The sequence below is a fragment of the Rhinopithecus roxellana genome, chromosome 8 (assembly GCF_007565055.1).
Source record: "Rhinopithecus roxellana isolate Shanxi Qingling chromosome 8, ASM756505v1, whole genome shotgun sequence".
Taxonomy (NCBI): domain Eukaryota; kingdom Metazoa; phylum Chordata; class Mammalia; order Primates; family Cercopithecidae; genus Rhinopithecus; species Rhinopithecus roxellana.
In genome coordinates, this window is record NC_044556.1 from 93,309,427 (window position 1) to 93,381,515 (window position 72,089).

Below are 72,089 nucleotides of genomic sequence, written 5' to 3' on the forward strand. Positions count from 1 at the left end.
AGCAACCCAATTAAAAATGGGCAAAGGATTTGAGTAAACATGTCTCCAAAGAAGACATATGAATGGCAAATAAGAACTTGAAAAAAATGCTCAGCATCATTAATCATCAGGGCAGTGCAAATCAAAACCACAGTGAGATGCAACTTCATGCCCACTAGGGTAGCTATAATCAAAAAGACAGAAAATAACAAGTATTGGCAAGGAAGTAGAAAAGTTGGAACTCTCATACATTACTAATGAGAATGTAAAATGGTACAGCCCCTTTGGAAAACACTTTGGCAGAGCCTCTAAATGTTAAACATAGAGTTATACATGACCCTGTGTTCCACTCCCAGGTACATGTGCAAAAGAAATGAAAACATATGTCCACACAAAACTTCTACATGAACATTCATGGCAGTATAATTCATAGTAGCCAAAAAGTGAAAACAACTCAAATGTCCATGAAGTGATAAATGGATAAACAAAATGTAATATATCCATAAATGGAACATTGCTGCTTCATGAAAAGACAAGAAGTGCTAATGTGGATGAGCCTTAAAAACATTATGCTGAGTGAAAGAGCCAGACATAAAGAAGCACTTTACGTCCATTTATGTGAAATGTCCAGAATCAGCAAACCTAAAGAGACAGATGTAGATCAGAGGTTCCCTAGAGCTGGGGAGGAGGTTACGGATGGGAATGACTATTCATGGGGTGGGTTTCTTTTTGGGGTGATGACAACAATCTAAAATTACATTATGCTAGTGGTTGCACAACTTTGTGACTACACCAACAACCACTGAATGATACACTTTAAATGGGTAGATTTTATGATTTGTCAATTATATCTTAATAAGGATGTTTTAAAAAGCAATGAAAGAGCTTCAAACTAACCCAGGTTTTTATTTTACCAGGTGGGCACATGCATTCTAGCTTACCATGGGAGAAGAAAACCTATTCTTCTTTGTGAGATACTCTGAAATCATACTATGCTTTGCTGCCAGAGAGCTGACTAGAGAATAGCCCAGGAGCCCACCAGGACAATCAACAGGAAAAAAATCACACATTTTCCATGGTGTTTCTTAGACTGGCTCTTTGCTTTTTTCTCTTTCAGCAATCTAGCATTCTCTTTCTATTTTTATCTCAAGCACATAATAACTCTATTAATTCTCTCTAAGTATTTCCAAGTGTAAGCCCTACTGGGCTGATTAAATGAGAAAAGTAGATTCATTTATAATTAGCATTCATTTGAAATCAATATTTTTCTTGCATCCTTTAAAACCTAACTAAAATGAACCTTTTAGAAAAACATCTGTATTAACACCCTCCTGACTAGGCAATCTTAACTGTAGTCATTCCTTCATTCTGCACACCAGCAATGCTGCTATGAACACCTCATTCAGTATTAATTTATATTTACTCACAGGGGCACACCATTTATGCAAAGCCGACAGTGGTTGTTCTTAATTGTGGCTGTAAAGTTTTGATGTTCTCCTTATTGAAAGGCAGGATCTATGGCCCCCTGTTTGAGTGTGGGTGACCTTGCAATGATTTGCCTGATTGACCATGGTGTAGGAGACAATGTGGGACTTCGAGAGTAAGTCAAAGTCACGTGGCTTCCACCTCATTTTCTGGAACCTTCACTCTTGGAGATCCAAGCTGCAAAGTAGAAGTATGACTTCCATGAGGCCATGATCCAGCACAAGGCAATGGGCTGGTCAGCAAGCCAAGCTCAGCTCAGCTTTACGGGTATCAGTCCAAGAGCCAGTCATGTGTGGAGTCAGGGGATTCCAGCTCCTGGCCATTCGCATGTTCTCAGCTGAGGCCCAGACACGGTGGATCAGAGACAAGCCAGCTCAGCTCAGCCCTGTCCAAATTCATGAGCCACAAAATTCATGAGGATCATAAAAATGGTTATTGGATTACTAAGTTTGAGAGTGTTTTGCTGTGACGCATTAGATAAGAGAGGGCACTTGGAAAAGGATTTCTCCAACCCAACATTACCCAGATGATGCTGCTGACCTTGTTAACAGGCCAGCAACTGCCCTTGAGGACCACGAAGGCCCATTTAAAGAAACTACCTTTGGTAATAGAGTTCAGGCCCATTGGCCACGGGGAAAAAATCTGGGTTCTTCCCAAAGTTTTTTTGTAATTAGATATGGCTTTTAATTTGCAGAGCGTTTGTAAATAATCTATAGAAGTCCTCTTGATTTTCCCAACTAGATTTTAAGTGTCTAGGGGCCAAGGAATGTCTTGTTTCCTTTGTTCTCTAATCCTCTGGCAGCAACTGAAGCAGAGCTTGGCATCTCACAGAGGCTTGGTAAGTAGCTCGATTACTCCTGGAGCCCCTCAGGGTGGATGTCCCGTGTGACTTTGGATGCTTGATTACTTGGTTTGGCTTCTATGCCCATTTGCTTTTAATCTGGGGAAGTTTAAAACTTGGGGTATTAAACTTCCCCATGGGGAAGGGATGGGATAGGGAAAGGAGCATGGGGTAGGGAAAGGGGAGTGGAAATAACTGGAAGTTAGGAGTCAGGAGACCAGGAGTGGCCCTGGTTCAAAAGACCAGGCTTCTGACCCTGACCACTTCTGTGATCTCGTCAGGCACCCATTTCTCAGAGTCTCACTCCAGTCTGAGAAATGGGAATCATAGTTCATCCCGGAGTTGTTCTGAAGTTTGAACGAAGTGCTATAGGTAAAAAGGCTTTTCAAATTAAAATCACTATGCAAATAAAAGTAAAGTATTATTATTATCTGTAGTATGCATTTGCATAAATTACATCTTCTCTAGGTCCCCATGAAATGGGGATAATAATGGTTATTACCTCTTGCCAGGATTACTGCAATACCCTCCTAACTGGTCTTCGGATTTCTATTTTTGCACTTTTAAAAGACACTCTTCGCATAGCAGCTGGTTTATCTTTTTAATATGCAAATCATGCTACATCCTTCTCCTGCTTAAAAATCCTTCAATGGCTTCAGATTGTGCTTACAATAAAGTTGAAAGTCCATGTCAGAGTCCGCAGGGCCCTGCACCATCTGGCCCCTGCCTAGTCTCCTTCCCTCCACCCTGAACGTCCTGTACTCCAGTGGCACTGCCTGCTCTAGGTTTCTGGAACTTACCAAGAGCTTGACAGCCCTTTAAGAGCTGTCCTTAAGAGGACAGCATGGTCCTCTTAAGAACAGAACTCAGAAGGAGCCCACATCACTTCTGCTTGCATCCTTTTTGTGCAAACTGCACCTAAGGGCCATATCTTGTTCGAGGGACGCTGAAGAACGTCATATCGCTGTGGCTAGCTGTGAGCCCTGCCTGTGCTCAGGGGCTTCTGTTATCAAGAGTAAGAGGGTGATGAATATCAAAGGACAATTTATAGTCATTATCTCACTTTCAGACAGTAGCTGAGCAAACTTTGAAGTCCCTGGAGCTGTCCCCAAACATGTAGAGGTGACTTTCACAGTGGAATCAAGAAGGCAGAGGAAAAGACAAGCATCGCTTTAAGATGAAGCTGGTGCTGGACTCAGTGTGTACATCAGCCCTTTGAAGAGGGTGTCCTTGACCACTCTTCCCAAAGCAGCCCTCAACTCATTCTTAATCACTTTCTAAAATAATTTTGTTTAATGTTTACTAACTTGTTCTCTGTTTCCCACCACTAAAATGCGAGTTCCATGAGAGCAGGGGCCTTGACCCTCCTGTCAAGCGTAGCACCTGGCACACAGCAGGCCTTCAATAAATATTTGTTGATGAATGTATGAGTAAATGATTGAAAATCTCAGAGTCCCCTACCCCTGCCCACCACTACAGTACAGAAAGTTCACATCTGCTCCGTGCTCCAGGGAGAAAAGCCTGTGGAGAAGAGGATGACAGTGGTGATTGTGTGAGGTATCATTATGTGAACCAGACGTGAGGGCTGCTGGCCCACAGTCCTCGCTCTCCACGCGCTGGGGCGACCTGCATTCATTGGCTGAGATTACCCGTATCAGCAAGGGCAGCATCAAGCGCAACATTTTCAGTAACCTGTGGCCTTCTTGGGTCCTTGGTCACAACAGCTACTTTTTTTCCCAAGAGGTCACGAGTGCTGTCACCGAAGCTGACATCACATTCTGACCAAGGCTTAAGACCAGAACTTCCTGCTCTTATTTCTAGCCCAGTGCATTTTTTTTTTTTTTTTTTCTGAGATGGAGTCTTGCTCTGTTGCCCAGGCTGTAGTGCAGTGGTGTGATCTCAGCTCACTGCAACCTCTGCCTCCCGGGTTCAAGCGATTCTCCTGTCTCAGCCTCCCAAGTAGCTGGGATTACAGGCATGCGCCACCATGCTAATTTTTGTATTTTTAGTAGAGACAGGGTTTCACCCTGTTGGCCAGGATGCTCTCAGTCTCTTGACCTTGTGATTCGACCACCTTGGCCTCCCAAAGTGCTGGGATTACAGGCCTGAGCCACCACGCCCGGCCAGCCCAGTGCATTCTTCAAAGTCATTCCTCTCAAGGTTTATCCATGATATCTTTACAATGAGGACAGAGCTCCTCTCCTCAGATAGGGCTGTGATAGGACAAGCAGAAAATGGGTCAGGAAGGGGAGTAAATGCATGCAGGAGAGTGGGAGATGGCAGACTTCCTGCCATGGTTGCTTCTTGCAGCTGTCACACCCACACGTCATGTCCCAGGCTTGTTAGTAGATAGAGGGAAGATGCTCTAACAAAGGGACCCCAAAACATGTGGCCCAGAGTGTGGGTAACGCTGCAGCAGGTCATCATCCAGAGGCCCAGTTCCCTTTCACGAGCCCTGGGGAATCATCTTCAGTTACATGAAGCAGAGGTGAGTGAAGGGCAAGCATGGTCCTCTTAAGAACAGAACTCAGAAGTAGCCCACATCACTTCCGCTTGCATCCTTTTTGTGCAAACTTCACCTAAGGGCCATATCTTGTTTAAGGGACACTGAAGAACGTCATATCCCTGTGAGTAGCTATAGCTATGAGCCCTGCCTGTGCTCAGGGGCTTCTGTTATCAAGAGTAAGAGGGTGATGAATATCAAAGGACAATTTATAGTCATTATCTCACTTTCAGACAGTAGCTGAAGCAAACTTTGAAGTCCCTGGAGCTGTCCCCAAACATGTAGAGGTGACTTTCACAGTGGAATCAAGAAGGCAGAGGAAAAGACAAGCATCGCTTTAAGAAAACTGAAGGAGACACCCAAAGTTTTTTGGCAAAACTCCTCCAAAATACTACTACTATAAACCTATTTTTTTCTGTCATGAAAACATCAATTTTCACTACAATCTAGTAGTTAGCAGAATCATGACCTTTAAAAATTTTATCCTTTTTGGGTTGAACTCTTGGATTTTGGATTTTAGTCTAGGGGGAATTTTTTTGAGATGAAAAGTTTGAAAAAGCTCCATTTGGCAGATTCTAGAGCAGAGAAACAAAAGTCTCTCTTATGTACCATATTTTGGGATTTCTTTACATTTGGTTAACTCAGGGGCCACTGCATTATTATGAATGTTTGGGACATAAGAATGGGCGTTGGAATTTGTGCTTCATATTACAAACTATCGCTGCTAAGAATTCTTGAGCATAAACCTGCTCAGCCCAGGACACAACTGGGCAGCTTTTTAGACAGTATATCTCACTCTTCTGTTTACCATGTGAGAGAGCAACATGAAATGCCTGGAACATGTATCTGTAAGAATGCTAATTGCAGCGCAGCTGCCGGCCCATGGGCTAGGATGGAAACAGCAGTCTGCTTGCACTGGGGTTGGTGTTACTGTTTTTGTTTTTGCTGTTCTTTTCAGGGCCTCAGTTTCTGACTCTATGCAATGAGATTAGTAATACCTAGTGGGCATCTTGTCAAAATCATCTACTTTTGTGACCTGGCAGATCTTGTTTTTTCTCTTCCATGGTATGAGAGGGTCACACTGCACCAGAGTTTGTCAGACTGTATTTTGGGGATCCCCAGAGTTCTATGAAGATTTCGGTTATAGTAGGTAGCTAGTCAGGCATGAGCAGACAGGAGAGGGCTCCTCCCGCCAGCTCTGACACACACACCAAAAATGTCAGGCGACCATCAGGTGACAGGCAGCTAGTTGTTAACAGTCTCTCTAAAATAATAATTGGTTGCAGCCTGCGCCAGGGAAGGGCAATCTCCTAATAGATAGAAAATACCTGAAACTGGTGATCAGTAGCTTTCAGATAAGATCTCAGGAGTTGGGTGAGTGGACCCAACACACACACTAAAAGGCAAATGGCAGAGTTCAACTGGTATATGATCTTCCTCTAGGAACGCTGGACTGGTAAGGGACGGATGCCTTGAGTGGGCATGTGCACGACTCCAGTAAACGCACTGCACGCAAGGCCCCTCCCAGGTGCTGGCAGGCCACCTGCACATGCGGACAGCCCACCCCAAGGGAAGAATCAGGGGAGATGTACCATTCGACCACAGAAACATGCCAACATATAAAACCCCAAATCAAAGGCCAAACCCTGTAGTTGACCTCTCAAGTCTCCTGCTTGGTCCTCTTCCAAGTGTACTTACATCCTTTCATTCCTGCCCTAAAGCTTTTAAATAAACTTTCACTCCTGCTCTAAAACCTTACCTCGTGGGCGGGCGCCGTGGCTCACCCCTGTAATCCTAGCACTTTGGGTGGCCGAGGCAGGTGGATCACCTGAGGTCAGGAGTTCGAGACCAGCCTGGCCAGCAACATAGTGAAACCCCATCTCTACTAAAAATAAAAAATTAGCTGGGTGTGGTGGCATGCACCTGCAGTCCCAGCTACTCAGGAGGCTGAGGCAGGAGAATCGCTTGAACCTGGGAAGTGGAGGTTGCAGTGAGCTCAGATCATGCCACTACGCTCCAGCCTGGGTGACAGAGTGAGACTGTGTCTCAAAACAAATAAACAAAACACCTTGCCTCAGTTTTCCCTTATGCCTTATGCTTTATGCCCCTCAGTTGAATTCTTTCTTCTAAGGAGGCAAGAATTGAGGTTGCCACAGACCTGCACACATGCGGATTTGCTGCGGTAACAGTACGTCAGATCTCTCTGGCTGGTTAGGCTACGGAATGACCGCAGGCTTACCTTGTACAGCTCACTTTGAAGGTCTGCTTTATTTGTTTGATGATCCAAGATGTATGATTAGTGGGAAAAATAAAGCGCTTGATTCTTTAAAAACATCAGCAGGCTACCGTGCTAGAATAATCCTTAAAATCACTTTCAGTTCCAAAATTATGAGAGTCAGAGAGGTTAGAGAAGTGAGTCTAGAAGATAATGTCTGTTGACAGCTGCCAGGTGTTCAAGGTGGAGCCGGGAGGTAGCAAGGTGTGGACGAAGGATGTGGGTGATAGTGCACATAGGAAGGTGGCACCTGCAAGCAGCTGGTGGTGAATAAACCCCACAGGGAGGCCCTCTAGGCTCATGTGGAAGGAAATGGATCTTGGAGTTAGGAGACAGAAGTTAAGAGCCAAGCTGCTCTTCCATGAGTCAGGTGATCTCCAATGAACTGCTTAACCTCTGAGTCTTGATTTCTTCATCTATGAAAGTCAGGAGGAGGGGGTGGGAGTATTAGGCAAGTCTGTAATACCCTCGGCGTATTTCTAAATTCCCCCAAACCAAACAAATATTTATCCACTTAGTACTAACTGTTTTGGTGGCAAAATTTCACATGAACAAAGAGGAGGTTATATATATTCTGTATGTACCCTGTCTAAGTGTGTTTTGTGCTGCTGTAAAGAAATACCTGAGGCTGGGTAATTTATAAAGAAAAGAGGTTTCTTTGGCTCACAGTTCCACAGGCTGTATAAGAAGCATGGCACTGACGTCTACCTTTGGTGAGGACCTCAGGATGCTCCCAGTCATGGCAGAAAGTGAAGGGAGAGCAGGAATGTCGCCAGAGAGTGGGGAGAGATGTCAGACTCCTTCAAACAACCAGCTCTCTGCTCTCACACAAACTCATAGAATGAAACTCACTCATTATCTTTGGGAAAGGCATCAAGCCATTTATGAGGCATCAACCCCCATGACACAAACACCTCCCACTAGGCCCCACCTCCAATAATGAGGATCAAATTTCACATGCGACTTGGAGGGGACAAATACCCAAACTATGGAAATCCCTCAGCGCAAACACATATCTATATCTAGACATCTACCTATACATACATGCATCCTGTTTCATTCCCGAAGTGTTCGTGTGTTTAATTACGGGTGCTATGTCAGACTCACTCAGTGTTCGATAACTTGTGGTATATGCATGCTTGATCTTTCTGAAATCTGCGGAATCCTGAAGTTCAAACACATTTGTTCCCGGTAGTTTTAGATAAGGGGCTGGAGTCCTGTAATACTTCTTGACCTGCCCTTCAGGCCTGTGGTACGGATTGCATGAGCCACTAGCCATGGCACACATGGTGAGCTGTGTAGCCCCGGGTACAAAGGACGACATTTCCCAGGGCCACTGGTATTAGTCTGCTAGGACTGCCATATCAGAGCAACTTAGACTGGGTGGCTTACACAACAGACATGTATTTTCTCGTGATTTTGCAAAGCTGGAAGTCCAGGATCACGGTGTTATCAGGGTAGTTTCTCCTTGGCTTGCAGATGGTTGTCTTCTCCCTGTGTCCTCACACAGTTTCCCTGTTTGTGTTTGTGTCCAGTCTCCTCTTCCTATAAGGACACCAGTCAGATTGGATTAGCCCACCCTTATTTTAACTCAGTTACCTCTTTAAGATTCTATTTCCAAAGACAGTCACTTTCTGAGGTCCTGAGGATTAAAAATTCAAGATGAATTTGGGGGGACTCCAGCAGCCAGGTCTCCTGGTTTAGTGTTTAAACCTGTGACTTCCTACGCTTTACACATAACAGCATACCTGAATTCAGGCAAAGGCTGGGTGGTGATGGAGACATGCCTTTCCTGCCTCCAAACTGTGGTTGTATGATTCCCCTATGGGTGAGCCTCTGGGAGTTTACAGTGTCTCATTAGAAGAGCCACACTGACAGAAGTCCTAATAAATAATTAGAAGCACATCTGCTAACTTTGTGAAACTTCGGCCCAGACCCCCCACCAGGCCAGTGTGAATGGGAGGTTAATCAGCGGGCACCCAGGTGGGGTTTCCCTTTGTCCATCGCACCTCGGGACAGGGGGAGGGGAGGGAGGAAGGAGGTGCCTCAGGTCCTGGTGCCCCCAAGGCCTGGTGAGGCCACTCACTCTGTCCTGTAACTTCAATGAAGGGCACAGCTGGGAAGAGGATGACCAAATGGAAGACACCGTCTCTCCTGGCAGATCATCCGTCTCTGTTTATTGTCCTGTGTTTTCTGATGGGGCCACACTGGGGGTTGGCCAGCAGGGGCAGACCCCCTTGTGTGTCTGTAATAAGACAAGCAGTGGAGTCTGTCCGTCAACAAATATTTATTGACCTCCTGAGGTCACAGAGCCCGGGGCCTGACTCTGAGGAGACTCTCTGGCTGCAGTCATTATTCGCCAGGCAAATACCCACGCAGCAGAAGGCCCAGATGTCCTCCTCAGCCTCGAGCAAGGGCTGCAGGCCAATACCACGTCAGATGGCAGTTCCTTTCATGGGCTTTCCTAGGGCTTCGGAGAGGGTCCAGGCAGAAACTATTACTAAGGTGTTACTTTACCGAGCATCTTGGTGTCTAGCACAGGCTGGGCTCACAGAGCTAACGCAGAAATGAACCCACCTTCATTGGCCAACAATAGATGTTCTTCCCGCCTCTAACAAAGCCCTTGCAGCCTTCATGCCTGCAGATATTTCACAGCTGTACCCTTTCTCAGGGGCATGTTGCTTTTTTAATAGCACCAAAACGCCACACTGAAGGGACTAGACCAGAGCTGTGAGTGGCCTCCCGGACATTAGCACAAGGAATGTTTTTTCTAGTCAGGGTTTTGCAGGCCCCAAAACAATATTATGTGAGCACACACAGATGGCTCTTGTGCTGTTACACTAACATATGTAATTTTTCTGCTGAAAGCATGGACTCATGTGTGTGGCATTAAGGAAAGAGAGCATCAGTCACCCTGAGATAATCATGCATCCTTGGGGGCTTCCAGTATGGCTGAGAGAGATAAGGAAGACTGGGGTACAACAGCGCTTCTCTGCTTTTTACCTCTGCTTCTCTGTGAGATAGAGGGTAATGGTGTTTTTTTCCACAAGTGATGCACTTTCAAGATGGAAGAAGATACCCTGTGAACAGACATCAGGACAATCTTGGCTGTTCTGTGCTTCCCCGGCCCGCCTGGGGAAGCCAGAGTTCTCTGCCCCTGGCTGCTCACATGAAGAACTCCCTTGGCCTGGCTTGGGGCAGAGATTCTCTGCAGAGGTGGTCAGAACACAGGCGTGAGGGGTATGCGTAGGAGGATTTGTTCACACACCAGTTACTGCTCGATTCAGCTACTTTTGTCCATCACATCAAGACCCTGTAGAAGCAACTTCTAAACACTTGAAAGCTAACACCAGTGTCTTTTCTTTCTTTCTTTCTTTCTTTCTTTCTTTCTTTCTCTCTTTCTTTCTTTCTTTCTTTCTTTCTTTCTTTCTTTCTTTCTTTCTTTCTTTCTTTCTTTCTTTCTTTCTTTCTTTCTTTCTTTCTTCTCTCTCTCTCTCTCTCTCTCTCTCTCTCTCTCTCTCTCTCTTCTTTCTTTCTTTCTTTCTTTCTGAGACAAGGTCTTGCTCTGCTGCTCAGGCTGGAGTGCAGTGTTGTGATCACGGCTCACTGTAGCCTCAACTTCCTGCACTCAAACAATCCTCCCACCTCAGCCTCCCGAGTAGCTGAGTGAAAGCACACCACCAACCCTGGCTAATTTTTTATGCTTTTCTAGAGATGGGGTTTTGCCATGTTGCCCAGGCTGGCCTCCCAAAGGGCTGGGATTGCAGGTGTGAGCCACCATGCCCTTCTTGCCAGTGTTTTCTCAAATTCCATCCATCTGTTTTGGCTTCAGAGTCCCTTCAGACCTTCTGCCAGAGAGTGGAAAGCATCCCCCCACCCTCCCCTGTACTGGCCATCAGTCCTACTGCACTTTCAGAATGCTACCCAAGCACAGTGCCTGTGCCTCAGGGACCTGCAGGATGTGCATGTGTGAGTGTGTGCGGTCTGTATGCCAGTGTTTGGTGTGCGTGTGTGAGTGTGGTGTGTGAGAGGATGTATGGTGTGAAGGGTGTGATGGTGTGAGTGTGAGAGTGTGTGTGACTGTGTACATGAGGCCAACAATGACTGCACACTTCCCCTGTGTGACACATCCCTAGGGTTTTCACACACATGACTTCATTTCGTCCGTACACAAGCCTGTCAAGCTTGCATTATTCTCATGTCATAGAGAAGGAAACCGAGAACTACAGGGACTTCTAACTTGCCCAAGATCACACAGATGTTAAATAGGCTATAGTGCCCGGCCTTGTCTGTCCAATTCCCAAGCCAAGATTCCTTCCCCAGTGTGTGTGTCCTCCTACCAGTGAGTTCAGCTAACAATGTGTAGAAATGTGTGTCCCATTTCAATCAACAACTACAGCTGCCTCTGATGTGGGACACACACCACCACAGCCAGGAGTGGAGTGGGGAGTGGGACATCCTGGCTCCCGGGTCCTGCCACTGGGAGGTGGAAGCTGGAGGAAGAGCAACGGGTGCCCCCTCACCCCCAACCCTCCTGCCTTGATGCCCTAGGGCAGGGTTGCCTGCCCACAGGCCTTAGTTCTGTAGGATGAAGAAGTTTCCAGTGAGAAAAAAGAAACCCTCAATCCAATAAAAACACTTGAGGAAAGTGGTAATTTAGACAAACAGGATTTTGTGTCCGAGTGTGTTTTATTTTGTTTTGATTTTATCGCACGACTCTTCAAGTCTTCGTTACACTGGCATGCACTGTGATTTTCAGAGGAGCTTATAGAATGCAGTGCTTCCCAAACACAACAAATATCCCAGGCAAGACGCTCCGATCAGGCGTCAGAAAACTCACCCTACACTGCTTCTGTCTTAAGTCCCCTCTGCTGCCTGTATGGCCTCATGTCAGCAACCCACGTGGATGGCCAGGTGGCTCTGAAAGAGCTCAGTGCCTTCTAGGGTCAAACAGCTCATCTAAGCAGAAGGAAGTGGATGATGCTCATGAGCCCCTCTGGCAGGTTCTGGCCCTGTGGCTGGCGAGCAGTGGAGGCATCGGCCAGGTAAGCGAGTTCTCCTCCTGGTCTCCGCTTCCCCTCCTGTATGGGCATGAGTCAGAACTAGTCTGTGCTGGAGAGGGTGGAATAAGAGGTTGGCTCTGGGTCACAAGAAAAGGATGACATTCCTTCACAATCCACATGAGATCCTTCCAGGGGAGGAGGACCAGAAAAACATTCTTATCATGATGATCAAGGTGGCCCTATGTTTAGCCTCCTTGTGGTGAGGCTTGAGGAAACACAGATGATGCAAACGTATTCTGCTCTCTGTGACACAATTGGAACTGATGCCTCCATTGGCAACCTGCTGGAGCCATGACTCAGGCAGAGACATTTTGTGATTTGTCTTTGTATCCACAAGGCCTGTTATAGGCCTTGGTATACAGGTGGTGCATAATAAATGTTTGGCGAGCAAAGGGAGCCAGGCAGTGTGTACTGGCTGGCATGCACAGTGCTGTGGTCAATCCCGCCGAGCGGTCCCCTGAGTGGAGAGGCCTGTCCGTCTCACATAGATCCACCCGGCTCTCCCAGGCAACCACTCACTCTGCCTTTCGTCAAAGGGAAGGGTCCATGGGGTTGGATACATGTGATCCAGCATATTTCTTCAACACTTACTCACTTCCATTGAAGCAGAAAAGCGTTCTCCTCTCTTGTTTTAGAATGAGCAGAGGAAAAGTTAGGATGAGCTTGAAAAGAAAGAGGAGCAGCAGTTGCCTACCAAGAGTTTGCAATCCAGGAATGGGAAAATCATGGCAGGCTATTTATTCATTTGTTTGTTTATTTTTTAAGAGATGGAGTCTCACCATGTTGCCCAGGCTGGACTCGAACTCCTGGTCTCAAGCGATCCTCTAGCCTCAGCCTTCCGAGTAAACATGGCAGGTTTTGAACCATCTTCCATAGTCCCAGAGCAGAAGACAGTGGCACTAAGCATCCCCAAAGCAGGAGACAAGCAGCCCCATGTGGACGTAGCTCCTTGGGTTTCCTAGGGTCTCCTCAGCCCTGGGGCCCAGGGGGCACAGCCCCTCTCCCCACCTCATGTTGCTGTCTTGACTGGAAGCTGCCCCATCTCCTCTTTCCCTACCTGGACTTACTTGTCCTGGGGAATGCCACCCATGTCAGGTCCCCTGGGAGGGCACTGGCTCTTTCCTTGGTTTCAGATAAGCGGCTGCTTGGTTTCAGATAATCGGCCCTATGTATAAGAGGCACATGTGGCAGGATGAGAGAGAGACTGGTGGGAGGCAGCTGGAGGGACACAGACCCACAAACAGACAATAGGCTCAAATCGGGACTCCACAGTGTCCCAGTGGTGTCCCCTTGGGTAGATTACTGAACTCACAAAGCTTCTGTTTCCACATCTGTGAGATGGGGATTTAGAACCTATTTCCTGGAGTTGTCTCAGGAATGAATGAAAACATGCATTAGAAGCACTCAGTAAAGGCTCAGTCCCTTTAACATCTGAACCCTTTCACAGCTGCCCAGCCTGTGTGTCTCCACAGACCACAGACATGCGTCAGTCAGGTTGGGACATCTCTCATGGCCCATTTTCCTACCCTCAGCCCCAACAGTCTTACCTTGCCTAAGGCATCAATGCTGGAGCTGAAAGGCCAGTGGTGAACACTAAATCTAGAGCCGGACATTCAGGCCCTGACTGCAGTGAGCATTCACCAGGTACCCGAGCCTTGGCCAAGCCACTGACCTCACTTACAGAGTTATGACCAGCTCTTTCAAAATCTGCTGAGATCGCACATGCAAAGGTGCTTCTTAACTGTACATTTCTAGTCATTTGTAATATCTTAAGACTAATATTTGCTTAGGATCTCTTCCTGGCTTGACCTGTAAGTTGGGGAAGGTGTAAAATTAAAAATCAATTGTATATCTCTCAAAGGACACAGCTCAGTTAAGAAATAAGAGCTTAGTAGGCCGGGCGTGGTGGCTCACGCCTGTAATCCCAGCACTTTGGGAGGCTGAGGTGGGTGGATCACGAGGTCACAAGTTCGAGACCAGCCTGGCCAACATGGTGAAACCCCATCTCTACTAAAACACAAAATATTAACCGGGTGCGGTGGTGCACACCTGTAGTCCCAGCTACTCAGGAGGCTGAGGCAGAAGAATGACTTGAACTCAGGAAGCAGAGGTTGCAGTGAGCCAAGATTGTGCCACTGCGCTCCAGCTTGGGCAACAGAGTGAGACTTTGTCTCAATAAAAAAAAAGAGAGAGAGAAATAAGAGCTTAGCATTGTGAGTAGACATTTCAGCTGTCCTCAGGAACTGAAAACCTCAACAGGGAGATAAGACTCAAACAGAGAAACAGGTTTCTAAGAAGTGCCTAGGACAGAAGAGCAAGGCCAGCACACTCAGAGAAGAGAACATGTGGAACTGCCATGGTCAGTGCCCACCTAAAACAAAAGGGGGCATTTGAAATAGACCTTGAAGAATAGACTTAAGTCTGGGCTCAGTGGCGCACACCTTTAATCCCAGCAATATGGGAGGACAAGGTAGGAGGATTGCTTGAGCACAGTAGTTTGAGACCAGCCTGGGCAACATAGCCAGATTCCATCTCTATTTAAAAATAAATAAATAAATTAGCAGGGCATAGTGGCATGCACCTGTGGTCCCAGTTACTCAGGAGGCTGAGGTGGGAGGATCGCTTGAGCCTGGGAGGTTGAGGCTGCAGTGAGATGTTATCACACTACTACACTCCAGCCTGAGTGACAGAAAACAACTCAAAAAAAAAAAAAAAAAAGAATAGGACTTAAGTGCCCAGGGATCCTACTTTCTTCAACTTTTATTTCATATGTTCTGATGAATTTCACAGTTTTACAGGAGTGGGCTCCATTTTTTAATGAAATCTTGAGCCAAAGCCCCTAATATAAAACCACACATTGATATTTCACTGGCACAAATTTATGCTACTTCCAATCTACAACAGTAGTTAAAGATTCAATCAAGAAATATGGCTGGGCCAGGCGCAGTGGCTCACGCCTGTAATCCCAGCACTTTGGGAGGCCGAGGCGGGTGGATCATGAGGTCAGCAGTTGAAGACCATCCTGCCTAACATGGTGAAACCCCATCTCAACTAAAAATACAAAAAAATAGCTGGGCTTGGTGGCAGGCGCCTGTAGTCCCAGCTACTTGGGAGGCTGAGGCAGGAGAATGGCATGAACCCGGGAGGCAGAGCTTGCAGTGAGCTGAGATCTTGCCACTGCACTCCAGCCTGGGTGACAGAGCAAGACTCCGTCTCAGAAAAAAAAAAAAAAAGAAGAAGAAGAAATGAGGCTAGGCGCGGTGGCTTACATCTGTAATCCCAGGACTTTGGAAGGCCGAGGTGGGTGGATCACCTGAGGTCAGGAGTTCAAGACTAGCCCGGCCAATACGATGAATCCCTGTCTCTACTAAAAATATGAAAATTAGCTGGGCATGATGGTGCATTCCTGTAATCCCAGATACTTGGGAGGCTGAGGCAGGAGAATTGCTTGAACCCAAGAAGCAGAGGTTGCTGTGAGCTGAGATCGTGCCACTGCACTCCAGTCTGGGTGATAGAGCAAGATTCCATCTCAAAAACAAAGAAATATCACAACTTTTTAAATCAAAATTTTATTTAGCAAATTAAGAAGTGCTATTTATTTAACAAGAATTTGAAATACTAATAACAGCCCTACCACCCAGTTTATTTCTATGCATTGTTTTAGTTGCAGTACTGTGAGAAAGGTCTGGGGCACTCAGATAAGCAAGTGTGCATGCTAATGTTTTTTAAATAATTCATTTTGCAACCTCGAGATGCTTTTTCAGCAAATTGATCTAGGTTAAGCATTGGGAAAATTTTCTGTAAAGGGTCAAGTAGTACATATTTTAGGTTTTGTGGGTCTTATAGTCTCTATTACAACTACTTAACTCTGCCTTTGTATCTCAAAAGCAGCCACAGACCACGTGTAAACAAATAAGCAGGGCCATGTTCCAATAAAACTTTATTTACAGACACAAATTTTAATTTCATATAAATTTCACATTTCACAAAATATTTTTGTTCCAACGTTAAATCATGAATCAAAAAAAGCTCTAAGTGACTGTTTCAAATCATTAATTAGTAACTATTAAATCTGGAAAAAATCGAAGAATCTTTCTCCATTTCTGGTGAAAATATTCTTTTAATATATCTTTTGAAACATTTTGAATCTTAAATAATGCCATTAAAATAAAAAATCTTAGATACTATAATGCTCATCTTTGCAAAATATTTAAGCAAAGTTTTAAAAGTCAGATTTGTTTACTCTTTCAGGTTGAGTTCAAGTTTTTCTTTTTTTTAATTGCCAACAATTTTCTGCAGTTGTAATTACCATAACGTCAGAACCTTCACAGCCTGAACTGAATTTGTTCCGTTCATTAAAAATATCAGCAAAACATGCAAATTGGAGCAAGCATGTTATATCTGGAGGTATTTAGCTGGGTACAGTTCCTATGTTTGTAAAAGGAAAAAAATACATATATATGTGTGTCCAGTTATGTGCCACATAACAATGGTTTGGTCGATGATAAAATGTGATGAGACAGTTGTTATGTAAGATTATAATGTCTATTGTCCTGTAAGATGAAAATTGCCTATTGCCTACTAATATTGTAGCTGTCATAAAGTTGTAGAGCAATCACTTTAGAATAATTCTAGTGTAGTCTAAGTGTAGTGTTTATAACATCAGCAGTGGTATCATGTTCTAGGCCCTCACATTCACTCACCACTCACTGACACCCAGAGCAACTTCCAGTCCTGCAAGCTCCATTCATGGTAAGTGCCCTCTACAAGTGTACCACTTTTTATCTTTCATGCGACGTTTCTCCTGTCTTTTTTCTATGTTTAGATACACAAATACTTACCATTGTGTTACCATTCAGTACAGTAAGGTTCAGTACAGTAACATGCTGTGCAGGTTTGTAGCTTGACAGCAATAGTCTGTACCATATAGCCTAGGTGTGTAATAGGCTATACCATCTATCTTTGTGTAACTGCACTCTGTGATGTTCACACAATGGTGAAATCACCTAACAATACATTTCTCAGAACATATACCGGTTGTTAAGCGATGCATGACTATATGTACGTGTGTGTGTAGGTATGTATATAGTGATTTCGTGTCACTATATATACATAGTGTCATTTAAATATTCCTACCGGTATTACATCTCCTCTAGAGATAGACATCAAACTTTACTATGAAAAGGCAAATTTTTACATACCCTTACAAATCATTGTTAATAAAATTGACAATTTCCACAGCAATATCCAGTGCCAAGTTGAAAGATCCTCGCACAGTGTTTATCTGTGCAAATTACCATTATAAGATAGCACCATTATCCTAAGCACCACTAAGACCAGACCACTTTCTTACATCTTAGAATGTTAATTTTATAATTGTTGGAAGTATGCTTTAAACTTATTAAAAACAATGTTAAATCACAGAGCACTGTTTCATAAAGTGAGGAATATATGGAGAATAAAATTGGTTGAGATGTTCATGACATATCTTCACAAAGTCCCAGTCTTCTGAACCACTTGGCAATTTAGAACCACCATTGTGTTTCCCACAGAGCCGCTGCCCGTCAGGAAGAAGCAGCTGCTAGAATGGGCTTCTCTTGTTCTCAGGACTCTGCCCCCTGCCTTCAGCACCCAGATTCAATGTGAGAGGGCAGGCAGTGACAACTGCCACCTGTCCACAACCTGGCCATCCTCAGGTGTAAACCCACTCAGAGACCTGACCAAGTGGAAACCCATGCGGCCCAGGGCCAATCGAGTGTGAGAAACCCATGTGGTTCCTCCCCCTAGTGCTGCTGTCCTGGGGCTACAGACGCTGCTGCACTTTTGCTGATTTACTCCATGGTGTGTTTAAAAACTAGCTGAATGGAGTGTTTGCTTTTTGGCCCTCTTGAATGTGTCAGGTTTTACATCCAACAAATCTTGCTCATCTTGGTGAACATATTTTGCGAAAATCATTACAATGAAGAAACCCAGCACATGGGTACTCTTACCCAGATGAACCACAGAATGTCCCAATCTCAGCTTTTGGTCTCAGCCATCAATTCAGCGCCAAGCTTCTCAGATCCTTCTCTGGGCTCTGTTATCAGATGGTGGCATATTTTGCTGCTCATTTTATCCACTTCATGCCAAGTTTACCTAATAAGTTAGGTTTTTACTCATTGTATAACTTCAGTTGATGTGTGTAATAGAGGTAACTTCCGTTGCACAGACCCATGCATGTATTTTATGTGCTGGTATAATTTTTTTTATATATTTTTCAGTAACATTCCATTCGCACTGAAATAAGATGAAAGCCCTATTTTTATGTTTTGTTTTATCTTCAAAAGATATCTTAGTTTGGCAGGAACAGCATAAGCATACTAAGGGAATGAAAAGATGTTTGTCATGATAAGTGATGCGCCCAGAGAGGCAAATATGACCTCACTCTCTGGACTTCAAGGGGCCATTTTCACTCCTTTGCTTTTCTGTCTTACAGTTTGTCATTATGGGTGGCAACTGAGTAAGAATTGATTGGAACATTGGTATGACGTCATTTTGCCATGAGCCTAGCCAATGTCTTTGCACGTATCAGAAAGTCCTTTATTTAATTTCTCATTTTAAACAAGTAATCAAGTTCAGTTTTTTTGTTTTGCTTTGTTTTGTTTTGTTTTTGGAATGGAGTCTCACTCTGTCTCCCAGGCTGGAGTGCAGTGGCACCATCTCGGCTCACTGCAAGCTCCGCCTCCCGGGTTCACGCCATTCTCCTGCCTCAGCCTCCCTAGTAACTGGGACTACAGGCGCCCGCCACCACGCCCAGCTAATTTTTTGTATTTTTAGTAGAGACAGGGTTTCACTGTGTTAGCCAGGAAGGTCTCGATCTCCTGACCTCATGATCCACCCGCCTCGGTCTCCCAAAGTGCTGGGATTACAGGCGTGAGTCACCGTGCCTGGCAAGTTCCAGTTTTTAATCATGGTTCCACTTTCCCCCAACACAAAGCATTCATAAATATAAAAGTAAAACAAAAAGCATGCAAAATGTATAATAACCATGAAAACCACTGTCATGCCTTGACAAGATCATCTGCCAAGCAGGTGCAATGCTAACAATAACAGTAACATCAATTAACAATGATCATAGCCAATAGTTTTGGGGCCTTACCAAGGGCCGGGCACTGTTCTAGGTTATTTGCACGAATTGGCTGTTTAACCCTCGCAACTACACTATGAGGTAATATGATTAGTATCTATTTTACAGATGAAGAAGCTGAGACAGCAAGAGATAACTGAGGTTGCATGGACAGAGAATGACAGCACAGGGACCCATCCTGGAGTCTAGGCTCCTGCCTGCTGTTTTATACTGCTGCTTTTGTCATCTTGCTGTTGTCACTTGGACAAACTGACATAAGTGACCACCTACAGAGCTACAGACTTTGTAATCATTGGCTCATATTAAGAAAGTCTAACAAAGTGCACAAAAGGGCAAGAGAGCCTTTACTCTAAGGTTAACACAAAAATAGCCTGATGAGTTTGTCTAAATTTTGCTTACAGTCCACCCAAGTGTGTGCTATGGTGTGAATGGATTAATGTTGTCTTGGAAGTGGGTTTGTTATTGTGAGAGTGGGTTTGTTTGTGAGTTTGCTCTGTGGTCTCTCTGGTTCCGGCCTACACTGATTTGACTATCACACATTGTATACATGTATTGAAGTATTATTCTATATCCCATAAATATGTACAATTATTACTTGTCAATTAAAATAAAAGAAAAAAATGAGTTCAGCACCTCTTGCTCACACATGCTCTCTTGTCCTTCTACCTTTCAACATGGGATGATGCAGCAAGAAGGTCCTTGGTCCTTGGCAGATGCCAGCCCCTTGATCTTGAACTTCCCAGGCTCTAGAACTGTAAGAAATAAATATCTGTTCTTTATGAATTATCCAGTCTATGGCATTCTGTTATAGCAGCAAAAAATAGTCTAAGGCCGTATCACTTTTCATAATTAAAATATATATTGAATATAGAAATGTATGTGTATGTGTGTGTGAGAGAGAAATGAAAATGAAAAGGAAGAAGTAGATATAAATTTCATGTTGGGAGATTTATCTGAGTCTATACATTCAAATCTTTAACGTTTTCTGAAATTAACATTTATAAAATCTGTTTGATGGATACGTAGTGTTTGCTGTGTTATTCTCTGTATTTTTTCTGTCTGGTTGAAATAGTTTACAATTAAAAATAATAAGGAACCACCAATCAAATATTTGCAGAACTGTGAAAACCACCACAAGGGCTAAGGTCCCTCCCTAGGAGCCTGAGCTTTGACAAACAGAATCACCCAATGGTTGGACCCCCAAAGGGATGCAGAGGCAACAGAGGCAGACACTGGCCTGTGGTCCCTCTGGTTCTGGCCTGCACAGCCCTTCTGCCTGGATCTCTCTGCCTGGGCCTCCTTCCCTACTTCACAGTCTGTGAACACCTCACCCTCAGGGCTGCACCTCCTGAAGGGCCCCACTCACTGTCTCTAGTGCATTCCTACTTCCTTCCTGAACAGCACAGTGCTGTATGTATTTACTTACCCACTGTACACTCTTTCTGCAACAGGCCTCTGGGAGTCTAAGCCAGGCCTGACAGCAGGCACCCATGAAACATGGCTCAGTGAATAAATCAGCATGTGCCATCACTGTGGTGCCACTTCTCAGAGAGCTCATTTTGGTTTGGGCAAAGCATCTCCGATTTCCCTTGACTACACTAACCATGAGGTAGCACGGCCAAACTTGCTTTCTACTTTCTGCTAGCTGGCCAGAGCTGAGGAGCTGCCTGCAGAGGCTCCCCTGGGCACAGCATGAGGAGGTGGTGGGGCTGCAGTTCAGCCCCTCATATGTGACTGAGGAGCCGCCTCGGCCATCTCAGTGCCAGGAAGGTGTGTGGTCGGCTGAAGGAGAGCAAGACATCTGGGCCAAACCAATCAAGGATCCATGACTTCAACCCCGAGCAGTGACAAGGCCAGCAAGGTGCCTAGAAAAGATATTTGAATGGAAGCTTGTCACTTTAGGGACAAATAGGGTGGTGGGGGAAGAGTGCATGCATCCAAGAAGGAGGAAGCTATAGGAACAGAGTTATAGCCCAGAGCTATTCATGGCCCTGTGAGAATGGTGGTGGGAGCAGGGACGAGGGATGGGCTGAGGATGAGCAGAGGTGAGGCCAGGCCATGCATGGAGTGGACACAGTGCCCTATACCAGGCTAAGAGCTGTTCTAGATAGTCTAGACTATATACCTAAAGTTTGCAAAGCGCAAAGCTTTTCCATGTTACTTTATTTAATCCTTGCAATCATCCTGCAGGGAAGTCACTGTTCCCATTTTATTAGTGGCCATACTCCAGTTTAGAGAAGCTAAGCACTCGATCAAATTTACAGAGGCAGTAAGCAGACATATCAGACTGGAAGATGGCTATTTCAACTCTAAGACCACTATAGAACCATCCCTTTTCCTCTTGGTCACAAAACAAAATTTTATGGGACTGATTTCTTAAGCCCAACCCTTTCTCCTTCAAAGAGGGTATTCACTCTTGGACTCTGGTTGTGCACAGGATTGATTCAACACAGTGACAAACTGGGACCCCAGGTTTGGAGACATCCTCAGATCAGAGGCTCAGAGTTGGCCCTGGGTGTTGGACAGCTGATGATACCAGTGGGGCCCCCATTTGGACTGAAGCTATCATGATGGGAAGCATGGGTGAGTTACAGTCTATGGCCTCTGAGGGCCGGCAGAGGCTGGGACTGAAGTGCGTGTCCTCCCTTGTAGGCTCCCTGCATCCCCCGAGGGGTGCACGGACCCTGACACCACCACCCTCCAGGGGCAGCCTGCTCTTGTCTAAACACACCTGCTCAATGCACTGACGAAAATGAGTAACTATTGCTCTTCTTGGCTTCCTGCAGACTCACTGTAATCATCTTGCTTCTCTCAATGTTGCCTGTTGTCAAGGGAGGTGCTGGGGTGGCAATCATGTCCACTTTTGGGGAAAGGATCCTACTGACTGGCTTCAATTCTGTGTGTGAACACCAAAGCCTCACAAAATAAGCAAACTGGGAAGGGGTCTAAACTCACCTCTGCTTCCTTTTGGCTGTGTCTGGACAACATGAGAAGAATCTGGAAGGCCCGTGCCCATCTTTCATTCTGGGCCCATGACACCTGCACCAGCAAGGAACTGATCATAAATCAGCCACGTTTAACAACACAACAGGGCCAGTTCAGCCAGAGATTGATGGTGGCTCTTTTCTGCTTCCAGGCTGAGGGACCCTTAAGATGGTATAAGAAGCTAAAGGGAGAAAATATGCCAGTTCCACGCAGCAGTCAGAAGGAGATCTTTTCCTGCAACCTCTGAAGGGATAGGAACAAAGAACCTCAAGAATGGGAACAATCTCAGAACAGTTGAGATCAGCCCTGCCTTGAAAGCTCTGTTGTTCTTTGACTCCACACGCCCTTGACAAATTCTCTATGAAACCGCAGTAAAAGTGAACCTCCTTCAGCTGAGAAACGGAGTGGCAGAACTGGGCTCTCCTTTCTTCTTGCCGCGTGACCTTTGGAGCATCCTCGCTAGGATCTGAATGTTTGTGTCCCCCAGATTCCTATGTTGAGATCCTTATCCCATCTTAATATCCTATTAATACCCTTAATAGCCCATGTTAATACAGGGTGATGGTATTAAGAGGTGGGGACTTTGGGAGGTGATTAGGTCATGAAGGCAGAGCCCTCCTGAATGAGATTATTGTCCTTCAGCAGAGACCCTAGAGAGCTCCCCCCCCCTTCCACCATGGAAGATGCTGCCAGAAGGCACCACCCAGGAACAAGGAAGTGGCCCTCACCCAACTCAGAACCTGCTGGCACCTAGATCTTGGACTTCCAGCCTTCAGAACTGTAAGAAATAAGTTTCTCCTGTTTATAAGCCACCCAGTCTATGGTATTTTGTTATAGCAGCCAGAACAGACTAAGACAGTCATTTGATCTTTTTCTCTATTTATAAAAAGACAGTTCAGGGTGACCTTATCATCTCTTGCTTTTTCCCCTCTCTCCTCCTGCCCCACATCTTTCCCAAGAGATGGAGATGCTCAGAGGAGGCACAGGCTGTAGCAGAACCCTGCAGGATTTGAGGTGGGCAGTGGGAGGGGACCCATCCTACAAGTTAGGAAGACTGAGGAGTAGAGGCTCATAAACGAGCATCACAGATCTCTAATCCTATGTGAGTATCCAGGATTAATTAAACACACTGGAAGTTCCTTCTCAACAACTATGCCATTTCTTTCTTTTCTTTTTTTTTTTTTTTTTTTTTGAGATGGAGTCTCGCTCTGTTGCCCAGGCTGGAGTACAGTGGCACGATCTTGGCTCACTGCAACATCTGCCTGCCAGGTTTAAGCGGTTCTCCTGCCTCAGCCTCCTGAGAAGCTGAAACTACAGGTGCCCGCCACCACGCCTGGCTAATTTTTTGTATATTTAGAAGAGACAGGGTTTCGCTGTGTTAGCCAGGATGGTCTTGATCTCCTGACCTCGTAATCTGCCCGCCTCAGCCTCCCAAAGTGCTGGGATTACAGGCATCAGCCACCACACCCAGCTGCCATTTCATTAAGGTCCATTTGATATCCATACTCCTCATTCTTAATGCCTATAACCCCCAAAATTTGCCTTCTCAAATTGTAATCTGTAAAAATTGTAAAACTTTAAGCCTTTTAAAATTGTCTTCTTTTACACCGTCTAATAGGAATAGCTTCCTACTTATCCACAAAGGTGCTTCTGGTGCGGTACAGCTGTTAATGCATTTGTATGATTTGCTTGCAAATATTTCTCAAATTCAGCTCTTAGAAATCTCTGCAGTTTTTTTTTTGTTTGTTTGTTTTTTTTTTTTTTTTTTTTTTTTTGCGTCCTACCTAACTGTCTTTTGTTTTCATACACTGAGTTGAAAATTTCAAGGACTTTTCCACACTAACTCCTAAATCCCATTTCCGTTTTCCTGTTTATCTTAAGTAGGATTTGGATAATGTGTGGCTAAGTAGACACAAATACTACCAGAAAAGAAAGGGGGAGGGGAGGAAGAAGGAGGAAGAAGGTAGGGAGTGAATCTTCTGGAGGTGACAGAGAGCAAGCAGCATAAGGAAGAAGCATGCTCGCTGGACCAGCAGGCCGTCCTTCTGCTGACAATACGGACTGCAAGTGCCTATGTTTAATTTGACCAAGATGACCTTTCTTTTCATGGAAAGTTGGGGTTCAGCCCTTGAATTTCATAAGACCTCTCTTTGCAGTGGGCTAGATGCTCTTTTATCTTTTTATACTCTGTCAGGAAAACATATCTTTTCCATATAAAAATCAGTCTTCTAAAGTGATGATGAGTCAATTATTGGGATTTCAGGAACTAACTTCTCCTTATAAGCAGTGAATAAAACCAAGAGAAACAAGCCTTGCCTCTGCAGAAGCTGCCCCCTTTGTCCTGGCTGGTCCCCTTTCTATTCTGGGCATATCTGGCAGGATCTCTAAGAGGTAACAGAGTGGGAAGGGTCTGATTTCAAACAGAAGTCATTAGAGAGCTGGTCATAATACAGGGTGTTGGAATTAGCACATCAATCATAAGAAGATAGAACGCTTATAGAGTTTTAAAACATGGTCTTAACATTTCATTTCTCCCAATCTTGTTTGTACTCTTCATGCACACTGTTGATAAACAATGACCATTTCTATTTGCATAGCTTTGCAGTTTACCAAGGTTTTTACTTCCACTATTTGGGTGAATCCTTACAACTTGGCATAGGGTGTATTTCTACTAGTATCCTCACTTTATAGAGAGTAAACTAAGGTTAAGAGATGAGTGGCCTCACTGGGAAAACTTGGTATAGCCAGGGGTTGAACCTACATATTCCAAATATGGGATTGGAATTCCAAATTGGGACCCTTTGTTGTGCCACAGGTATTTCCCAACGTATGGTTTGACAAGAACCAGTAACTTCAATCCAGGCCCTATGTGAATGCGATGGTTAATACTGAGTGTCAACTTGATTGGCTTGAAGGATACAAAGTATTGATCCTAGGTGTGTCTGTGAGGGTGTTGCCAAAGGAAAGTAACATTTGAGTCAGTGGGCTGGGAAAGGCAGACCCACCCTTAATCTGGGTGGGAACAATCTTATCAGCTGGCAGAAAAATGTGACAAGAGAGACTGACCTAGCCTCCCAGCCTACATCTTTCTCCCGTACTGGATGCTTCCTGCCCTCGAGCATCAGACCACAAGTTCTTCAGTTTTGGGACTCAGACTGGCTTTCCTTGCTCCTCAGCCTGCAGACAGCCTATTGTGGGACCTTGTGATCATGTGAGTTAATACTTAATAAACTCATATATATATATATGTATATATAAGTTTATTATAAGATTTGACTATAATTTATCCTTGAGCAAAAGGGCAAACTCACTTAAGAGTAATAAGTAATGGCTCCTACCTAAATCCTCCTGCGGGAGGAGGGGGCAGAGAAAAAAGAGTTACTAGAAAATTCTCAGTTGCTCTGAATTATGCTCCTCCTTCAGTAACTTTAGAAAAACTGAAGGAATAAACAAAGCCCCGAAACCAGCTTCAAATGATCTCAGGCCGTTTCACTGGTGTGCTGACTGAGTTCATAAGCTAGCGCCTTCTTTATGAGATAACCTGGCCAGTGAATAAAGGAGAGCTTCAGCCGACGCTGGGGAGGAGCAAAGGGAAAGGACGGGATGGGTTGTTCCCATCAGCACAGCCTGAACTTTCACACACCCCGTGCGCCCTGCTTTGTGAAAGACTGAAGGGCATTTAGAGACCTGACCCAGTTCTAGCAGCCAGCTCAGGGGGAATGTAAGAAGACACCATGTCAGGGCCAAAAACCCCATTTCTGCCTGTGTGACGGAGGTTCCAGCAGCAGCTGCAGATACCTGGGAGGACTGTGTGGGCCACCTAAGGACAGATCACATCCTGGCAGTGGAAGTGCGGCAGGGTCGGAGGGGAGTCTGGGCTGGTCTGGGCAACAGAATGAGACCTATTCCCCTAAAAAATAAAAGAAAGAAACAAATAATGTTAACTTTAGCAACATTTTATTTAACCCAATATAACCAACATGCTATCATTTCAACCCATCATCAATATAAAAATTGTTTTATTTTCAGTATGTATTTAAGGTGCACAACCTGATATTTTGATATACATATATGTAGTGAAGTGATTGCTACAGTCAAGCAAATTAACATACCCATTATCCATATAGTTAGCTACTGTGTGTGTGTGTGTGTGTGTGTGTGTGTGTGTGTGTGTGTGGTTAAGCGTATCTAAAATCTACTCTCTTAGCAAATTTCCAGTATACAACACAATACAATATTATTAACTGTGGTCCTCATGTTGTACATTAAATCTCTTAGACTTATTCATCTTACATAACTGCAACTCTGTACCCTTTGACGGACATCTTCCCATCCTCCCTGCCCTCTCCACCACCACCCTCAAAATTGCTAACGTACTGGGTGCAGTGGCTCATGCCTGTGATCCTAGCACTTTGAGAGGCTGAAGTGGGAGGATCACTTGAGCCCAGGAGTTTGAGACCAGCCTGGGTGAACTGGTGAAACCCTGTTTCTACAAAAAATACAAAAATTAGCTGGGTGTGGTGGCATGTGCCTCTAGTCCCAGACACTCAGGAGGCTGAGGTGGAAGGATCACCTGAGCCCGGGGAGGTCAAGGCTACAGTGAGTCATGATTGCACCACTGCATCCCAGCCTGGGCAAGAGTGAGATCCTGTCTAAAAAAAATAAATAAATAAAAATTGTTAATGTGAGGTTTTATGTTCTTCTTTTTGCCCTGTCTTCCTAACTTGACATGGATATTATCCTTACAGCACATTTCAGTTTAGACCTGCCCCAGTTCAAGTGCTGGATTGCGACAGGGGTCTTGGGACTCCATATTGGACTCTGAAGTTGTAAAGTATTCTGTTGCATAAATCCACCAGAATTTGTATCAAGGAAAAAAGATGATGAGCTAAAGTGGAAGAGATTGTTTGATTTTTTACGGCAGAACTTCTCAGAGCTCTCAGTAGCATAAAATACATTGTGAAACTCTAGGATGACATAGCAGGCACTAGCATTTGTCAAATGAGAAATTTTTAAATGAACCTTTCTTGTGCAAATGGATGAGAATTGGAAGAACATATGACAAAATAAAAGTTGGATAGAGTGATTTGATTTGAAAAAATTTCAGGTTATGCCACATAGATGTACAATAAATGAAAACTATTTTGTGGTTGGGCACAGTGGCTCACACCTGTAACTCCAGTGCTTTGGGAGGTCAAGGCAGAAGGATCCCTTCAGCCCAGGAGTGTGAGACCAGCCTGTGCAATATAACAGACCTATTGCTACAAAAAATTTTGCTGAGTGTGGTGGTGCACACCTATAGTCCTAACTACTGCAAGACTGAGGTGGGAGAATCACTTGAGCCCAGGAGTTCAAGGCTTCAGTGATCTGTGATCACCCCACAGCACTCCAGCTCCAGCCTGAGTGACAGAGCGAGACCCTGTCTCTATAAGAAGGAGAAGGAGGAGCAGCAGCAAGAGGAGGAAGAGGAGGAAGAGGAGGAAGAGGAAGAGGAGCAGAAGCAGAAGCAAACTATTTTTTAAACTTGTTTGTCTCTGAGAAGAGAAACAAGCTAAATGCTATTGGTCAGTAATAACTTGGTAGAAATGCCCTCAGCTGGAATTTTCCAGCACCACAGCAAGTGGAGAGCCAGCAGGATGGAGACTGGGCTGATGCAGGGGACTAGGGAGAGGAGGGAACACCCACTGTGCAGGTAGCTGGATGTGACAAGCATGGCCTCACAGCTCTGCTGCTTGCTCAGAGAGTGCCACTTGTTCTCAGTTGAGCTGCCCTTCCCCAGGTCCCTCCATTTCTAGCTCCCGTTTGCCACTTAGCCACTCCCTGGCATATTTCAGGCCCTGTCTCAGTCTGCCCACAACCAGGTCCCCCCTACTACTTTGTGGGGTCATTGCTGTTGCCCCTCCACGGACAGAAGGCAATTCAGATGCCATCTCTGTGGCTGAGTGAGTGCTGCATGCCTGAGATCCCTGGGGAAGCCTCTCGGTGAGGCTGCAATTCCAGGTCATCATTTAGGGCTCCCATTCACAACAGCAAGTGGCCACCTTCTGAAAGATACTGAGTTTGGTCGTTTTAGAGCAACTTTCTTTTGAGGAGCTCAAAGTGGCTTCACATCTCCATCTCCCTGCAGCCGATAACCTTTCTGGTAAAGCTTCAGAGGACAAAGATGGGGACCCAGCGCAGAGACAGCCAGGCCTGTGGTGGTCCTGTCCTGGAGAAAAGGGTGCCCTCTGGCTCCCAGCCCTGCCTCCCAGGTGGTGGCTGTCCGTTGTCCCAGTGGGCTCTGGCTCCCAAATGCTGAGCTCTGATGTAGCAGATGTGAATAAAGCCATAGTCTGAGGGTGAATCTCTAAACGACACCTGTGCGTGATCACTGGAAGGAGGCTCAGAGAAGACAGCCTTCCCTAGCAGGCAAAAGGAGACAAAGAGATAACTTTTCCATATGAGAATTATTTTCTGTGATTTAATGTGACTCATTTATTGACTGCTTTCAAAATCCTGTGTTGCTTTGGTTGATACTGACACTTCAGCAAAGGGAGAATGGTCACTGTCTTAGTCCATTCCAGCTGTTATAACAAAATGCCTTGGGCTGGGCATCTTCCAAGACACAGAAACTCCTCCCTCACTGCTGTGGAGGCTGGAACTCTGTGAAGAAGGTGCCAAAGATTCCATATCTGGTGAGGGCTCATTTTCTGGTCCACAAACGGCACCTTCTTTCTGTGTCCTCACATGGCGGAAGGGATGAGGGAGCTCTCTGGGATGTCTTTATAAGGCCACTCATCCAACTCATGAGGGCCCCATCCTCATGGGCTAATCACCTCCCAAGGCCCCAACTCCAAATACCATCACATTGGAGGTTAAAATTTCAAAACATGAATGTTAGGGTGAAGGGGAACAAACATTCAGACCGTAGCAGTCCCCTTAATTTGTTTGTTTCTCTTACTTGCTTTCTTTGAAAGAAAGTTTCAATACACTGAATGCTTCCCAAGAGCTCTCACACATAATCACACTATGCCTGACATCCACTCTCCCAAGTACTACTGGTTTTCTTTACAACATTGATAGGGCACGGAAGCTGGATTACGGAAGAAACTTTTACTTGTTTGTCCAGAAAATGCAAAAGAAAACAACGACTATTTTTGAGCAAGGGGAAAATGTAAATTTCTAAAAATCGTATCCAAGTGCTGGCAAGAAGAGGAACAGGTATTTATCTCTCCTCTCTGTCTGTCCCTGGAGCCCAAGTTTTGTCCCTGCACCTCACTGCCTCCTGCTCATTCTCCCTCTCAAACCCCTACCTGGAAACATGTGGCAATAATCTCAATTATGATAGCAGTGCAGAGGGGAGTCCCTATTTTACAGATGAGGTAAATGAATAATCTGTCCAAGGATGGAAACTAATAGGAAGCAGGCTAGGATGCAAACCTGGTCCCTGAGTGCATGACATCCGCCCAGCATGACCAGGGCAGTCCTAAGTCCTTCACCAGCCTGTCTGAATGGACAAATGAGAAGTGATCCCCTCCCAGCTCAACACTAGGGACCTGACCCCTTCCCCATCCTGCCTTCTTGGGATATCTGAGCTACCAGAGAGGTAGCTCCTGAGGCAAGGGCTGGAGGCAGAAAGAGGGTGACATGGCCCACCCCAACACTGTCTGCCCAGCACACACTGACTGTCTGAGAGCTGAACCCTCAGACTAAGGCACTCGCCCACTTTCACTTTGACAGGACTTCTCTGCTCCTGCTGGCTCTTCTAGTTTTCTTGGCATTCTAGTCTTGCCAGGTGGCAGCACTTTGCTGAAACACTTGTGCAATCTCCATTCTTGAGCCGGTTCTGTGAAGAGCTAGCCTTGCCAGGCAGACTAGCCAGGCAGGAAGGAGGACAGCCCTACCCTGTGCATCCTGAACCCACCAGCCTGGGACCAGGGATAGTCCAGGCATGCTTGAGGTCATTCCTCAGTTTCCTACCCATCAACCATGAGCTCTCTCTGGCATTTCCACATCATTTATATCCTTGTGTTTCTGTACCATTCTCTAATTATTTTTTCTAAATTCCTCTGGAAGAGGATTTGTGAACATTGCTACATCCCTCATTCTAAGAATATATGAATTGTAACTAAAAAGAATGTATTAATTCCCAATTTACAACATGCTTTTCATAGATCGTCATTGTGTTGCTAATTCCTTTCCATTACTCTCCTGATTGTCGTCTAAATGTGCTAGCTCTTTCTCCTTCTGATTGGTCCTCAGCGAGCCATGGTTGCATCAGGCCAGGGCTCCATCCAGTGGAGCTCCTAGTTGGGTAGTGGTGGGCACAGCGAGCCCAACTTGCCTGGTTGAATCCGGAATCAAAGTTCTCCACCCTCCACTTGGGCCCCCACTGGGGACGGAGCATAGAGGGGTATGCCCTTATTTTCTTTTTTTTAAACTCATTATTATGGAAAATTTTAAATACATATAAAATTACAGAAAATATTTAATAATCCAAAGTGTCCATTACCTGGTTTTAACAATTACCAATACATGGCAGATAGCATTTTTTCTGTACACCCAGCAATTAACTGCTGCCTACCCTGACTACGGTATAACAAATACTAGTATGAACAAATATCATATCATTGCATATCTAAGTATTTCAATTGATAGCTCTACAAGATAAGGGCTGTTTTTAAAAATATATGATTATGATAACATTATTCTTACTTTTAAAGAAACTAATGTTAGTCCTTAGTCTTATAATATACCCAGCCAGTGTTTGCATTTTCGCAATTGTCTTGTAATTTGTACTTCATTTGTTTGACTCTGGATTTAATAAGAAATTCATATACTGAGATTGGTTGATATGTCTCTGAAGTTTCTTTTTATCCACTTGTTCTATAAATCCTTCCTCCATTTTTCTCCTCCTCCTCCTTCTTCTTCTTCTTCTTCTTCTTCTTCTTCTTCTTCTTCTTCTTCTTCTTCTTCTTCTTCTTCTTCTTCTTCTTCTTCTTCTTCTTTTTGAGACAGTTTCATTCTGTCCCCCAGGCTGGAGTGCAGTGGCACAATCACGGCTCACTGCAGGCTCAACCTCCTGGGCTCAAGCAATCCACCCACCTCAGGCTCCCAAACAGCTGGGACTAAGGTACCAACGTGTCCACTGAATTTTTTAAAATTTTTAGTAGAGATGAGGTCTCATTATGTGGCCCAGGCTGAACTCCTGAGCTCAAGCGATCCTGCCACCTCAGCTTCCCAAAGTGCTAGGATTACAGGCACGGGCACCTACACTTGGCCTTTTTTTTCCCTTTACAAATTCTTATTGGAGAAGAAATCAGGTCATTTGTCCTGCAGTTTCCCCCAGTCTGGACTTGCTGCTGTATTCTTATGGTGTCATTTAATATGTCCCTCTGACCCTTGGATTTTTTTAAAAAGTGGAAATTAGATCTAAAGGACCTAGATCACATTGAGGGTTGATTTTCTTTTCCTGGGCATGTATTTCCATCAGGAATGACCTTGACTTGTAGGACACTTGAATGGAAGATACTTCAGAGAATACGACTCCATCCAGGGCAAGGGTACCGGGTGGGAGTTTCAAAGGGAAAGTCCCAATGAGAAAAGAAGGACACTGGGGGCAAGATTGAAAGGTCTAAACTCTGTCTACCTCCGAGGCTGGCCCCTGTAACAACCACAATGTTGACCTGAAGCAAGCTGGAGTAGACTGTGTAATGTATTTTAACTGAAGTAGTAGCAATTTTAGGATGTAAAGGCATCTTGTATTGAGGCAACAGGAGGCCAACTTTATACATATTTGTATCTTGCCACAAATCCAGCATCATGCCAGGTGAGAAGCAAGGAAGACAGCCCGATTTGATTTATTAGAGGCTTGTTTCACGTCTCAATGTGATGTTTGTAGATGCTACTATCAGAAATTTTTGTCCATGTGTGTTTGTAAATATACACTCACAGACAACTTGTGCCTTAGAGGGATACCACGGAGCCTCACAGTCTTTAGCATTAGAGGGATATGGGTTCAAATCCAGTTTCTGCCACCCTCTAGCTGAGTAACTGTAGACAAAAGCCTTGGTCTTCTTGTCAGAAAAATTGGGATACTGTATCATTATTTACCTTATGGGTTGTGAATTTTAGAGAAAATGAGTATAAAATGCCTAGTATAGTGCTCTCAATAAATGCACACATGCTCTCACTGTCTCAGGCAGTAGGTTCTATTGAACCACATTCTTCTACAACTAGAAAACAGCAATGTAGATGATCTCCTGGGGGTTGGGAGGGGATGATCTGTGAAAGTGTTGGAGCCATCTAGACACACTGAGTGGAGATGTAATTTGAGCCTGGGAGAGAATTCTCAAGTCAGTTCAAAGGGCTATAATTTCATTAATTCAAGATCCCACTTAAGTTGGGGAAAGTGAGGTCTTAGGAGAGAAGTCAGATGTCAAGGACAGGCCCAGTTAGTGGAGGAACTTTTTGTAGCCAGCTGGCTCCCCAGGGCTCCCTGAACAAAGCACGCATTATAGCTGCTGCCTGTACTCCACGGCAGGAGGAGTACCCGGGAGCCAGAGCCTGGTGCATGGGGAGGAGGCGGGCCAGGGCCGCAGGGGGAGGCTTGGATGCCCTGGAAACACAACTGGATCCTAACAAAATCTTTCCTCCTGCTAAAATTTCCTCAAACAGAGCAAAAGGGAAAGTCAGAGCATCTTTGCCAAATCAACCAGAGAAAGGAAAGCTGGCGCAAAGTTAATCATTATTTTCTTCCTGGTTGTCCAGGCCAGAGACACCCATTATGGGAGCAAGAACACTTGTCATCACCCGCTTGGTCTCTATGGATGACATAGAAGCCCTTTCCTTCCAAACAAGCAATACAGAAAAGGAAGTGTCTGGGTCCCCACCCTGTAGGGTGCAGCCAGAGCCCACAATGTACTATTCTCTGCAGATCAAGAGGCTTCTAATCTTCCCTTGACTCACCGCCTTATCCAAACAGCAGAGCCCCTGCAAAACCCCTCTTTTGGAGAAGGAAATCCAGGGTGGGATAATTCATTGCAAACATCACTGATTAGTCCAGGGAGAGGTCAGGAGCTCCCTGGGGCAGGCACACCACTCTGGTCAGGAAAGAAAAGACTCCACCATGGTTCCCTTCAGCATCACTGAGAAACGATGTCTAGATTGCTGGTCTGTCCTGCCAAAGCAAAATTACTGACAAGATGTAACAGGCACTTGGTACAACAGTGTAGCACTAGCTTTTGCATTAAAAAGCTTAACTTTGAGTTTGGGATATGCCACTTCCAAGCAGTTGGACCTTGATCAATGCATTGACCCTCAGGGAGCCTCGGTTTTCTCATTTGTGAGGTGGACAGAATCAGAGGACAGTGAAGGGCATGGAGCAGAGGCAAGGAGGGTCTCCCTGGCTTGTCTGCTGGGTCTGCTGCAGCCTACAGAGAAACCACAGGCTGTCATAAGCACATAACTCAGTAGTCCACTTCCTCTATAGAACACCCAGCAGTCCACAGCGTTGCTCCCATGGAGACAGCCGGCACAGCCTGCAGGCCATCAGCCCAGGAAGGGAACTGGCAAATCTTAGAGCACTAAGATGGCAGCTGATACAGATACTCGTTGGCCCAGGCCACACTAGCATCCAGGTGACTGGGTCCTGCCAGATGGAGCATGGGACAACATAAAACTCCCAGCATCCACTTCTCTAAAGGGCAGAGTATGCACGCTAGGCCCACAGCCCCCTTCATGTCCAACATCGCCATCAACGCATTCAGGGCAGGGCAGTTCCTGGGATGTGGACCTGAGCCACAGCCCGGCCTTGTCAGTGCACCAGGTTCTGGGAGAGCAGCCAGACCCAGAATGGTGGCAGATGCTCCACTCCTTAAAGAAACAGCAAACTGCGCAGTCCTTCCCTATTTCCCAGGCCTGGGGACTCCTCAGATGAGCATGGTAAAAATTCATATACTTATTCAGAGGTTTAAAGATCCCCCAAATACATAAATACTCAGCCAATCAAATGGTATTGCCATCAAAGGACAGCATCCTTGGAAATTATCTATCCATCTTTCAATTGGCCATTTAGCTCAGTTTGGGCCCTTAACAATACAAGCATGATAAGGTCTTGTCACTGCGTCTCCAGGATCTGATCACTGCAGACTCTGAGAAGTGATTAGGGAGCATGGGCTCTGGAGGACCAATGCCTCTGACTCTCTATGGCCCCAGGCAAGTCTCCAGGTCTCCGTTGCCTCACCTCTAAAGTGAAAGCACAACTAGTCACCGCCTCACCTGTTCCTGTGAGAAGTGAATGAGATGGTAAAGGTGATGTGGCTAGAAGGGTCTAGAACAGAGGCCAGTATGTGCTCACGGTACCCACATCGCACTGCCAGGGGTCTCGGGCTCTGCTCTAGCAGCTTGGCCTGGACCACAGAGCTCTTTGACCAGGACCTGCTCCACCTGAGGCTGATGCCCTTGTGGTGCCGCCTGGCCCAGTCACACCCACGATTCTTTTCCAGGGTCCCCGAGAAGGAGAAGAACTTCCTTTCTGGTCCTTGGCCTTCTGCTCCTGGGTTCAACCAAGCAGCTTCTAGGCAGCTCTAGTGATTCAGCAGCAGTGACCCGCAGGTCCCCATGACAGCAGACGAGTCCTCTGCTTCTCCGGCTCCCTCTCCATCCCCTGGCTCTTCCTGGAAACGTGCTTTCACTCAGCTCTGGGCCCACTTTCCCATCCCTCTGGGGACACACCCCCTTGCTTGCCCTGAGACCCACACTTGAGACCCACACCTGGGTTCCAGCCTGTCTACTGCTCTTTTTACTTCCCAAGCTGGCCCACGGTCCCTTCAGGCTCAGCTTTCCAGGCATCTGCTACCCCGTTCCTGCCTCCAGGACCCACTCCACCCTCCTGGCACTGGCTGGGTCCTGGTGGAGGAGCTACCATAGGCAGCAGAGAAGCAGAATTCTGCTGGGAGCTGTGACCTGAAGACACTGGCTCCACCAAGCCCACTGTGCAGACCCTGGACTGCTAGAGAGGGTGGTAGCACCATCCGCTCCAGGAAGAGCCAACAGGCCTGGAGGAAAACCCACACCTCTGAGAGCCTCAAAGGAGCTGTGCCAGTCAGAAGGTGCCGCTCAATGGTCCTGGTCCTCTGGGGGTGACAGGGTCACGCTGTGAGCCGGACCTTACACAGCACGTCAGTGTGAAGGATGCCAGCATCCTTGTCTGTCATCTTCCTAATTATGAGCCTGCTCAACCCCTCCCCAGCCACCTGGCTTATGCAGGGAGTTCACTTCTTTGGGCCTTTCCCTCCTTCATACCTTGAGAAGTAAAGGTCAAGAAAGGTCGCAGGACATAGGCCCTGGGTCTAGAAGCAACGCCAGTGTGGATGTGTGTATACTAAACCCAGGGCAGGGCAAAGAGAAACACCAGAACCCAGAAACATCTGTCTCAGACCTGCCTTCATCCTGCTGGGATACACTAAGGTACAGGCAGGAAGAAAGCCCCATGCCTGAAGGGGAAGTCACTGAAGACACAGCAGGTGGCTGAGCAGCACCGCAGGTGACAGCTCACTGCTGGGTTCGTTCCTGTGCTACCGTCTCCGGTTCGTCCCCTGGGACGCTGGGGAAAGAAATCGTGTTGGGTTTTTTTCTATAAATAATTTCCTGTCATTGTGTGTAATGATTGGTGAATAATTTCACAACAACTGGCTGTTCCTTTGCTGCATTCTAAACTTGAGCAGCCCTGTGGATCATTAGTATTTTCTGTCTCCCCGCCATCTGAAAAGAACAGTTTCCCGGGACATTCCCTGGAGCCCAGGTCAAGGCCGCAGTGAGCTATGATCGCGCCACTGCTCTCCAGGCTGGGTGACGGTGTGAGACTCCATCTCTAAAATAGAAATAAATAAATACTAAAATGTTTCCCTTTCTTCATAAGAAAAATGCTTTTAAAAATTTCTCCTCAGATGCAAACATGCTAAACCCAAGTAAATGTCCCTTCACCTGGGCAGGCCTCAAAGGAAGAGATTGCAGCCACCTGAAATGCCAGTTAGCTGGTCAGCCTGTGAGATGCTTGTTTATTTGTAAAGAAATCACCCATTCTGTGCATTTCCCAGTCTCAACAGCAGCCCTGGGAAACAGCAGGCCTGCTTTTATTTTCAAACCTCAAAGTTCATCTTAGAGATAAAGCTCTCTTTTCTCATGAGATGCTGAGTGTCGTACATGGGTGTGAAGGTGTAATGTAGGCCTTAGACAATCATTTGTAACCTTAGAGGCAACAGGAACATTCGGAGCCACCTGCCAGGCCCAGACACTCAAAGTGCTACAAGGTCGCCTATCTTTGTGCTTTGGGAGACGGAATAGTTCCCTTCCCCAGGGTTATATTTCAACCACGGTTGAGTTCATCTTTGTGCTTGTTTTTTACCAAATAGTTCACTTTCTGATTTTTTGGGTTTAATAGTGATATTATTTAAGAGGAACCAAAAGAAAAAGTTCAGTGTAAAAATTGTTTTAGCAACAAAATAAATGAGTTAGTATGAATCCCAGTGCTCATGATATTCTTTGACTAGTATACATGTAAAAGATGAATGGCAAAAGAATAAGACATGTTCCTCTTTTTTTCTTCTTCTTCTCGAGACAGAGACTTGCTTTGTTGCCCAGGCTGGAGTGCAATGGCACAATCTCAGCTCACTGCAACCTCCGCCTCCTGGGTTCAAGCGATTCTCCTGCCTCAGCCTCCCAAGTAGCTGGGATTACAGGTGTGCGCCACCATGCCTGGCTAATTTTTTGTATTTTTAGTAGAGACAGGGTTTCACTACGTTGGCCAGGCTGGTCTTGAACTCCTGATCTCATGATCCACCCACCTCAGCCTCCCAAAGTGCTGGGATTACAGGCACGAGCCACTGTGCCCCACCAAGACGGGTTCTTTAACAATGGAAATAGAAAGGTCATCTTCTGCCACACTGAGCTTCTGCAAAGCCCCCACAGACAGCCCATTCAGGTGAGGACTGAATTTCCTCCCAGAACACTCTCTCCATTGTTGTCCTTCCTCCCCCCATCCCAGGTGAATACATGTGGCACAGAGCTCTTCAAAGAGAGCTTCCATTCCCTTGTCCTCTAATTCGATTTTCAGAATGTGGAGCCACGTGCCCCCTAGGGCCTGGCCTCTGCTCCCTGCTGCAGATGCAGCACTAAACAGACCATGGGGCCATCAAGTCTAACAAACTGCCCAGGTCTGGGCACTCAGGTCCTGCTGTTTCTCCCACCTTCCACCTCCCCACCACCTTTTCTGTCACACAGCCAAGGATTCCTGTTCCCTGTCCTCCGTCACTTGTCATTTCTCCTGATCCATCCTCAGCAGGGACTCTATTTCTGGGAGCATCAGAGAGAAGCTTTCAAACTTTTTGCTCACGACCCACAGTAAAAAGTGCATTTTCTGTTGCAATTAGGTGTACACACCCATGCGTGCACACGCACGCACACACTCAAATCTAAGTCAAAAGTTTCAGGAAGCAATACTTCCTTTCACTACATGCAAAGCCTTCTGTTACTTTCTGTTATACTCTTCCCAGGCCACACCACCCCCACATTTCAACAATGCTCGTTGAAATCCACTAAACTGATTTCCCAATCCCCTAACGGTTTACGGTCAGCAGTTTGGAAAATACTGGCTGAAATACTAATGAAAGGGCAGCGCGGGCCTTCCCTGATGCGAGGGGAGGAAGGAAGGCTTTGCTCAGCAATAGGTTCCCACAGACCCACTTCTCCTGCCCTTTGCCCCACATCCCACCTGCCACTTGTGATTAAATAACAGTTTAACATCACCAAAGCTCCCTTTCACTCAAGAACTAACTCAATTAGGCTTGAGCTGGTGGGAGCTTAAAGCAGATTAAGGGAAGACAAAGGAGGCTTTGGGGTTTATCTTCAGCTTTCATGTTGCTAGGAGCTCTCTCTTCCTGTGCTTAGTCTCAAGCATCAAAGGGAGGGAGGCAGGGAGGGAGGAAGAAGGGAAGGAAGGAAGGAAGGAAGGAAGGGAGGGAGGGAGGGAGGAAGGAATGAAGGAAAGGATGAAAGGAAGGAAGGAGAGGAGGATGGAAGGGAGGAAGGGAAGGGAGGAAGAGAAGAAAGAGAAGAAAACTCTCCCAAGCCCCCCTCATGGGCTGAGGCCAACCAGCACTGCACTGGTCACCCCCACCTTTTATTTATAAACTTCAAAGTGCATCTCGGAGATAAGGCTCTCTTTTCCCATGAGATGCAGAGGGCTGTGCTTGGGTGTGCAGGAATAATGTAGGCCTTAGACAATTACTAGTAACCTTAGAGGTATCGGGAGGGTTCCAGGCTGCGCTGGGTCCAGACACTCGAAGTGCTTCCTAAGGAAGATGTCTGTGGTTCAGCTCAGGGATGGGCACTGCTCCCCACACTCCTCCAACGGGGCAGCTCCCTGCTCCGACCCCACCTCCCATCTCCCCCAGCAGCTCAGACAGCCATCTGTGTGGCGGATGAGCTGCACACAGAAGGTGCTCGGCAAACACTTGCCGAATGCCCTGAAATGGTCCATCTGGGCCCCTTTACAAATCAAATTCTTTCTAGATCAGTGGTGTACAACAGAATTATAATGTGAGCCACACACGTCATCTTACAGTTTCTAGTGGCTAACTAAAAAAAAAAAAAAAGTAAAAAGAAACAGGTGAAATTAACTTCAGCAATATACTTCATATATTTCATATATCAAAAACATTATCATTCAAACATGTAATCAGTATAAAATTTGTAAGATTTTTATATTCTCTTTTTCTGATACCAACAGTTTGAAATCCAGTGTCAGTTTGGAATTGCCACACTTAGAGTGCTCAGTAGCCACATGGGGCTTGCAGCTACCACCCTGAGTTGCAGCTCTGAACTCTAACCAGGAGTCGGGGCGACTGGGGCCCAGGGTGGAGCTCAGCTCAGAAGGAAGGTGCTAGGTGGAGTCTTCCAGCCACAAGTCACAAAGCAGACTGTGTTGGGGGGTCTTTGCCACTGCACCCCCCTCCCCACTGTCCTCACTTGTCTTCCCCACCCTGGCACTGTATCTGGTGGGAGGAGATGGGCAGGGCATGGGAACAGAAGGAATGGATGAGGACTTAGAGATGTGTGAGCAGCTCTCACAGCTATGCACTGCCCCTGCTGGGGAGTCCATGTGGACCCCTCGGCTGGGCCTGACCCCATCACCTGTAGTGAGCCACACCAAGAAACACGCCCCATCAACACAAAAATCTCTGCTAGGCCACATCTAGCACAAGCTTAGTGACAGCTGAGTTAAATTACTGTATCCATGGTGCAGTCACCAAAGACTTGCAGCCCTCAATCATTTTCAGCTGTCTTTTTGGGGACAACAGAGACATATACAGATTGTCAATTCAACATGAGCTCATTTTATTAGACACAATCAGCCATATGGCACTTTGCAACCAGTAGACGTGCTTCTTTGACAATCAGTGTTACTCAGCCTGCTCAGTAATGAGTTAGCTACTGGTGTTGTCTTCCCTTAGAAGAATCCATTTAATTCCTATCAGTGAGTCAGCTTTTTCCTAAGTGACATCTCTGAGGGGAATAGCAAGGCCAGCTTGTCATATGGCAGGCTGTCGTGCTCAGTTCCAGAATGTTAGAGCTGGGAAGGTCTTGGTTCTCTCCTAGTCCTGCAGCTTTTGAGCTTTACTTTCTAAGCGCAAAACTTGTTTTCAAATGAAAGCTTATGGGGAGGCCTGATTAAGATAGATTATTCTGTAGGAGCTGGAAGGAGGACACAGAGCTCTCCCTCCCTTCCTCCTCCCCAGGCATCTCTGTGTGGCCAGGGTTTATTAGAAAACCAGCAACGCTAGGCAAGCCACTCATTGCACACGTCTTAAAAGCAGGACCCAGAGCAGCTGTGCATGATATAGTCACACTGTGCCATGACAGAGCCAGGGTCAGAACTCCACTCTCAGATTCTAAGACCTCTATTATCATTATTATTATTATTATTATTATTTGAGACGGGATCTTGCTATGTTGCCCAGACTAAAGTGCAGTGGCCCTTACAAAGATCTGTATTTTAGTATTTGAGTATTTCCAGAGAGTTTCATGGAAGATCTTTGAAAGATACAAATGGTCCCACAAGTAAAAACAGGTTATCATGAGGTTTGTTAGGGTTTATTGAGTGCTATGTGAGAGGCCCCATGCAATGGCTTTCCATGCCAGCCCACAAATTTCAAACTGCAGTAGGAATGGCATTATATCCCCAGCCTAAATGCAGTTATCCCTAACTGCCCTCAGGACCTGAGATTTAGAGGTTTGGACGCCATGGGCTCCCAAATTCTCTGGGCCCTGAGACCCTGAGTCTATAGAACCATCATGAATGATATAGGAGTTATTAAGAAATTATTTTCGGCAGTTAGCGTGGGTAAAAGAGTTCTCAGTGGAATTTCCTTTTAATAAAAAGCAGCCCCCAGACCGTTTCTTTTCTAACAGAAAGCAGCCTGAAAAGTCAAGCTGCAAGCATAGATGAGCAAGCTGGAAGCTCACATATGTAAGTCCCAGCAGCTGTACCTGGAAGTCAAGTACATTCCAACATGGTGACTTCCCCTCCCTCTCCTTGTTGTCACCTGTGCAGGTGTCACGGCGCCACCAGGTTGAGGCCACATTTGCATAATAAAAGATTAGGGTAGGAAGGCCAGTTTCTTCGAGGGCTATGTGAATGGCACACCTGGTCAGACCAATCCCCTGAGTCCTATGTAAACCAAACACCACCTCCTCAAGCCCCTCTGCATCCTACCCCAAACTTAGAAACCCTCTTGGGCGCCCCCTTCCTCTGCATGAGGGAGCTCTCTCTCCCTCTCTCTCTCTCTCTTTCTTTCCACTCCTTAAACCTACTCCGTGGGTGTGTGTCCATGTCATTAATCTTGTTGGCTTGAGACAACGAACCTCAGGTATTTCCCCAGACAACGAAGCCGCTTCACTCTCAGACTGGCTAATGAGGCCCCTGCTACTGTGGAGCTGGCAGAGGTTTTAGGAGAAAGGGGCAAGAAGGGCCTTCATGGGGCTCTGGGGGTTCCTTGGCAATAGCAGCAGAGGGCTCTAGATAGGTGTATGGATGTCAGGGAAGACCCAGACTGGGGTGGGAAGGCAGATTCCACGGAAAAGGACAGCTAGGTAGTGATAGTCAGGTTCTACTATACATCTGGGAGACTTGTACTTGGCAGGCGCTAAATGGGCTATGAGCAAAGGCCTGGGCTGGACCCTGGAGACGGCCATGACATCTGCCCACCAGAATAGGCAGAGAGACCTTCAGGGATGCATCAGATTCTTTGTCTGCCTCCCCATCTGCTCAGACTGTCTCTAACCACCTACCACCATTGTCCTGGTTGTGCAGAAGAGGAACATAAGCCAGGGCCATGTGCAGTGGTTCAAGCCTGTAATCCCAGTGCTTCGGGGGACTGAGGCAGAAGGATCACTCGAGGCCATGACTTCGAGACCAGCCTGGGCAACACGGTGAGATCCTGTCTCTACAAAAGATACAAATTATCCAGGCATGGCAGTGCGGGCCTGTAGTCCTAGTTAGTTGGAAGGCTGAAGTGGGAGGGTTGGTTGGGCTCAGGAGTTCAAGGCCACAGTGAGCGATGACTGTGCCACTGCACCCCACCCTGGATGACAATGAGACCTTGTCTCTAAAAAAGAAAAAAGAACATAAGTCAATATTAAAGACCACAGAGGTGCAAATCAGGGCCAAAAAGGGACCAACAAGGTGTCGCTGGGCTTCCCTGAAGGAGGTCCTGGAGCCCCCACAGGCTGGCCGGCCTTGTGCTTAACAAGGGCTAGGACTGGGCTGTCATTATGGCTCTAATCTATTGCCCTTACCCACCCCCCACTCCCCCACTCCCCTACATACACACCAAGTCCCTGCCTAGGTCAGGCGGGCCGAGCCAAGACAAACACAAGCACATGAGCTCACTGTTCTGAGACTGCAGCTCAGATGTGCTATCTGAAATGTGGGGTTTGGGCTGGGGTCCTAACCGGAAAAAATAAACCAGAAATTTTGAAACAAAAGAAAATGTTAACTTGAACCATTTCAGGGATCACTTTACCTTAAAGCTGTTCAGATTCAAACATTGCTAATGGCAAAGCCAAGATTTAAATGGGCCCATTGGGAAAAGAAGTAAAATGGGGGGATTTCCAGGAATGGATAAGAAGGTTAGAATCTGCAGTACATTAAAATTTTAAAAGGATAAAAGGTAAAAAACCAGCCCCAGGGGATTGCCATGAACTCTGACACGAGGGGGTTGGAACACACAGCCCCACCTTTCCTTCTGCAACTGCAGATTTCCAGGATTCAATTCCACTTCAATTGCTTCATTTCCTTTTTCTCTTTCTTTGTTGCACAGCGATAGTTTGGAAAGTGGGAGGGACAGGCTAGATGAGAAAGGGCTGGGGATAATGGAAGACAGTGTGGTAAAGAGGAACACCACAGTACTCTGTCCCTGAAGAAGGGACTCAGAATGGGCAGCTCCTCAGAGCCAGCAGGTGAGGCCAAGGACACCAGCTTCTTGGTGCATTTTCAGTGATAGGCCACGTTCCTCCTACAAGTGCGTGTGTTTCCCTATCCAGGGAAAAAGCAACAGTAGGTAAAGGGTGTTAGTTGCCTGAGCAGAGAAATGAAGGCTTGATGGTAAGTTGAGACCAGATTTCAGTGAGCTTTGAAAGCTGTGAGAGTTTGAACCTTATTCCATAGGTGAGTGTCCACAATCACATACAGATCTGTGGATGCTCTGGAGAAGTTTACATTCTCACGAGGAAGACAAGCAATTAGCGATCTAAGCTGTTGCACTTAATTAATTAACCTTGGTAAGCCCTACCAAGGACAAGTATGAGTTACTCTGACAGCAGATAATGGGGACAGGACTTCCTCTGTGGTTACCGACAGGAGATGCCCCAGCTCTGGGGGAGGAAGAACATGAGTTTAGTTTGGGAATTGTTGAGCTTGAAAGGGGCTATAGATGCCCAGTGGCGAAGGAAAGCAGGCAGTTAAAACTGGATTCGCTATGCCAATCTAGAGCTCAGAAAGGAAGAGAGAGCTACAGACATGGTTGGAATTGAAGCCATGGACATACATGGATGGGATTATTTGGGAAGAATGTAGAGACATAAGAGGGTCTAGAATGGAACCTTCACAATAACATTTGTAAGTCAGGAAGAGAAGGATAAATCAGCAAACGAGACTAAGGAAGCATGTGTCTGTCCCATTGATTATTGTGTTCCCCAGGACGAAGCCCAGTACTTGGCACAGAGTAATCAATAAACATTTATTGAATTGATACATATATCATCTTGATTGTCTTTTCCCACTGAAAAAAACAAGCTGTGTTAATCAGCTATTGCTGCAATGGTGCTGTGTAACAAATGACCCTGCAGCTCAGAGATTCTCCAGGCTTCTTAGCTGACTCCAGTCTGTTCACATCTCCCAGCCGGGGCTGAGCCTAAGGGGTAGTGGTTACTCATGCTCTCATGGCAAGCACTTTTAGAACCAGTGCCCACATCATGCCCACCCACATTCCATTGGCAAGCCATGGCCAATCCCAAAATCAAAGAGACAAATAGTAGATGAGAATGAGCGCTTACTTTAGACCCTGAGCAATCTGGGTTCAAATCCTGGATCTACCACTGATAAATGCATCAACTAAGTCAAATTACTTAATCTACCTGAGCCTCATTTTCCACACCTTTAAAACAAGTGTAATAACAGCTCCTTTAGGGGTCTTGAGGATTAAACGTGATACACATGAAAAACTTATGACACCTGGTAAGTGAGAAATAATCAGTAGCTACTGTGATCTCTGACCTCCCCTTCTAACTATAGCCCTGAAGCTCAAAAGCTTGGATGCTTTAACCAGAGCTCCATGCTTACATCTCAGGTGGGGTTGTGCCCACATCCCCCAGCAGCTCAGGAGTAAAGCTCACCCTGAATTCCATCTCTGAGACACACCCTGGGGCAGGAAACGGGGGCAAAAAAAAAAATAATCAAGAAGTCTTGAGGCAGGGTCCAATTCAGCCATTTACCGAATGCCTCCCAGATTTGCTGGAGCTGACGTTTAGTTTTTATCCAGTCCAAATCCACATTTTTGCCTGGAAGCAACCTTATGAGAAGTCCTCTTGCTTTCCAGGCCCAGCTTTTAGTTCTGCCTGTGTTTTGAGTGATACCGAAGTACTAATGGGGAATAAAATTCTGCAAGCAGACAGCTTTTCCAAATGGGACTTTTCCCAGACTGCATTTGAACTAGACCTTGGCCTGAAACGCAATATCCAGAGCTTTATTTGCAGCTTTCTTTATGGCTTGAGAAGCCTTTTTCCATGCACGCTTATGTAAAGATGAAGAATTTATAATATTCAATGAGATGTCTGGCATCAGTCCCAGCTATATCTACTGAAGACTGTTTTCTTTTCTCCGTATCCACTGTTTAGTAAATTACCAGAGTAGCCATCAGGAAATAGATGATCAGCGATATTGCCGTCATCTTTATTTCATAATGGCCATTCAATATGTTTGTCTTTATAGCTCTTAAGAAATGCACTTCTGTAATTCAGCATCATTTCCCAAATTTTAAGCAGCAAGTTTTATTTGATATTAATTCATTTATTCTACAAGTATTTGTTGAGCACTTACATGTGTCAGGCACCATGGTAAGAGCTGAGAATTTAGTAGTAAATAACTACTGCAGCCACTGCCCTTGTGGCGAGTATAGATAAGAAAACAGGGTCTCAAAAAGAGTAAAGTTTGGCCAAAGTCACAACACAAGTTTGAGCTGAAATTGGAAGTCATATATCCCAACAGGACCAGCTTCAAAACTTGCAAAGCCCAGTGGTAGATGAAAATATAGGCACCTGTCCAAAAACTACTAAGAATTTCAAGACAACAACATCCAAGCATTAAACCAAGTGCAGGACCCTCTGTCCCGTGCCCAGGTAGCTGGCCCTGTGCTCTGAGTCATAGTTTTTAAATCAGTTTTGACTAATTCTGTACTCAAATGAGTATGAAAAAGTGATGGGAGGGGTGTACTGTGGAGTAAGGATGAAACCACCAGTAATCCTGAGCTAAGGAGCAAATAGGAAACTCACATATGGTATTTCTGTTTGCTGGCCCATTTTTCAGAGTTAGATGTTTAGACATAGTCCTACCTTGATAAATTTTTCACAGCAGAACACCCCAACTGGAATTTCCAAATCCTTCCATCACACACGGAGGAGCTAGGATTTGCAAACTCACTTGTCTGTATACCAATCCTGTGGGGAAAGACCTTACACATGTAAATAGCCAAACCTGACCAGTGTACAAATCGGTTGCTCAGTCAGGCACTGACATACTAGCAGAAGCTCTGCCTATGGTTTTTTTTTGGTTTATTTCTTTGCAAAGACAACATCAGCTACCAAAGAAAAGGAAACAACTTCACCCTTTAGTTGAGATTGCGCACCAAAATCAGCCTGATTAAACCAGGAGGTTTTGCCCAGTTTTCTGGTGGGGATGTGCCCCTACCTTGTTCAGTCTGCAGGAAGGCAAAGCATGGGTTTGTTGCCCTCATAGCTAATTCATTTGACTGGGGCTAGTGTGTGGGAAGATACAGGAGTAGAGGGGAAGATAGAGGCACTAATCAGACAGCATACAGGCCTGGCCTGCTACCAGCAGTCTGGCCTGTCATCTCAACAGAAGTTTACTCTGTAAAATTGGAAAAACCACTTCAGTCTCTGAGCCTGCTCTCCCACCTGTGAAATGGGAAAGTGGGACCAAATCAAATAAAAATCTCCCAGTTGCCACTGCCATCTGAGTCATCATGCACATCCTCTGGGCTTGGAGCAGCTCCTCTTTCCCATAGTCCCAGGAAAGAGAACCTGGCTCTCGGAGAAAGTGAGGAGAGAAAATTTTAAATGCCTTTGTTTCATAACTGAAAACCAGAAGGCCTTGCTGCCTTGACCAGACAAACATCTTAGGGAGGTTTCCTTCCCTTCTCTGATTCCTCGGGAGGGCTGGGACTGAAAGATGCAAACTGAGGTCCTGCGAGTAGTCACTGCGACCAGTCCTCATCTGGGAAGTGTGTCCCCGCAGCACTGGGAGCTGTCCTCTACAAGCTTAGGTCTTTTTCTCACTTGTTTCAATGGTTCACACACCCACTCCATGTCTGTCTAATTTTCAGGCCACAATGCCCAAGTGTGACCCCAGAAATTCCTTGGGCTCACTATCTCACAAGGTCAGGTCAAGAGGAAAGAGGAGCTACCTGTTAGAAAGGGTATCCTCCTTCCTTTACCCTTTCTCCTTGTCTACTTTTTCTTCCATTAGTTCTTCCATTTAAAACTCATTTTCAAAAGCTCCCATATTGCTACTTGGCAGCAGATGGGGCACTGAAAAGAGGAATGACAGGAAAGGTGGAGCCCATCTGATTGACTTTTCCTCCTTCAGTGCAACTTTCTCAGGGTTCTCTGCATTACACGTTTCAAAAGGAAAGTGCTGGGCACCATCCTTGGTCATGGTGGGAGTTTAATTGACTTAGACTCAGATGGCACTAGAGCCAACTGGAAGCCACCAAGCTCTGTTCTCTTTCCAGCTCAGCAACTAACTAGAAGGCTGATCCTAAATGTAAAGCCCTTGAGATCTAAAACCAGCAGGGGAGGAAGGGTGGGTGGAAAGACCTGCTTCACAAGAGATTGTGAGGGTGTTGGAAGGAGTTCACCAAACTGTGAGCTCCTTAGAGGGAATAATGAGGCCAGGTACTGAGTTTCTTAGAGTGGGAGGTAAAGAGGGGATTGATCAATGTGGGGGAGTGACAGAGTGAGGGGGAAATTTCTCTGCCCTTTTGGACAAGGAAAAATAATTAGTCATCCTCCCTCTGCCCACTTCATAACATACTTGTGTGTTACAGCACAAATGGGTGAAAACTAATAACACTAAAATCGAAGTTTCCACCAGATTGGTAAACTAGCTGTGGAGAATTTAAAATGGTTTTGAGTAAAGTTTCTAAGGAAAGGACATGCCCTCACAATAGTTTTCCTCCAGAAGGACTTTGGGCCCCTTTCCAATCTCCCTCTTTCAACTTCTCAGCAAAAATATCAGTTTGAAGTCTGATTAGGCACCTGCAGTGGAGTGTCCTTGCAGATGGTCCCAGGATACATAGCAGCCTGTCCAAGGGTTTACATGTTTATTCTCTACTTCATTCCACAAAGATCTGAGGAGGCATTCAGGCAAAATAGATATGAGAATATCTATGTGTTAATACACATGATTAAAGATTTTGTTGACGCTGGAATATCAGCAAAATGAGAGACTAGGAAGCTCCTAATTTGCATTTCCCCACAGAAACATTTTTTAAAACCTAGACACATTCTGAACCAATTTTGTCACAGCACTGGAAAATGGTCAAATGTTTACAACAATCAAGTGAAGGCCCATTCAAGAAAAAGTCATCTTCAAAATGGCAGGGAAGTTTTGTGTTTTAACTCACCCTGGCCCCATCCTCTCCTCAGTGTGGCAGCAGCCTGTCTTGAAACACAGCAGCCAGCCTTGTTCCAATTTCCTCCTTGCAAACTGGAAGAATCAGAGCAGATACTACTTGCAAATTATTATACACATTTCTTTTAAACTGCCTGGGAGATAAGTGAAGGACTGACTCACTAGTCTCTGTTACATTACTCAGAACACAGCTGGAAAAATAAGTAGACACTGTTAATAAAAGCTGTAAGATCACTATAGGTTCATGGTCTGGGCAAGAGATTTTGAGTGGAGCCATAGAGTAGACCATCTAAGGCGCAGATGAGAAGCTGGAGTAAGACTCTTTGGGAAATTAGGACAGTCAAAAGCAGCCGTTATGAGAGAATTTAGAAAGCCATGTGCATGCCCAGGCAAGACACAGGCTCAAAAAGTCCGAAGAATGCCTTAGGCTTTCACCTGAAGCTGATCCTTAGGCTCTGAATAAGCCTCGCTAGTCTTGAAAGAGTGCTGTAGCACAGAGGCAATCTGAAAAGACCACAAGAGCCCTTAGCATTCAAGGAAATCTCTGTCAAAGCATTATCTGAACACAAACTAAAGGAACAGAGACTTCAGTGATTACATATGACAACAAATAGTCTTGGGAAAACAGTCTGAAAACCTCTCAGAAATGGATGCCACAGGCTTCAACAATTTTTACAAAAAACAAAAAACAAAAAAAACAAAAAAAAAAAACAGTAACCTCTGGGGAAGGAAAAGATTCTGATTTTCAGACTCACCACATTGTAACAGAGAGATGCTCAGTGTTTACACGTAACACAAGGTATACAAAGAAACAGGAAAACATGGTTCACTCAAGTAAAAAATGAAAAAAAAAAAATATTGACAGAAACCATCCCTGTGGAAACCCAGACATCAGACTTACTACACAAAAATCTTAAAACAACTGTTTTAAAGATGTTCAAATAACTAAAGGAAAACATGGGCAAACCACTAAAGGAAATTAGAAAAATGATAGATGAGCAAAATGACAATATAACCAGAGATCAAAATTTTAAAAAATACCAAACAGAAATTCTGGACCTGTAAGTACAATAACTGAAATGAAAACTTCACTAGATGTATTTAACAGCAGATTCAATTTCAACAGGCACAAGAAAAATATATGAACTTGAAGACAAGACAATTGAAATTATCTTGTATGAGGAATGGAAAGAAAAAAGAATGAAGAAAAGTGAACAGAGCCTAAGAGGCTTGTGGGACACCATTAAGCAGACAAACACACATTATGGAAGTCCCATAAGGAGAAGACAGAAAGGAAGGGAAAGAAAGAAAACTGAAAAAAAAAATGGATAAAAACTCCCCAAATCTGATGCCAGACATGAATGCACAAATTCACAAAATCTGACAAACGACGAACTCTAAGTAGGATAAACTCAAAGAGAACTGTACCAAGACATATTATAGTCAACTGCCAAAAGACAAAGAAAGAATATTGAAAGTAGCAAGAGAGAAGCAACTCATAACATACAAAGAATGCTCCCTAAGATTATCAGCAGAATTATCATTAGAAATTTTGGATCTCAGGAAGCAATGGGCAGATAGCTTAAAGTGCTGAAAGAAAAGTGACCTGTCAACTGAGAATTTTATATGCATAAAAATTGTCTTTCAAAAATGAGAAATTAAGACATTCCCAGGTAAACAAAAACTGAGGGAGTTCATTACCTACCCTATGGGAAATGCTAAAGGGAGCCCTTGAAGTTGTAATTAAAGAAAACTATACAGTAACTCAAAGCCATATGAAGAACTACAGATCTCTGTAAAGGTAAATACATGGGCAAGTATAAAGCCAGTATTTCTATAATTTTGAACTTATTTTCTACTGGGATTAAAAAAAGAAGGGATAAAATAATTATAAATCCATGTTATTGGGCACACAATGTTTAAAGATGTCATTTATGATTTGTGATCTTAATGACATGAAGGGCAGGATGGAGCTATGTAGGAGTAGTTTTTGTGTGTGATTGAAGTTAAGTTGGTGGTAATTAAATTGGATTGTTATAACTTTAGGAGGTTATATATGGTCACCATATATGGTAACCACAAAGAAAATATCTGTAGAATATACACAAAAGTAAATGTGAAGGGAATCAAAATGTATCACTACAAAAAAATCAACTAAATACAAAAGAAGGTAGTAATGAAAGAAATGAGATAAATGATAATGAAACACAACATATCAAAACCTATGGGACGCATAACTGCAAACTATATATGCTTACAGTAACCAAAGCAGCATGGTACTGGCAAAAAATAGACACATAGACCAACAAACAGAATAGAGAACACAGAAATAAAGCTACACAACTACAAACAACTGATCTTAAATAAAACCAACCAAAGTAAGCATTGGGGAAAAGTTGCTATTAAATAAATGGTATTGGGAGAACTGGCTAACCATATGCAGATGAATTAAACTGAACACCTATTTATCACCATATACAAAAAATAACTCAATATGGATTAAAGACTTAATTGTAAGACCTTGAACTATAAGAATCCTAGAACAAAACCTAGGAAATACCCTTCTGGACATTGTCCTAGCAAAGAGTGTATGATTAAGTCTTCAAAAGCAATTGCAACAAAAACAAAAATTGACAAGTGAGAACTCATTAAACTAAAGAGTCTGCACAGCAAAAGAAACCATCAACAAAGTAAACAGACAACATATAGAATGGAAGAAAATATTTGCAAACTATGCATCTGGCAATGGACTCATATCCAGAATCTGTAAGGAACTTAAACATATCAACAAGCAATATACAAATAACCCTATTAAAAAGTAGGCAAATGACATGAACAGACATTTCTCAAAAGAGGACATAGGAGTGACCAATACACATATTTTTTTTTTTTTTTTTTTTTTTGAGACGGAGTCTCGCTCTGTCGCCCAGGCTGGAGTGCAGTGGCCGGATCTCAGCTCACTGCAAGCTCCGCCTCCCGGGTTCACGCCATTCTCCTGCCTCAGCCTCCCGAGTAGCTGGGACTACAGGCGCCCGCCAGGTCGCCCGGCTAGTTTTTTGTATTTTTAGTAGAAACGGGGTTTCACCATGTTAGCCAGGATGGTCTCGATCTCCTGACCTCGTGATCCACCCGTCTCGGCCTCCCAAAGTGCTGGGATTACAGGCTTGAGCCACCGCGCCCGGCCCCAATACACATATTAAAAAATACTCAACATTACTAGTCATCAGAGAAATGCAAATCAGAATCACAATGAGATACCATCTCACATCAGTCAGAATGACTATTATTAAAACTTCAAAAAATGACAGATGTTGGTGAAGCTGCACAGAAAAGGGACTGCAAATGCACGGTTGGCAGGAATGCAAATTAGTTCAGCCACTGTGGGAAGCAGTTTGGAGATTTCTCAAATAACTAAAAATATAACTACCATTTGACACAGCAATCCTATGACTGGGTATATACCCAAAGGAAAATAAACCATTCTACCAAAAAGACACCTGCACTCATACATTCATCACAGCACTATTCACAATAGCAAAGACAGAATCAACCTAGTTGCCTGTCAGTCATGGATTTGATAAAGAAAATGCAGCATATATACACTATGGAATACTATGCAGCCATTAAAAAGAATATAATCATATCCTTTGCAGCGACATGGATGCAGCTGGAGGCCATTATCCTAAGTGAATTAATGCAGAAACAGAAAACCAAATGTCTCATGTTCTCACTTAGAGGTAGAAGCTAAACCTTGAGTACACATGGACATAAAGATGGAAAAAACAGACACCAGGGACTCCAAAAGGAGAGAAGAAGAGAGGGGGCAAGGGCTGAAAAGCTTCCTATTGGGTGCTGTGTTTATTGTCTGGATAACGGGGTCAGTAGAAGCCCAAACCTCAGCATCACACAAATACCCTTGTAACAAACCTGCACATGTATCCCCTGAATCTAAAATTTAAAAATTATAATTAAAAATCCCTTATGGGATTCAGTAAAAGTGATGCTAGGAAAAAACGCATAGATTTAAAGGCTTACATTAAAAAAGAAGAAAAATCTCAAATTCACGAACTAACTTTATGCCTTAAGAAACTATAAAAAGAAGAATAAACTAAAACCAAAGCTGTCAAAAGGAACATAATTAATAAATAATAAAGATTAGAGCAGAAATTTAAAAAACAGAGCAGAAAAATAGACAAAATGAATTGTTGATTATTCAAAAAAACAACAACATTGAGAAACTTTAGCTACCTTGTCTAAGGAAAAAAGAGAGAAGATTTGAATAACTAAAGTCAGAAATAAAAGTGGGGACATTGCCATCAATTTTACAGAAATGAAAAGGAATAAAAGAGAATACGATGGACGATTATACACCAACAGACTGGATAAAGTAGTGAAATTTAAAAATTCCTATAAAACATAAAATCTATCACAATTGACTCACAGAGACATAGAAAATCTGATTAGATCTATAACTAGGAAGGATATTGAATCACTTATCAAAAACCTCCAAGAAAGAAAAGCCCAGGAGTGCGCCCGCCCTGTCCATGGAGACAGGCTGAGGCAGCCGGGCTCCGAGGCACCAGGGCTCCAGGACAGCAAAGATGTCGGCTTCCTTAGTCCGCGTAACTAAAAAACTAAAAAACTAGAAAAACTAGGAAAACTGAAAAAACTAGAAAGAGCAAACTGCAGCCCACCAGGACTGCCTTCACTCTGACGCCTTCAGCAGTAAACAAGATAAAACAACTTTAAAGATAAGCCTGAGCATGTAGGTGTAAATGTTGGTATCCAAACCAGGGGCTGTAATGGCCTTCTTTATACTCTAGAACATACAAAGACAAAAGGAGGTTCTGATGAAAAAGTTATTCAAGATGGAGTCAGAGTATTTATCGAAAAGAAAGCACAGCTAACACTTCTAGGAACAGAAATGGACTATATTGAAGACAAATTATCCAGTGAGTTTGTGTTCAATCACCCAAACATCAAAGGAACTTGTGGCTGTGGAGAAAGCTTTAATATTTGAAATCTCAGGACTCTTCTAGCCATAGGCTCCAGGAAAGCTCGTGGAAGCCAGGGGGGCTCACTGAAGAAATCAGGTGACTGTCATGTGCTTAATGTGTAGCTGCCTTATAAGGAAAATAAAGTGATGCATTTTGAAAATGAAACAAACAAAAAAAAAGCAAAGCCTAGGAGCAGATGACTTGACTGGTGAATTCTACTCATTTTTAAAGAAGAATTAACACCAGTGCTTCTCAAATTCTTCCCAAAAGTTGAAGAGAAAGCACTTCCTAACGTTCAATAAAGCCAGCATTACTTTTGATACCAAAGCCAGAAAACAAAACTATAAGAAAAGAAACTACAGACCAATATTCCTTATGAATACTGATACAAAAGTGCCTATCAAAGTACTAGCAAACCAAATTTGGCAACATATTAAAGAGAATATACACTATGACCAAGTGGGGTTTATTCTTGGAATGTAAAATTGGTTCAACATATGATACTAAATCAATGTAATACACTACCTTAATAGCATGAAGAGAAAAAAACAACAAAACCCCACATGATCATCTGAATTGATGAAGAAAAAGCATTTGACAAAATTCAACACCCGTTTTTTAAATGCCTAAAAAATAAGGAGTAAGAAGAAATTTTCCCAACATAGTACAGTCCATATATGAAAATGCACCACCAGCATCATACTCCATGGTGAAAGACTGAAAGTTTTTAGCCTAAGATAAGGAACAAAACGAGGGTTTCCATTTTTGGCCGTATGTTCAACACAGTACTGGAAGTTCTAACTGAAGCAATTAGGCAAGAAAAAGAAGGAAGAAAGGAAAGGAAGAATAAAATCACTTCTGTTCACAGATGACATGATTTTATATGCAGAAGATCAGACACACACAAAACCTGTTACGGCTATTAATAACAAGCAAATACAGCAAAGTTTAGGACACAAAATCAACACACAAAAAATCGGTAACATTTCTATACACTAACAATGAGCAATTTAAAAAAGAAAATGAAGAAAAAATTGCATTTACCCTAACATCAAAAAATATAAAATACTTAGGAATAAATTTAACCAAGGAAGCAAAAAACTTGTACACTGAAAATTACAGAACATTGCTACAAGAAATTAAAGAAGACTAAATAAATGGAAAGACATCCTTTGTTCAGAGATGATAAGTCTTGACATTATTAAGATGACAATACTAACCACAGCAATCTCCATTCATTGTAATTCCTATTAAAATCTTAATAGTGATTTTTGCAAAAATGGAAAAACTCATCCTAAAGTTCATATAAAATCTCAAGGGGCCCCACAAAGCCAAAACAATCGAGAAAAAGAAAGAAAATTTGAACTCTCACATTTCCTGATTTCAAAATATACTACAAAGCTACCACGAAACAAAACAATGCAGCACTGGCATAAGGATATACAAATATGTCAATGGAACAGAATACAGAGCCCAGAAATAAATCCTTGCATATTTGGTTGATTGACTTTCAACAGGGGTTTGCAGAGCATTCACTGGGAAAACAACAGTGTCTTCAACAAATGGTGCTGGAAAAATTGGATATCCACACGTAAAAGAATCAACTTGAACCCTTACCTTACACCATTTACAAAAATTAACTCAAATTTGATCAAAGACCTAAAGGTAAGACTATAAAACTCTTAGAAAACATCAGGGAAAACTTTATGACTTGGATTGGGCAATGATTTCTCAGATATTACACCAAAAGCACAGGCAACAAAAAGAGAAAATAGATAAATAGGATTTCATCAAAATTATAAACTTTTGTGCACACCTGTAATCCCAGCAATTTGGGAGGCCAAGGCAGGTAGACTGCTTGAGCCCAGGAGTTCGAGACCAGCCTGGGCAACATTGTGAGACCTCATCTCTACAAAAACAAACAAGCAAACAACAACAACAAAAAAACCTTTTGTGCCTCAAAGGGTACTGTCAAGAGAGTGAAAAGGCAACCCACAGAATGGGATAAAATATTTGTAAATCTTGTATCGATAAAGAATCAATATCCGGAGGCTGGATGAGGTAGCTCACGCTTGTAATCCCAACAATTTGGGAAGCCGAGGCAGGCAGATCACCTGAGGTCAGGAGTTTGGGGCCAGCCCGGCCAACATGGTGAAAGCCCATCTCTGCTAAAAATGCAAAAATTACCCGGGCATGGTGGCACATGCCTGTAATCCCAGCTACTCAGGAGCCTGAGGCAGGAGAATCACTTGAACCAGGAGGTGGAGGTTGCAGTGAGCCAAGATCATGCCACTACACTCCAGCCTGGGTGACAGAGCAAGACTCCATCTCAAAAAAAAAAAAAAAAAAAAAAAAAGAATATCTGGAATATATTAACTCCTACATCACTGTGGTCCCAGCTACTTGGGAGTATGAGGTGGGAGGATCACTTGAGCCCAGGAGTTTAAGTCCAGCTGGGACAACATAAAAAGACTCCACTTCTTTAAAAAAAAAAAAAAAAAAATTAACTCATTTTTTAAATGGACAAAAGACTTGAGTAGACATTTCTCTAAAGAATACATACAGTTGTCCAGCAAGCACATAAAAAGATGCTGAATGTCACTAATCATTAGGGAAATGCATATCAAAACCACAATGAGATCCCACTTCACACTTTTTAGGATGACCTTCAAAACAAAACACACACACACACACACAAAATAACAAGTGACAAGTGTTGGTGAGGATGTGGAGAAACTGGAATCTTAGTGGGAATGTAAAATGGTTCAACCCCTGTTAAAAACAGTTTGGTGGCTCCTCAAAAAGTTGAACATAGAATTATCATACAGTTTACAATTCTTCTAGTTATACGCCCAAAAGAATTGAAAGCAGGGACTGGAAGACATATTTGTACATTCATGTTCATAGCAGCCTAATTTATAACAGTCAAAAGGTGAAAGCAACCGGAGTCCATCAACAGATCAATAGATAAACAAAAAATGGTGGATGCGTAAGATGGAATATTATTCAGCCTTCAGAAGGAAAGAAATTCTGACACATGCCACAACATAGATGAACTTTGAGGACATTATGAGTCAGTCACAAAGGACAAAGACTATATGATTCCATTTGTATGAAGTACCTGGAGGAGTCAAATGCATAGAGATAGAAAGTTGAAAGGGGGTTAAGAGGAGGCAGAATGGGGAATTAGTGTTCAATGGGTACAGAAAGATGCCCCAGGCTTACTTCACCAGATTGTAAATCTTTTTTTTCCAGGAGAATGACTCAGTTTATTATTCTCAGTTTGACCCTATCTATCCCACTTTAGGCTCAAACACTGCACAGAGCTGCCACACCTAACCTCGTAACAATCACATCCCTGGAAGGTGAAGGGGGTAAACCACAAAGTCAGAAACATTGGGAAAAGCCACGGTCGCACGCGCACTTCTCAAGGAAACAAACTACAAGAAAGGTCTCAGTCATCGTACTCAGCAAGTGTGCAGTGGGCAGAGTTCTCTTCTTTTGACAGTGGCCAAATGCTTAAGTCCCTGGTTTCTTGGAATCAATCATGGCCCAAGGTTAGTAAGAAGGCCAACAATGTTGTGAGCAAGATTCAATTTCCACAGGGTCATGGGGCATCCTCCACCATGTGAAGGGGCTCCAGCAGGTTGGACATGATCAATACCCATCCAGACTAGGATCCTGACGCCCTTGCCAGAGCTCGGGCTCGGGCAGCTTTGGCCTCGTCTTCTAGCTCATCTAGGAAGTGCTCCTGGGAAATCGAGTAGAAGGTGTAACCATAAAGAGCTAACACCAGAGCCCCGATGCCTAGGCCGGTCACGATGTTCCGGGTCCGCCGCCGCGGTAGGACCTTCTGCCACTGGGCAAGCTGCGCTCACCGCATGGAATGCAGTTGCTCGGGTGTCAGCTTCTCCCGAGTTGGGTCGATACGCTGAGGGAACGGGGCCTCTCCACGCTTAGCATCCAGAGGGTCACCAGCCCCGGAAGCCGCCATGTTGCCGCTCCTCCCTTCGCGGTCTAAAATTTTTAACTTAATACTACTTGAGTCACCCTCTTCCGACTTGGACATCCCTGTTTGCAGGACTGTTCACAGCTGTGGGTCATCAGACCAGGCAGGACCCCCATGGTCTTCATGTGTCATGGTGAAGCCCTCCTTCATCCTGCCCACAGGGCCCCTCATTGAGTTTTTTCTCTTTCTATTGCTGCTTGCCTTCCTCTTTCATCTTCCTCATGGAGAACATCTTTCCAGTGTGTGAGAGAAGCCCCCTTCTCTCTCCCTGTTTCTAGCGAAGAGGTTTTGTTTACACCTACAAATCCTCTCCCTTTCTGGGGCTTACTTAGGCTTTTGGAAAGTAGGGTTGGGAAGACTGTAAGCCCATGTCTTCTTCTTTCCCCACCAGGGCTACCCTAATGGCAAAGGACAGTTACCCTCTGATCCAAGACCATGAGGAGGTGGGATTCAGAGAAGGGAACTGGGAGGTCAGTCATGTCCTTATAGAAACGGAGACCACCAGTAGATCCTACAGGGTTCCAGGCCCAGTGAGGTAGCAGAGGAAGGTTGATACCGAGAGGAAGGAAAAGAGTGAAATTGTATTCAGGTCAAATTTCACCTTTCTCACAATGTGGTCTGGGGGAGGCTAGCATCCGTGATAACAGAAAAACTTTTCCAAATGCTGATGGCTTCTGGCTGGACATCAAACTTGACAAGGGCATGGATAGATGGTATTTTTATCATTTATCATCTCACTGCTCACTACTAGCAAATCACGTGGCACATAGTAGATTCATTGAGTAAATGAATGAATAAATAAATGGATCAATAAGAACAGATCTCACCAAGATTACTTTCCTTTTCTCTTTCCTCCCCAAATTAAACAAAACCTGAAAGTAAATTTGATGTGGACCCAGAAGTAGAAGAGACAGTATATTCAGTATTTTTAATGTGCTGAAGATGCCGAGGTTTCCCTGTGTAACCAAAACACAGGTTCAGTCACTTGCCCCTTGCAGAGTCCAGTGAACAAGAATGAGGTCTGGTATAAAGAAGGTGATTTTGTATTCCAAAGCTAGCTTAGGGGAAGAAGTACAGGCTTCCCTGCCTTAAGGGTATCGCTTCACATTTGGAGCAGAAAGTGGGCACTTTTGGCTAGGTGTAGTGGCTTACACCTGTAATTCCAGCACTTTGGGAGGCCAAGGTGGGTGGATCACCTGAGGTCAGGAGTTCGAGACCAGCCTGGCAAACATGGTGAAACTCCATCTCTAATAAAAATACAAAAAATTGGCTGGGCGTGGTGGTGCGTACCTGTAATCCCAGCTACTCAGGAGGCTGAGGCAGGAGAATCACTTGAACCCAAGAGGTGGAGGCTGCAATGAGCTGAGATCTGTTCTCCAGCTTGGGCAACAGAGTGAGATTCTATCTCAAAAAAATAAATAAACACAATAAAAAGAAAGTGGGCACTTTTAAAAGGGGACCTGGCATGAATGACATGCAGGGCAGGAAGTGAACAGGTAGGGGTCCACATACTACCTTCAGTGCCTTATCTACCAGGTAGTCAAGTTGGTGCCTTGGTGGGTAGAACTAGGTTATAAAGATGGCCGAAACTCTCCAGGTGGGAGACAGTTTCATAGCAGGCATACTTTGAATTGTAAATTGACAGTTGTCTTCAAGGCAGTTTCCTGGTGGGAGACAGTCCCACTCTAGAGCTTCTAAGCACATAGATGAACTTGCTCTGTAGGAAGTGTCTGGTGAAGGGGAGGTGGAAGGTTATAATTGCATTTCTGAAAGGCTAAGTAGGAAGTGGGGAGCATGGAGAAATAGAGAAAAGAGAAAAGAAGAGAAGTAATAATAATAACAACTTATTCTCTATCTCTTAGAAAAAGGGGGTTACTCAGTTACACCTACACATCTATTTCGAGATTTCTTTTTCAGCAAAGCATTCCTTGACCACACGCCAGGTTCTGCCTTAACTGAATGTTTCTCTGGCTGGTGGGACCCGAGGACTCTACCTCTTCCAGACACTCTACCTATGTGGAGATGCCTCCTGGGGACTCCTTCATGGGCATCACCAGCTTTGTCTTCACAGCGAGGCATCCTTTGGCTGGTGCTAGGGGAGTATGGGCAGGTAGAGTGGGTGGCTTTTACTGCAGAAGGGCAGGCAGACACTGAAAACGAGGGAAGACTTTCCTAGCATTGTCCCTATAGCAGCAGAGGCTGTTTTTCTAGATATCACAAGGATATTCTCATGTAATCTGATGATAGCTGAAATGAGTGACTGAAGCAAAAGTCTCAGTCAATCAAGGTTTATTAAGCCAGCTTAAGGGAGCATCCAGGAAAACCACAGACACATCTGTGGCTGTTTTTTTCTAAAAAGGTTTTCAGAAGGTTTAGTATTTATACATTTCCTTAAAGGGAGTAGGGCAAGTAGGAAGATGGGCAGGTAGGTGGTAAGGTAAATGGTCACATTATTGTGAGACTTTAGTTAGTACCCACTAAATCTACATTTTACATAAGATAAGGTAAATGTTTGAAGAGAAAAAAGGGAGTAAATGAAGAACTGATTATGCAGACTTCTCTGGGTAGGTGGAGGAATGACTGGTCTCATCTTGTCTATGTTTTGCACCTGGGAAGGTAAGTTTGTAACTGACATTGTCAATATAGAATGAACTGACTAGTTTTTGGCTCTAGCCGTAGACTGTAGATCTAAAGTTATAATTGACATGTGCTTGTTTATGGGAAGCTGGCAAAGAATTTACTTTTGAATGATCCGTGGGGTGGTCCTTTGTAGATGCCTGAGGACTTTTACCTTCCAGTGGGGAACCACATAATGCTAGTAACAGCTATTCATTTGGAAGAAAGTGTTATGTGACTCAGTCTCCAGGCTTAACCTTCCCTTTTGCATAAGGACTTTGGGGGTCCTGAGAGTTTTTTATTTTCCTTTACACCAAATTATACCAACAAACAAACACAAGGGCCGATGAAAGAGGATTCAGCTGCATAGTGGGTCCCAGAGCCAACTATTAAGAGATGAAAAGACATTAGGTTAAATAAAAATTCAAATCAAAAAGTGAGGTCTCAATGCTTTGGTTTTGGGGTTTTTTTGTTTGTTTGTTTTATTTTGTTTTGTTTAGGGAACAAAAGAACCTTGTGAAAGGGTCCCAAGCAATGAGTTAGGAGACCTCAAGTCTAAGATGAGCCAGGGGTGTCAAGTAAGCTGGTACCAGCAGGCCTTGGTCTTATGTTATGGGTCACATAGCCTTAGTGTCATGGGTCACAGAATGCCCTAAGAGTAGACTGACGAAAATGATGAAAATGACAGGCCAGGCAACTGAAGAAGCTGCACATCGGCACCCACTGAGTTGTTGCAAACTATTTTTTAATTGCATTGGAAATGTGTTCAATCATATAGGCAGAATGTAAAATCAACCTAGAGAACATAACAGGATATTACATAGGACTTTTCCGGTTGTGTTAGGATGTTTGCTGAAAAGAACTCTTAACAAGCACCTGCACCTTCTAAAGGAACATACTTGAAATAATTGCTAAAAGGTGCCCAAATACTAGTTCTTTGAATTTTAGCCAATCACACACCTCTAGGATACATAATGGAAAAATGAACTTATTAAAGGGATGTGAAGATGCCTTAAAGAGAGCTGGAGTGTTGGTTGGGTATATTACTCCTGCCTCTGGGAGGAAGTCACCTCCTGTCCACCCCCACCTAGCCTAATAACCAGTCCCAGAAGAGGGGAGTCAAGGCTACCCTCTCACCTGAGGATGTAATTCAGGAGTCAAACCAAGAGAGAAAATGGAAGTGAGAATCAAGGGCATCCATGTGAAACACAAAACGGAAAAACCACTCGGTGGATCCCCAAGAGTGCTGGTCCAGCCTCCATCCTCCCCTGCTGGAATCCCACCTGCCTTTCGAGGCCCAGCTCCATCTGCCATTCTGGAAGCCTCCTGCAGCTGCCAACTTCAGCAGTGATCTCTTGACCCCCTTACAGCACACCTGGCCATTGTGGGCCCTCGGATGCTGCCCAGCTATCATGGTAGCAGCACTCCCTGGGTTATAAGTGGCCTCTGTCACATGCGTCTTTCACTCCATCCCCAGCCCCAGAGAAGACAAACATCTCACCTCTCCCCACTCAGCGCCTTGCCAGAGGTGCTCAGAAAACAATTCATGAGTGATTACACAGCTAGTTAGGTACAATTCTGCAGGCCATTTGTCTAAACTCAGTCCCAGGCCATCGAAGTTACTCCAAGCTGGATACTGGATACGCCTAACTCTCCTTATTTTTCTAGCTGGGTTCTGAAAGATACAAGATACCCATCTTTCTCAAACATATTGTCTCCAGGCTGGGTCACGCAATGGAAAGGCCAAGAACATGCTTAGGGCAATAGCAAGATAGGGAGCCCAACACGTTTTTTTATGTGAGGATTTACATAGGCATCATGAGAAAAACTGGCCTTCTTAAACAGATGGCTTAGTGTCGGATCTGCTTTTAGTCGCACATGGGTGACTGAGGTGGGATGTGCCAGGTCTTTTCATGCTTGGGGCCCCTACTTTGCTGGCACCGACACACGCCTTCTAAGACTGTGACTTTTAAAGGTTCCTGCAGCACTTCCTGTGCAGGTCTTCTCCGTAGCTCCAGGCACTATGCCTTCTCAACCCACAGGTCAGGGAATAGAGGCCCAGCGAGGGTAAGGGATCTGAGTCCAGGGGTGGGGAGCCCCCTGGGTGGGGGATTTATTCGAGGCCTGGGGCAGATGCTATGGATGAGGCTTCCCCACTTCCTGCTGTGCAAGGAGAGCCCGTTGTTAGCATTGCCAGCACACCACCAGCACTTGCTCCTCTGGCTCAGAGCCCATTTACCTAAGCAACTTGCTGCAGTGCTCTGAGCTTCCATTTCCTCCATTACAAAACATAGCTAATAGTATCATATCTCTCTGGTCTAATGCCAGAACTTTAATTAGGCTTAAATGAAGCGTAGGAGAAAACAACTCACCCGGGACCTAGCATGCTCCTTCAGGTCTTTGTTAAGGTTGGGGCCCTGGGGGACAGGAGGGCCCATCCTGGAGCAGGAACAGGAAAATGTGACTGACTCTCCTTGACACCCTGAGTGGCAGATCCAGAGCACCGTCACCAGGAACAAGGGGAAGCGCACCAGCAGGAGCCTCCCAGCCCTCTGCTGCAATGTCTTCCGGACTGCTAGTGGGTTTCATGTGTGCAGAGGCCAATGCCTCAGTCCTGGGGATGGGGTCTGGGACAGCTTCTGTGGCTGTCTCTTCAGCCGTGAGCAGACACATCCTTTTACAAATAATGAATGCCATTTTCCTTAGCTGCCATGATGCGAGAAAACTGAAAAACAACCCAAGGTGAGAGGACAGTCTGTGCTGCTGGGCAGAGGCTTGAACCTGAAAACGAAGCAGAAACTCAGACCACAGGTTGGCATTCTGTGAGATTCAGAGGACCTGGGTCGAGGAAGGAGTGTCTCCATGGTCACAGCACAAGCAGGTCGCCTGGGAAAATGTACACTCCCTTCCCCACCCAGGGACCTCATTATCCCACCCACCGAGACATCCCCAAAATATGATTTGAAATGAGCAAAGGATGCTTTCTCATTTTTAAGCACATTGTTATAAATGAAGCATCTTTTTTTAAAATGTACTGTTTTATTGCTGTGTTACAGGGATTTGCAAACTTTTCCTGTAAAGGGCCAGATTGTAAGTATTTTAGACCTTTGCATATCACACATACAGCCTGTTTCAACTACTCAACTCTGCCACTACAATGCAAAAGAAGTCAAAGGCAATAGAAACGGCATAGAAGCATTCCAACAATACTTCCTTTACAAAAACAAGTAGGGGGCTAGATTTGTCCCACTGGCCTCTTTGTCACCCTCATGCTCTATGATATGTCATCTAAATAAAACCAGTGTGTTTGTGCTGCAAATACAATTATGGACAATTTCTCTTCCAACCAAACTCCTGCCTTCAAGCCCCTTGGTCCTGCAGAACATTCCCGATTCCAGCTGAGGCTTCCGTGCACTAACTCAGGAGACCTTCCGGGCCAGGGGCAGGAGGAGCCAGGAATTCTGAGTTAGTCCTGAAGACCCCCAGAGAGCAGAGAGCTCAGTGCTCTTGGCTATTCACATAGGAAGTTGGTTTTCTGTTCTTTTCCAGAGAACTGCACAGATAATAACACAGATCGATGCCAAGTAAAACAAGAAGGAAAAGCTGGCTCTGTCCGGGAAAGAGCTGACAACAAGCATGTCCTGACTGGGAAACACTTTCTGCTGCTTCCTCCCTGCTGCCCGGCAGCGAGGGCAGAGGTGGGACTGGGGCCATCGGGGCCCTCATGTGCCGGGCGGGGCTGCTGTGCTCAGCAGTGGATGCCTCTACAATTCATTTCCTTGAGATTTTCAAGAAAAGGTGAGATTTTCATTGCTTAGAATGAGGGATAGAGACAAGATGTCTTGAAGAACAGGAAGGGCAAGACTTCTTACAGTTTTCCCAGTGCTACTATGACAATCATCATGGCCTGATGAAGGTTAGTATTCTAATTTATTAATAGTTTCCTAAGTGCCAGGCACTGGACTAAACGTATAATCTCCATTTTATAGAGACAGAAGCAAAGATGTGTGTGTGTGTCTGTGTGTATGTGTGTGTATATGTGTTTGTGTGTATGTGTGTGTGTTTCTGTGTATGTGTATGTGTTTGTGTGTATGTGTATATGTGTGTGCATGTGTGTATGTGTGTGTGTTTGTGTGTGTATGCGTATGTGTGTTTATGTGTATGTTTGTATATGTGTGTGCATATGTGTATGTGTGTGTCTACATATGTGTATCTGTATGTGTATGTGTATGTGTGTGTATGTGTGTCTGTGTGTTTATGTGTGTTTGTGTATGTGTATATGTGTATGTGTCTGTGTGTTTCTATGTATGTGTATATGTGTGTTTGTGTGTATGTGTATATGTGTGTGCATGCGTGTGTGTGTGCATAGAGAGGGAGACAAACTTTGTGTGTGTGTTTCTGTGTATGTGTGTGTGTGTTTGTGTTTGTGTGTGTGTTTCTGTGTGTGTGTGTGTGCATAGAGAGACAGAGAGAAACTTTATTTTAAGGAATGGGTTTACATGACTGTAGAGGCTAGGGTAATCTAAAATCTGTAGGGCAGGCAGACAAGCAGGAAACCCAGGGAAGAGTTTCACTTCAAAACTGAAGACCATTTGCTGGAGGAATTCCATATTCCTTGGGAAATTTCAGTCTTTTTCTGTTAAGATGTTCAACTGTTTGGATGAGGCCCACCCATGTTACAGAGGATAATCTGCTGTCCTTAAAATCTACAGATTTAAATGTTAATTTCATCTAAAACACCTTCACAGAAAAATTTATAATATGTGACCTGTCCAGGCATGGCAGCTCACGTCTGCAATCCCAGCACATTGGGAGGCTGAGGTGGGAGAATTGCTTGAGCCCAGGAGGTGGAGACCAGCCTGGGCAACATAGTGAAACCTCATCTTTACCAAAAATACAAAAATTAACTGGGTGTGGTGATACACGTGCCTGTGGTCCCACCTACTTGGGAGGCTGAGGTGGGAGAATCCCTGGAGCCTGGGAGGTCCAGACTGCAGTGAGCCATGATCGCACCACTGCACTCCAGCCTGGGCAACACAGCAAGGCCCTGTCTCAAAAAAAAAAAAAAAAAGGAAAATTAAAAATTAAAAAATTAATGTTGTGTTAAAATAATAATAATAATAGTTGACAAACTATCTGGGTACCATGGCCCAGACAAGTTGACTTATAAAATTAACCATCACAGTTCCCATAGGCAGCATCTGCATCACCAATGGAGCCTGTTCAAAACACATAAGCTGAGTGCAGTGGTAGGCACCTGTAATCCCAGCTACACAGGAAGCTGAGGCAGCAGGATCACTTGAGGCCAGGAATCCAAGATCAGCCTAGGCAACATAGCAGAACCTTGTCTGGAAAAAAAATTTAAGTATATGGAAGGATGTTTGTAGATTATATGAAAAAAGAAAGAAAGAAAGAAAGGAAGAAAGAAAGAAAGAAAGAAAGAAAGAGAGAGAGAGAGAGAGAGAGAGAGAGAGAGAGAGAGAAGAAAGAAAGAAAGAAAGAAAGAAAGAAAGAAAGAAAGAAAGAAAGAGAAAGAGAGAGAGAAGGAAGGAAGCAAGGAAGGAAGGAAGGAAGGAAGGAAGGAAGGAAAAAAAGAAGGAAGGAAGGAAAAGTGTAAAAGGAAGCCTTTGTCCTGGATTAGTGGCTCTCAAGTCGTCTTCCCCTTCTACCAGTGGGATAGTTTTTAGTAAGTGAAATATTGCACACAACCCCCAAACACATAACAGATACGACAGAAACGCTCTGGCAGCAAAGGGGAGGTGGGGTGGACAACCTTGACCAGCCTTGTCCAGGGTGACCCTTTCCTTCCCTTGCACCTGCAGGTGGCTCGTGAACACAAGGCTGGGTGGAGTACTTGAGCATTGCTGCACAGGGGAGGAGCTGAGGTCTCTTTCAGCCCCTACATTCTGAGTCTTCATCCAAGAGGTCTGGCCGTTCAGTGGCAGCCTGGGGGGTGGGCAAGCGTGGACTCACAATCGCGATTAGCCTTCGTATCCCCAGTTGTCCTTCTCACTCTCTGATTTCCTGTGCAGACAAAGAATTGAAGGGGACAGAGGGCTTTGGGACTTTGGGCTCACCCCGGGCCCACCTTTCCTTCCATTATCCTTTCCTGTGCCCTTTGAAGTGCCCTCTCATCTGTGCCTACCTGAGTAGAGCCCAAGGGAGAAGAACTGAGCCTGACTCCCAGGGGCGGGGGGTTGCTACAACAGGATGGGCAGTGAGAGGTGGGCAGCCTCCCCTAATCTGGCCTGCAAGCGCGGGAAGCCCCTGCCAACACATAGGCAGGGCCGGACGCCAGCAGCTCAGCTGATGATCCCAAAGCTCGGGCCAGCAGCTGGCAGCCAGGAGGAGTGTTATAGCTCTACCTAGTAATCTGGAACAGAAGCCAAGGGAGCGGCCAGCCCCTCAAATTGGGACCCGCGGGGATGTGAGGCCCTCAGGCGCAGACACTGGCAAGCAGGAGCACTGGGAAGGGGCCCAAGCCCAGAACTCCTGTGGAAAGTGGGATCTGAGTCGAGCTGAGAGGGAGAGCGTGGCTGGCTGCGCTTGTCTCCATTCTCTCATTCTTTCCTTCCATAGGGGGTCAGCAGGGCACACAGCTTCCCAGCTGGAGACCAGCAGTCCCTGTCTCCCTGAGGACTGCATGTGGCATCGTCTGAGTTCCAGCTGATGGGATCTGAGCAGTAGACCAGGACAGCTTCTGGGTCACATCTCTTACAAAGGAAGTGGGCATCTTCTACTCCCCCTGGGCTTCCCATGGGCTACAGGTGCAGATGTGACCCACCCAGGGGACGACAGAGCATCAAGAGAGGAGAAACCGGGGTCTCGGGATGGCCTCATGCATCCAGCCAAACTGCCAGGACCCCCCTGCCTCTGGACTGTTCTGTGAGAGACAAATGAAAGTCTATCCTGCCTGGCTGCCCTGGTGCCCTCACTCACATGCACGACAGGAGAGACGAACAGAGACTGGAGGCTGCTCCCACACTTTCTTCCAGTCCCACTAGTCTGGGAACAGAAGCGAGGAGTGTGACAATGCAGGATGCTGGAGAGAAGAGGGAGGCCAGGAGAGCCGCCCCTACTGGCTAGCGTCTCGGTGCCACCTTTGCATTGTAGGGCTCAAGGGAAAACTTCCCCTTCGCTCTCTGAAGTTTTGCTGAAAAATCAACTGACAAAAGGCAGATCAGTAAGATAAAAGGTATACAAAGTTACTAACATGCACAGAGCAGAAAATCACAAAGCGATTACCCAGCCGCCTAGTGGGGTACATCTTGAGGTTACAGAGAGAAGAGAACTCAGAATATGACCAAAAACAAGCAATGGTGGTTCATCAGGTTATGGTGGCAACACAGGTTATGGAAGGGGGAGAAGAGGAGGCCTGGCTAGCAAAGATCACCTTGTTACATACCTGAAGCCCCACAGGTAGCAGCCCTCAGAGAGCACAGGGGTGAATGTTTCTTTCAGATCTTTAAAGGTGTCAATTCTTTAAAAAAGAAATCTCAGGCCGGGCGCAGTGGTTCAAGCCTGTAATCCCAGCACTTTGGGAGGCCGAGATGGGCGGATCACGAGGTCAGGAGATCGAGACCATCCTGGCTAACACGGTGAAACCCCGTCTCTACTAAAAATACAAAAAACTAGCCGGGCGTGGAGGCGGGCACCTGTAGTCCCAGCTACTCAGGAGGCTGAGGCAGGAGAATGGCGTAAACCCAGGAGACAGAGCTTGCAGTGAGATCCGGCCACTGCACTCCAGCCTGGCCGACAGAGCGAGACTCCATCTCAAAAAAAAAAAAAAAAAGAAACCTCAGTTAATCTTTCCTAGATCCAGACAAGGGAGGGCCTCCGAGACGGCTGCGTCAATCAGATTCGCTGCAGGTGCAAATTTCCCCACAAAAGACAGCCTTGCAGGGCTGCTTCTGTTTGTGGGCTCTGTGAACAGCCATCTCAAAATGTGTCAAAGAAATATATTTTGGAATGAAATATTTTGACTTTCTTCAATATGCCAGAGAGACCCCTGAGAGCCCGGAGGTAAGCATGGAATTTACAACCACCCTGGACGGCCTCTGCCCTCTCCTATTTTTGTCCACCTTCTCTCTTCACTGGCACTCACTTGACCTCAGACTTCCAAAATCTCCAAGGTGTCAGCTATTTGATTCAATGAATTAATCTGAACCAAAGACAAAGGGCCCCAAAAAGGAAGCTCTGTCCTATGTCAAGTTTGCTACCAATGATTTAGAACTCATTGATGTTGAATATTGTCTCTTTCTTTCTGTATATATTAAGAAAAGAACATATTTTTCTACTTCATTCTATTAATATGATGAATTATAATATATGAAATCATTTTTATTAATTCTGAATTTGCTTTGCTTTCCTTGGTCTCAAGGTACCAAAAAAAAAAAAAAGCCCAAGGCCAGTACTCAGTGTTTGGACCCTGTGAGGTGAAGTTTATCTGCTCTGGCAGCACAAAAGGCCAAAAGGGAAGCATTTTACTGATTTTTTTTTATGGTTAAGACTAGTTGGTAATTTTCCAAGATAGATCAACCTGGATAAAATGATGATTTCCTAGAAGGCAAGAAATTCTTGCTTGATAGTATTTTTTGTATGAGAATTCACTGCTCACCACAAGAATTTTTGTGAACAAGAAAAATATTTACTTAGATGAGACCCAGGAGATTATCCAGCTAAAACCAAAAAGGTCAAGGTCTAAGGTTTTTTGTCTGGCCAACAGGGCACCATGAAATGCCCAGAGACCTGTCTGTAGGATATGCAGATGAACAGGTTGCAAAGATTCCAATGAATGAGTCAGAGAACAGAATCCTTCACTGACAAGAGTGGTCCATAAAAGAGTTGTGCCTACTTTGATCTGGGAATATTTGCTGTCTAATCCGAGAGTTCTACAGAAGCCTTGACTTTGAGGTCAGTGTCATTTGTTTTTATGTTTAGGGTGAGACAAGACCTGGCAAGGCTCCCTGGAGAATCGGGTGTGGCCAGATCAGAGGCACATTGCCCAATTCCCAGCCCTTCCTCCCATAAGAATCAGCATGAGGGAGAGAGAGCCCAGGAGTGAGGAGGGGGGACTCGGATTGCTGGCCTCCAAGTTACAATGCTACCGCATCAGCAAGGGAAGCAAGAGCAGAGGGGGAACTGAGCCAGATGCTGAGGGAAGAGAGAGCATGGGGATGAAGAGCAGGGAGGAGCCATAGAAGTTGAAATTAGGCCACTGTGGAGGTGGCATGTCTGAGAACACACCTGCTTGGGCCACAGGGTGGGGGCTATGAGAGACGCGTTCTGGGGCTCAGTTCTGCCTTTTTTCTTGGTGCTACACAAGCAAAGTAGCATATGGAAGAGATTTGATTTCTCCCCAAATGTTGATGCTAATTTTGAAATCTTTCTATTCTAACAAGACATCAAACTATATGATAGGAGGACACACAGATTGCTCCCCAAGTGACAGCTTTTGAAAGAAAAGCCCACACGTTCTGTGTGATGTTTGCTAAGTGGGATGAGGTGCCACCTCGGCGCGTCTACCACCTGAGGCTCCAGAGCGGCAGGAAGCTGCAGCCAGGGCTCGCCCCAGAAGCCGCACGCTTCCTAGGGTTAAACGTCATTCTAGACTAGGAAAAAACACCTCATGGTAGCATCTTCTACCAGCAGGACTTGAATACGATCTCTCCAGAGAAATCTACCTCTCCAGAGAAATCCCTGTAAGGGTGCATAGCAGCCAAACAGCAGTAAAAGAAATGTCCAGCACACTCATCTTCAGAATCTATATGAATTGCACTGTGATTTAACCTAGATGTTGACTTTAATGCATGGGAAAGAGAGGAGTGAAAATCAAGATGGAACTTGTCAAAAGTTTTGTAGTTGAAGAGCCAATCCAGCCTCCCTTCCTCACTCCCTCCTTCTCTTACTTCCTTTTTCCAAGTGCTGACCATTAGGACACGGCCAACTTTACTGCCAACTTCCAAATTTTAATCCTCTAAAATGCATTTTCTCCTTCAGTTACAAAGGAGCCATCTCAAGGATCAGAAAAAGTCTCCCTGGACTTTGCTCTCAGGTATGCAACGAGGGGCCTGTGTTTGCAGAGCGTAAGATGCCGCCTCAGGCGGCCCTGCCACCCTTCAGGGCCAGCCCTCTGGCCCCTGTGTCCAGGCTGAGAGCATGACCACAACGCATGCAAGTGCCTCTCCCTGCAGCCCAGCCTCCAGCCCATTCATACCTTTCCGATAATCATCAAACCTTCCCACTGGGGGTTTGTATGGAGAGAACTCTTTCTAACTGTTTTTCCCCTCTACTCTCATACCACAGCAATCATCAAACACAGAAGACTTCTGCCACCATGCGTGGGTTTTTTTTTACCACACACTCCAAGCAGAGGACACCAGCTGGGTGTCCTCTATTTGAGTTCCGACACTACCTACATGGAGATCGTGTCAGATACCACAGGTTGAGGGCTCAGTCCCCAAGGCTGCCCCCGCAAACACACCAGTCGAAAGTCCAGACCTCCGGAACTTCTGACCAATCAGCTTCAAGAGGGGATCATGGGACCCTTTCTTTAGGTTTGATTAATTTGATGGATTGGCTCACAGATCTCAGGGAAACACTTACATTTACCAGTTTATAATAAAGGATATTGCAAAGGATACAGATGAAGAGACAAGTAAGGTGAGGTATGGGGGAAGGGGTGCAGAGCTTCCATGCCTTTCTTAAGCACCCTCCAAGAACCTCCAAGTGTCCAGCTATGCGGAAGTTCCCCACACCCCGTCCTCTTGGGTTTTTATGGAAACTTCGTGACATCAGTACTCCTTTCCCCAGTGTATAGGGTGGGACCCTCATAGGAGGTCTTAAGATGCACAGTCAGAAAGGCTGGGGAACATTTGAGTGGGAGGAAGGCAGGAGAAGGTCAGAAGCATGACCGTGAGGCCTAACACACCCAACATTATAATAAAAGACTAACGAGGGCTATGGGAGTTATTAGCCAGGAAGCATGGACGAAAACCAGTATCTATCATAACACCACGGGGCTACACTTGCATTCGCCGCCCTCTGTGGCCAGCTCTGGCAACTTCTCCTTATTAGAAGTGAACCTCTTGACTGAGGTACACATTTTTAAGATAAGCACCCTGTGAAGGATGGGAAACCTGAATGTCTGAACTCCAGAAGCTGCCCCAGAAAAGAAACTCTCTCCAGCCTCATCCGCTTTTTGGAGGCCACAGAGATATTCCCAGACCAGAGCAAGCAGGCCAAGGGCTCCTTTTCCACTCCAGCCCGGAGGAAGCATCTCTTGATGTTGAGAGTAAGCTTTTTCCTTACCCATATTCTGTAGGGAGAAAACCCACATCTTTCCAGCTTCCATGCATTGCATAAGCAGCCTTTATAAGCATAAGAATGATTATTACAACCAAGATCACCTCCTTTGTGCCCAGCCCTGTCCTCAGCACTTTCTGTGCTGTATCTACTGAAATCTTATCACCACCCTGTGAAGTGGTCACTAGGATTCTTGTCATACAGAGGAGGAACAGGGGCTTCAAGAACTTCAATAACATTTGAGATGTCATTGTCCAGGGCATAGAAAGCATTTCAAAGCCAAAGCTCCACATGATTACACGATTCAGTCGCCCCAAATCCTGCACAAACACACCACCCCCAGATAGGACAGGAGAGCTGCCAGCCTCCAGAGTCTCCAGGGCTCCTGACTTCCGGGGTGCATTCTTGGGCTGTACCGGTGATGTTTTAAGCCACAGAATTGACCTTGGATGAAGAGTGTCCCAGAAGCTCTTCTCTAAGCCACATGGAGTGGCCTTCTGTGTCCTCATCCCTCCTTCTTCCCCCTGTTTGCTTTCTTGTCCCCGGCCTCTGTCCCTGTTCAACTCTGCAGACCTGCTTCTGCACGTCTCCAATCCAGCACTCTGCCCCTCGTTCCTGACTTCATATATTTGAGTGCTGTTTTCTAGGTCCTCCTCCAGGCTGTGCATAAGGACAACAGTGGTCCCCTTCTCTGATCCATGTGTCTGCTCTGTGCCTTGTCTGGCCACCAACGCACCAGACAAATCTGTCCAGTAGTGCCGAAGCCCGCGTCACGCAGCTGAGCGGGACAGCTGCTGACTCCTGGGAAGTATGATTTCCACACATTCACCTCCATGACCATCGTACTTTCCTCCTCCCAACAGTCCTGGGAAACAGGTCCTATTATTCCCATGTATATGGCAAAGAAACAAAAGCTCCGAGAAGCTGAGGAACTTGTCCCTGGTCTCACAGCTCCTGAAGGGCTGCGTGTGTCCTTGCACCCAGGTCTGCCGAGTCCAGTGCTCTTGGTCTTTCTGCTTCCCTGCTTTGCATAAACACTGGCCCCTTCACTGAGGCAGGGCAGGGCAGGTAGGAGCACACTCTAGGACAAATTCAAGTAGAAAGACCCCTCAGTAATGACCCTGCAATATGCTCTGGCACTGACAAAGCTGGAAGAGTCCTGGGAACCAGGCAGAGAAGCACTGGAAAGAGGCAAGTTGAAGCTGAGTGCTGAGGGCCCCGAGGGTCAAGGAGTGTTGGAAAACAGTGGTGGGAGTGGGGGGCACGTGCACACTGGAAGGAGGGACACGTGCAGACAGACAAGGGGCTTGCACAGAGATCAGCATTCGGGTTTGACCTTAAAGACAGTAGGGGGGCAGGGAGGGTTCTTGAGGAAGGAGATGATGTAAGGAAATGTTGGGAGAGGAAGACTGTGTGGTCAGTTGTATAAACAAGTGCT

At 45.1% G+C, this 72,089-nt stretch overlaps 2 pseudogenes; one reads left to right on the top strand and one right to left on the bottom strand.

Moving 5' to 3' along the window:
* Window positions 1-42,731: 42,731 nt before the first annotated feature.
* Window positions 42,732-52,745, top strand: LOC104670724 (annotated as a pseudogene).
* A 3,650-nt stretch (window positions 52,746-56,395) lies between these two features.
* On the bottom strand, window positions 56,396-56,716 carry LOC104670688 (annotated as a pseudogene).
* Between the last annotated feature and the right edge of the window lie 15,373 nt (window positions 56,717-72,089).